Below are 71703 nucleotides of genomic sequence, written 5' to 3' on the forward strand. Positions count from 1 at the left end.
AGCAACTATAGAGCACCACAATGTCAAAAAATGATCTATTTATATAGCCACATTAAGGAATTTATCAACGTGTTCTTTCGGAACACTCGTAATATAAGTATTCAAGGAACTGTAACAATTTTCAATGGATTAATTATTTTAGTATAATATCTGACAAAAAAATTTATTTAAGTATAATGCAAAATCAGTATTTTGAAAATTGAATTTTCTTATAATGCATATTTTAACAAGTGCATGAGGATTATTCACTATTATATATTCACTATTATATATATATATATAGCGCATGAAATGAAAGTTGGATATCATTCGGTGTCATGGGTGCTCTCGAGTTGCTTCAATACATAGTACTAGAAAATACTAACATAATATTGTTAAGATCACTTTTATCGTATACATGTTTTGGTTGATCGTAAATAAATGTTGAATGCTCGGAACTTAGAACTTGGCGGCTTCTTATGGATGACCCTTGAGTTTAGTTTGGGAATAGGAATTTGTTGGTTGTGGAGTTAGGATTTGGGGAAGGGACGAATCGAGGCAACAATGGCTGAATTTCAGTGGATCATAATAGCGAAGCCACTCTACCTCTTACAATACCCTACCATGTATTTAAGTTGTCTACAAAATACTCTACTCATCATTTAATAGGAATCGTGCTTCAAAGCGCCTCACATAGTTCATATGTTGCAAGGGCTTCACCAACAATAGATGCCCTTGGGAGAACAAGTTCCCTACTATAGATTGGCAATACCTCAATAAGTTTTGTGGCAACATAATTGTTTAACGAGATGAGTAAAGAGGGACTGAGTACCATAACTTTTTTTTTCCATTTACTTAAGTGCCACATTAGAGTAAAATCGATTATTTGAGTATCATTTCCAGTACATCCTCCTATGTGGATATTTTTATTAATTTCCCATTTCTACGTGGTTTTTTATTTTAATTTTGAATTTGTATTAATTGTTTACATTAGCGCCGATGATGCCCACATAGGACGACTAGTATCCATGTTGGATTTTCCAATGAGGTAGATTGCCGATGGCACTTAAGTGATTGATTTTTCAAATTTGTGGCACTTAAGTGAGTGCTGTATGAAAGTTCTGACACTCCTAATGTGCTTAACCCAAAAATGCTTATAGATGTATCCATTAAAGGAGTGATTAACATTTCCATTTCTTAAAAATTTGATCCAGTAAGAACCTCAATTGTAACAAAGTTATCTTTTACAAAGAATATGACTAAAAATAAGCAATTTATACAATTAGTATCATGTGAGTATTGTGTATCTTGAAACTGTATAAGTACAAATCCTGAGAGTTACAGACATCATCATATGAACATTTTTGAAAAAAAAAACACATCACATGCAATTGTGCACATTTCACATGATATCGACCATGAAAATATATTCCAACCTTCATGAATTCATCATCTTTGGGTTTAAACCACTAAGATTAGTCACTCCTCAAACATTTATTGTACATGTACCTCTTCATGAACCGATGCATGATCACCTCTTTAGAGTATGACCACAGACTAAGACAAGAGATGTCCCATCAAAATATAAAACCGATATTTCTCAAACCTAATCAAGTATGCCACGATGACATTCTTTTGCCCAAAAACTCGTATATAGGGTAAAAATAGAAAAAACTATTTCTAAATAGAAATTGTTTGTGAGAACAAAAATGTTACTATATGCACCCAAAGAGAGTTTCATAGAGAAAAAGAGAGAGAAATGATATTGATATCTGCTATAATACGCTGATGCACGTGCATAAATGCATTTGCACGTGACTCAATTTTTCTTCAATTTCGATTGCCACTGATGAGTAAGATTTTGCCATATGAAATTGACTATCCATATGCTTGCTTTTTTATACGAATTATTTATCCAACAGAAGTAGTACAATATATCGAAAAATTTTAGGATAACAAAACAGGTCGACTTTTTTTTTTTTTTTTTTAAAGGGAATAAAAAGCTGATTTTCATTTACATTTACATAAAATTTAGAAATCTTACGAAAGAGACGAAGAAAAAACACTTCCGTAGAAATATAATGCTAATTATTTAATAACACATTTATCCTCGTGTTTATGTAATTTGAGAAATTGGGTATTATGATGATGATGATGACCACGATGATGAAATGTTGTGGGCATGTGGAAAATGAAAGATAAAATTATAGAAGGACGGCAATTACAACTGATCTTACTTTAAGAAATAATAAAGAATGGTTCTTAGGCCGATATATGCTCACTGTATCTGTCTCTCGAGCCCGTAAGCTAAGTCTGGCTTTTCATTGAGTTTTGTTCTTAATATTATGAAAAACCCAATGTCTAGCCCCTAGGGCGGGGACTAGGTGCCACATCACTTGGACACACACAAAAAATGTTTCTTATATGTCCAATTCTGGGAAAGGAGAGGCCATTTAAATCTCCCCTTATGTACCCTAGGCCGCTAAAAGGCTGCTGCCTCCGTCCCTCTACCCTATGAATTGAGTCTTGCTTCTCGTTAAGCTTCATGCTTAGTATTATAAAATAAAAATAAAAATAAACAGAAATTGCATAGAATAGAGTACGTGAGAAATATTCACAGTATGAGCTTAAGTTATAATAACTTTTAAATTAATATATTGTCTATTCTTTGATTAGGGTCGTCATTAATCCATCTACTTATTGTTACGGTGCATGTATGAGGTTGCTGGATAAAAGCAGTCTTACATCGGTAATATGGTGTAAATGAAACAATTAATATATCTCAATTGATCCATAAACCATTATCTTAAACTTTTGAATAAATATGAGTTCAATTGAATATATCCATCGGTTTAATCTTAGGCTCTTTTTTGGAGATCTCAAGCGAAGGCATCATGTTTATATTGCATTGACCAAACAAGTGACGTGGCCCCCTTTCAAGGTGCTTCAGTGTGATGAATATCTCAAAGAAGGAAAATCTTAAATGTAACTCAAGCCTATGAGCCCATCCAAACTTTCAGAAAAAAATTTTTAACCCACAAAATATCAATTTAACCAAACCCACACTAGGTAAAAATTTAACGGTTCGACCCGAAAGATCTACCAAATTTGCTTGTTTGGATTACAAATGAAATAATCATAATCCGGACATCTTAAGTGTTATTATCCAAGATGTAAATAATGTTCCGTGGGAGTCACTTTATTTTATTGTATGATGTTCAATTGTTAAATTACACTTTTCAAACGTAATCAAACTACAAGCAGTGTCTTTTAGATGTTGACAACTAAATTTTACCTCTCCTATATGTTGCATAAGAGAAATAGGGATCCCAACCCATAAAAAGAATATCATTTACATCATCACATTTATATTGCATCTTTTTTCTAGGATACTTTCCTTGGATTTTAGGACTAACCCATGTTACAGGACCAGATGTGAAGTTGAAAGTGTTATAATTATAGTTATAATTATGGTTAATGGATCAACGAAAGCCAATAAATTAAGATATGTCTTTTCTGTTCACGTATCTCTTTTGGATTCATGAATTTCCTAAACTTTTATGTTCACGTATCTATTGAATTCATGAATTTCCTAGATTCATGTATCTTTTAGTTCATGTATTTATAGAGTTCACGAATCTCTTGAATTCATGTATTTCTTGATTCATGAATTTCGTGGATACATGCGTCTATTTAATTCATGTATCTCTTCTATACATGAACTAAAAATCCCTATAAATAGATGGGAGCATAGAGCTTCATTACGGTCTTTCGGTTTTGGTTTTTCTGACTCCATTCCAAAAAGACTTTGATATATTTTTCTACTCTTCTGATTTTTCTGAGTGTACTGGTTCAATTGAACAGTTTGACTGAGTCCTGTTTGCATAGTGCTAATCCAAACAGGTTCGAGGTGTTGTATCTTGGGAGGCATAATTCGTGAATCTGTGGAGCACATTTGGCAGGAACTAATCACCTTAAGGAGATTCGGATATCTGTACCTCACCTCCAATTTTATGTTATTTTTTAGTGATATCTTATTTCTTCTTCTCCAATATTGGTAAAAGGAAGGATATTATATAGCTGTTATCATCTTCTTTACATTGATGTTCTGATTATAACAAACAGTGTTGTATTCTGTGGATTAATTTCCAACAATCTTAAGGCGATTATATCTCACTCGCTGTTTGTTGTTCTTGTCAGATTATTGAGATGGTTGAAAACAATCAAGTGTCATTCAATGTCCCGAATGTTTCAGGAGACGTTCCTATGGTCGATTCAACCGTTGCTATGGAAGATGTTCAACCCTCAGGGTCTAAATTTGTAGTAGCCAATGCTACGGGCCCTTGGGATAACACCAATTTTGGTGGTGTGGGTACAAGTCATACGACCGGTATGCTCGGGACTGTTTTCGTAATGTATAGGCCAAATGGCTTTTGGCTTTGTTTAACGGAGGGATGGTTCAACGAATCTTGCCTACTGTGATGGCAACACCTCCAATTACAGCTAATGAGAAACTAGAGAAATTCACCGGAGTGGGCTTTAAACAGTGGCAGCATAAGATGTTCTTCTATCTGACCATGCTCAATCGACGAAATATTTATCGGAGGTGTGCCCGATAATTAGTCCAAATGAGCAAGATGTCACGACGCTCGATGCGTTGGAGGCTTGGAAGCATGGAGATTTCTCATGCCGAAATTATATTCTTAACTGTTTAGTGAATTCTCTATATAACGTTTATTGTAATATTAAATTTGCTAAACAGTTATGGGAGTCTTTAGAGAAGAAATACAAGACTGAGGACGCTGGCACCAAGAAATTTGTGGTTGCCAAATTCTTGGACTACAAGATGGTGGATTCTAAATCTGTCATGAATCAGGTCCAAGAATTACAATTAATTCCGAGTGACATCTTTGTTGAGGGAATGATACTTAGTGAATCATTCCAAGTGGTGACTATGATTGAGAAACTACCTCCAGGCTAGTCAGACTTCAAATTATTTGAAGCACAAACGGAAGGAGATGAGCCTTGAAGATCTCATTCTGCACCTCAGAATCTAGGAGGACAATAGAAGGAGTGCAAATCCTTCTTCTGAGCCAAAGGCCAACGTTGTGAAATCTTCCAAATCCAAGCAAGATAGAAAAAGGAACATGTCTTTTCAAGGAAAAGACAAGCAGAAGGAACAGTTCCAGAAATTTCAAGGGACATGTTTTATATGCAACAAGCCTGGCCATCATGCTAAGGATTGCAAGAAGCGCCCGAAAAAAGGTAAGAACGATGGTGCAACCCAGCAACTAAATTTAACAGAACATGACAATATTGAGAGATTGTCTGCTGTGGTAATGTCTAAAGCATCTCTGGTGTCGAATACTAATGGCTGGTGGCTAGACACAGGTGCCACAAATCACATATGTGCAGATAAAAATATATTCTCATCTTATGAGAAGGCTGAAGAAGACGAGAAGCTTTATATGGCTAACTTTGCATCAACAAAGATTGCCGAAAGAGGAAAGGTGATCCTAAAGTTTACATCTGGCAAGGAGGTCGCCCTGCTGAATGTGCTGCATGTACCGGAGATTCCGGAAAAACCTAATTTCTTGCCCCATACTTGTCAAGAAGAGTTTCAAAGTTGTATTTGAATCTAACAAGTTTGTACTTTCGAAAGCAGGGATGTATGTGGGGAAATGGTACTTGTGTAATGACCTGTTTAAGGCCAATGTGGCTGTCATTGATGTAAACTCAAAGTATGTGTATCCAAATATTATTAATAAAGAAAAGTCTTCAGTTTACATTGTTGTGTCTCCTTATTTATGGCATGGTAGATTAGGACATGTAAACCATGGTACAATGAAGAGAATAGCAAACTTGGGGTTAATTCCAAGATTTGAGTTGGATGTCCATTACAAATGTGAGACTTTTGTTGAGGCCAAATTTGCCAAGAAACCTTTCAAATACATTGAAAGAACAAGTGAACCTCTACAATTAATCCATAGTGATCTATGTGATTTAAAGTTTGAAGAAAGTAGAGGTGGAAAGAAGTACTTCATCACATTTGTGGATGATTGTACTAGATTTTGCTATGTTTATTTACTAACTAGCAAAGATAAGACTATGAGCATGTTTGTCAAGTATACAAATGAAGTTGAAAACCAACTTGATAAACGAATCAAAGTGCTTAGGTCTGATAGAGGAGGAGAATACAGTTCAATCAATTTCAAAGAGTTTTGTGCTCGTTTTGGAATAATTCTCCAAACGACTGCACCTTATACTCTACAACAAAATGGAGTTGCTGAAAGATTGAACGAGACACTAGATGAGATGGCTAACGCCATGCTTTTGAGTTCAGGTTTACCTCAGAACTTGTGGGGGGGGGGGAGTTTTAACTGCAAATTTCATTCTTAATAAGATACCCCACAAAAGGCTAGGTAAAACTCCATACGAGTTATGGAATGAAAAGTTGACATCCTACAATTTTCTAAAAATGTGGGGGTGCATAATGTGATTTATAACGGTAAGTCGACACATCGTCGTAGACACAATACCGTAAGGCAGTTGCTCTCAAATAAAATTATTTTTTTAGACTTTGTAAAGTCAAAGGAAATTATTGCGGATCCGTTGACAAAAGGTTTGTCAAGAGAGCAGATAAACTGCGCATCGAGGGGAATGGGTTTAAGAGCCTTAACCCAATAAAGAGATTTTAGGGTGGAAACCTAACCTATGCGATTGGAGATCCCATGGTCTAGGTTCAATAGGACAATGCAAATTTTGGAAACTCTAGTGTTGGTACTGTCTCCCATTCCTATGATGCAATAGTGCTTTCCTACACCGTTATTAAGGGTACACTATGCGTTTAATGATTCCTATAACTTGGAATGTAACATCCAAGTAAGATATGGTAGGATATCTTCAATAGGAATGCACCTATATGCATGGAGCTGGCCGACTCTATGAAAATCTTTAAAGGCTAGATTTTCTAAAGCACGCATGAATCCCGAGAGGTTCAGGGCTGAAAGAACGAACACAACCAAGAACCAATCTTGAATTGGAAATACTCCGTGTGAGGTTTATTGTCTAGGCTTACACAAACAACTGACGATTCAAGGCTTAGTCCATCGACTAGTTAAGTAAGTTCGATAGGCTTTCACTAAAGAACGTTCAAAGCGAAAGCTACCTATCTTGATGTGGTTTATTTCAACAGGTATGCTCAAATTCATTCGATTCAAAAATTGTTTTGTTGATCCATTAATGTGGGGGATTGTTATAATTATAGTTATAATTATGGTTAATGGATCAACGAAAGCCAATAAATTAATATACGTCTTTTCTGTTCACGTATCTCTTTTTGGATTCATGAATTTCCTAAACTTTTATGTTCACGTATCTATTGAATTCATGAATTTCCTAGATTCGTGTATCTTTTAGTTCATGTATTTATAGAGTTCACGAATCTCTTGAATTTATGTATCTCTTGATTCATGAATTTCGTGGATACATGCGTCTATTTAATTCATATATCTCTTCTATACATGAACTAAAAATCCCTATAAATAGATGGGAGCATAGAGCTTCATTACGGTCTTTCGGTTTTGGTTTTTCTGACTCCATTCCAAAAAGACTTTGATATATTTTTCTACTCTTTTGATTTTTCTGAGTGTGCTGGTTCAATTGAACAGTTCAACTGAGTCCTTTTTGCATAGTGCTAACCCAAACAGGTTCGAGGTGTTGTATCTTGGGAGGCATAGTTCGTGAATCTGTGGAGCACCTTTGGCAGGAACTAATCGCCTTAAGGAGATTCGAATATCTGTACCTCACCTCCAATTTTATGTTATTTTTCAGTGATATCTTATTTTCTTCTTCTCCAATATTGGTAAAAGGAATGATATTATATAGTTGTTATCATATTCTTTACATTGATGTTCTGATTATAACAAACAGTGTTGTATTCTGTGGATTAATTTCCAACAGAAAGTAGCCCAGAGGGAAATTCGTGATCATGGAGGGCAGATGAGCTTGAACTAACAATTCCAACATTCTTGGAACCTGAACTTTAAAGATAAGATCGGGATCTGAATTTCCTATATTATTGGGGTTCAAAATTGGATCCGAAAGGTAGGCTGAGCCTAGAATTAAATTTTTAATAATATGGAAGTTCGAAACTAACTCCATGAACTCAGCAATATGCTTTTTGAAGAATGTGGGAATAGTAAGGACTTGGATAGTAACTTGAATAATTTCAAGATTGTGAGAGACTGATAAGGTCTGGACATAACAAATAAGTAGCATTGCATGTCACCACGTGACAAGATCCCGAGCATCCACGAGCCTTGAAATTCATGGCCACATGTGCATCTCACATGGTCAATAGTCACATGCCTCACACAAGACTCGATCATGTGCCAGTCACCTGCCAAGATAATGGGCCATCCGCACGACCATTCCATTGCATCTCCATGAACTATCATGCCCCAGAATAAGCGCATAGCATAGGAGTTCATGGGCCGTGCACATGCTTTTCTCACATGCAAATCACATAGCCTCTCTATGGATGATACCGCGAACCGTCGCATGCTCAATCAAGTCCTTAGGTGGCCGGCAATATAGGGGGATTTTCCTCTACTATGCTTCGCATTGTTGATAAAATTCGATTGCTTGGTTGTCAATTAATCCAGCGGTTGCTTTCGGTTACCTTACTTTCCCCATCTACACACACCATTGGATCAAATTGAAATTTTATCTTCCTATTTTGATTAACCACCATATCTAATGTTCACCGTCCGTCTTATGTTCATTTTGATCTTGACCGTTGATTCATATTGTACACATCTCTTATACTTCAAGAAACATATCGTTATTTTTGTCAAGGGGATTATATTCGAAACAAGTTCTTTGAGTTGCAGCGAGTATTCGATATTTTCTGCCCAATCAAGAGGCCATTTCCGTGAAAATCTAGACAGGCAAATTTGCATGCTCATGCTGACCAACCATCATAATTTGGTATAGCACTACAAACTTACGGTGTTTAATCAGACATTATGCAGTTCACACTTCCATTTATTATGCCAAGAAAATACATCTCAGGAAGGTTTAGCTTACATCCACAGTACTGTATGGTTCTTGCACAATGCATCACATAATATTAAACGTTCCAACAGGTTGCTCTCCAAAGAGTCCAAACACACTAGAAGCAGTAGACAATCACATCCATTTTTAACATAATACAGCACAACAATAGGCTACACAAATCATATCTTTACCTGATTTGGGCACAACCCTTTATTGAGTACTCTGCTCTGTTTAAATTCCAGGTAGTCCTTGTAATTCATCGAGATGTATGTGGCTTGGTTGTGCTTGCCATCCACCAGCTGCTCCGCTGGCACAACGACAGTGTTGGGCGATGGTCCAATAGAAAAAGGGATCGATATCCTTGTAGTCTTGTTGTTCAAGACAGCTCGATGCAGAACGCTCTTGTATTTCCCATTGCTCATAATCTTGCACAGTTGAAAAGTGTCAAGAACAAAAAAAAATAGTATCTGCAATAAGCTTGATCTATTCGATGGGAGAAACAAGAGTAAATCACAGAGATTCATATCAACTTTTTTACTGATTAATATCTGGTTAAAGAAACAAAGACCATAGAGTACGTTTCAGCAACTTTTTAAGACACTTTGTATTTTCTATAGTTCTATGTATAACAATTTTCCTTCTATAAATACCTACACTGTATCTGCATCTATAGTTCTATGTATAAAAATTTTCCTTCTTTAAACAAGCACAGATAATTAATTGGACCTCTCTTGCAGGACAAATAAAAAATGGATTTCTGTATGTTTACCTCGAGCTGATCAGCGGTGTTGACCACAAAGGCATTCGGAATGGGATCAACTTTGACCCACTTCCCGCCATGGTGCACTTGGAGGCCGCCAATGTCATTCTGCATGAGGATGGTTAACAGGCCATAGTCCGAGTGCGAGGGTAGGCCCATAGCAAGTTCTGGCTGTGGGCATGGCGGATACAGATTCGCTGCTAATATCTGAAGGCTTGAATCCATGTTCATTGCCTCGTCGATATAGCCTGGTCCGAGTCCTAGGCTCTCCGATATACCCTTGAGCAATTCCTGGCTAATTTCCGGAGCTCCCCAGTGTACTCTGCTAAAACTTCACTGCAACAAATATTGCTCTCATTTATCAGAGGAAATGCCGTGGTGGAGTTCTTTTCATCTTTAGGGATTTCACAGGTTTCTATCACTCTTATCTTTTTTTTTTTTTTTTTTTTTGTAAGAGTAAGTATAGTATAGACTTTGAATCACTCTTATCTTTTATCTGGGGTATTACCAATTATTTTGCCCTATCAAATTGAATCCGCACTTTGCTTATTTTTCTAGGCATACAAAATTGTTCTTGTCTGACATCAAGATGATCCAAAATAATGGTATCCTAACAAAAGAATCACGTACTTTCCATTGCTATATTTCAAGACTGCCAGATTTCTAGGTAAATATAGATCCATTATACAAAACTAACAAACCGTAACCAAAGATGCTGAAGAGCTTGCGCATTAGATGGATTGAGGTTGTTCAAGTTCAGATCCCACATGATTAATTGAGTGGTCAATTGCTTCCTGTAGATATGGCAAATCTGGTATCCAAATCACGTCGTGTCGTATATAGGTAACTTTGGAACTCAAATCTGCCAACCAAGTGGACAGTCTTATACATAGACAGAGATTGGAAATAGTCAAGTTGAAGATTCGGATTCTTGTGTTACCAAGAAGAATTTGTTCAAGTTCCCCATCATGTTTTCTTTTTCTGATGTACCTGAAGTACCAAGCCAAAGATTGATAACCCTGAACATTATTTTAGCACGACATGGTGAGAAGAGTACGTACTCTTCAATTTTTTGCTCCCTCAAGATTCTGTAATTTCATTCTATACTCGATTGACAAAAAAATGTCCACAAGGGAAAGGTTCAGTTGCTGCTTGGACTGTAGCATCAAAGCTACAGTAAGAAGATATAGTTGTCATTACCGCTATTTGTAACCTAATGATCACTCACCCACGAAAAGAAGAAAATAACTAAATAGACAAATGATATCAAGAAAACAGAAATTTCAGTACGTATATGCAAACTGAGAACTTGCACGCAAAACCGAGGTAGGGAGAGAGAATGGATACCTCAATCCTTCTGGCTTGGGAGGGCAGTGAAACTTTGGATGCACCATCATCTTCAGAAAATCTCTCCAGAGGAGCACTTTGTCGATCGAAGCTTTAAAGCTCGTCCCGTATATTATGGGATCCAACACGTGCTTCCCTAGAAACTTATTCTTCTCCTCCTCTGTCAGATCGAAAAATCCCATCAGCGCGTCGACCGTCGCCTTCATTTGACTCTCAGGCACTCCGTGGTTGATCAGCTACTCACATATACAACCAAGGGCTCTTATCAATACTTAGCAAGCAACACACCGTCGAATCATGTATAGAGAGTTTATGTCATGCTGATGACGAAGAATGACTCCAGCTTTGATACCAATCACGAAAAATAGATTTTTCTTCTTTTTTTTTTTTTATCGAGAAAGCAGGATATCATTACTAGCTAAAAGTCTAAGCAAATACAGCATGTGCATCAGTACAAAGTAAATCCAAAAGAGCGGGGGGGTTATTGGCCCAGTTTCTAGGAAGAAAACCTATGAGAATAATTTCTCATTACTTCTCTTTAGCTCAGGCACGATGAAACCATCGGTTGAATCAGTCAAATCAATTTATCTCACGGACACCCCAAGTCTTAAAACTTGATACAGGTGGATATATAAGTACAAAAACTTCCAAAGTATATACATAAATGTCAAGATCGGAGAATAAAGAAATACTTAAGTGCCAATAGCGAAAATTTCTGGCCAAACAGCTCATGTGATTTTTTCCAGTGAGATTATTAACTAATGTGGTAATTCTTTTAAAAAAAAATTATCCACATGGCACTGATGTGGCTAGATAATCCAAAAATGATGTCATTTTGGTACAATTTTGATTTTTAATATAAATATTATTTTAATTTAATTTTAAAAACTAAATTAAGTAAAAAGAATCAGATCTAGGGCTATGGAGGCCCTCACTGCCGCTACCCCACCATCACCAGAAGGGGTCAACGACGGTGGAGTGAGGGTTGGCTAGGGTCACGAGCCTCGGGCCACTAGCCAACAACCCTGGTTGATTGCTAGGCCTTCGGCCAGATCTAGGGCAAGGCCTTGCGGCCAAGGTCGACACCTACGTTAGATGTCTAGTAAGTTTTGCCAAAGTTGGCACTTTAAGATTCCAATTTTCAAATAAAGTTGCACTCAAGTGTACATTTTGAAAGTTTTAATACATATGTGTCCACCCGTACTAAGTTTTGACACTTGAGGTGTGCTCCTTATGTCTTTTAAGTATTAACAACGGCTTTGACAGGCGAAAGCTGATCGAAGATACCGACCGTTTGTTCCTTACCAAAAAAAAAAGATACCGACCGTTTGTTTCACATGTTCGTGACAAGTTCTAAAAAAGGAAAAGTTCTATGCAGCAGATAATGAACTAGCTAGGAACATGTGTACCATGAAGACGCCCCAGTCTTGACAAGCCTTTGCAAGATCGGAGATGGCTTTAGACCGTTGATCGGGATTACTCGAGGAGAGGAGAGAGAAGTCGATGACGGGGATGGAGTCATCATGGTCGGCATGAACGGCTTGATCACCGGAAGTGGGGGTGGTGAAGGCGTAGTGGGAGGGAATGGAAGTGAGGTTGGAAGATTCAGCTAGAGTCTTTGCACTGGTTATTTGAAGCCGAGGAGCACTATCTTCTTGATGTAGTTGAGTGACTGGAGAGATGGTATCCATTTGAGGCGAAGCTGACTCTGTTTTGCCGCAATGACACTGTTGTGATCGAATGGTACGTATCATTAAGCACCGATTTCTCTTATATAAGAAAATGGATAGATAATCTTATCACCCAAACCACTTAATCAAATAGCCAATGGTTACACGTGACCACTTGATTAATCAACCGACCAACAAAATCCGCATTAGAATCCCCGTTTCACATTTTAAATTTATTAGCCCACGATAAAATGATGCCAAACTAGAGAGAATTAAATATAATCAACGTGAAGCACATCAAATTGCGGTAGTACGATAGTGCCATTTTCATAAACAATGCGAAACTTGACATACCGTATTATCTATAGTTTATAGTATTCTTTAAGGGAGAGATCTCTCTTTTGGTCACTAAATTACCTCAAAACCAAGTTGTGATAATAGCGGGAATTAACTTTAAATGAATACATGGTTATTGTCACATAGCGCACTAGAGAGTGAAAACTGCAACTCGCCGCCACTTTCCACTATCTAGGTGTAGTTAATCTGTGAACCAAAAAAAAAAAGTGCAGTTAATCAAATGTCAATATATATATATATATATATATATATATATATATATATATATATATAATTATGCAATTGCACCTTTTAACGAGCAAACTATTTATTATTTGAAAATTTTAATGAGGATTGTCCGCCCAATTTAAAGTTAGTGACATGAGTGCAACATCACTTCCAACTCATTGGATTCAACAGCCGAAGAAGTCATGTTTGCGCTAATTGTCACGAGTTGGCAGTTCCTTGACCTCAAAATAGCCCGTGCAACGCTTGGTGAGTGGCAACACCAGGTCAGCCTTTTTTTCTATAGTTGTTTCAAATAACAATACAGCGAATAACTTCCTCATATTAGGTTATACCACGCTCAGCTTAGTTTGAGCTTATAGTTGCTAATATCACTTTAGGCTCAACAAATGGTTTGCCCTCAATGACCTCATCAGGAGAGCGGCATTGGTTTCCAACCAATGTACAGAGTAGCATTGGTTTCCAACCAATTTGTACATGGGAGGCCAATCTCACTTTTAGAGCTTCATAGAGATATATTCATTCTATTCTAGAACTCCTAACACCAATCATCCTAACTCTACTCCCATGGATCAATTGTTTCTTCCCCTCTAACCCCAAGCTCCATTCACAAGGGTTCACGAGTATGGGAGTATCATGAAATGTGACATTGTCCCCCGCTTAATTCCACAACGTCCTCGTTGTGAGTTGTTTTATCGCTTTCCTTAACCATTGATACACCACTTTGGATCACACATCGAATGGCAATGCTTTGTTAGGGAAATCCCTTATGATGTTTTGAAGATGACAAAATAAATAAAAGGCTACTAACATGTTTGATGGTTGAGTAATAGACCATGCAGATGTTAGAACATGTAGAGGATATTATCAAAGTCGAAGACGGCGGAAGACTGAACGTAACATATGTCCAAAGTATATTCTGAAGATTTCCAGACTTCGTGTCAAAGTCTCGAAGACTAGCAGGACTCAAGACTCAAAGTCTGAAGACTGCCGACTTTAGTGTCAAAGTATGTTCTACATCGTAAGTCCGCTCACTCGACTAATTCCGGACTGAACGTGAATGATGAACCGAGAAGACGACTCTATCTTGAAGCTGAACTTGGGTACAAACCTTAAAGCTAAATCTGTTCGAAGCGAGATATGTTCGGACCCGATTGTAAAGTCTACGACTCGATTGTAAAGTCTATTGCTCTCGGACTTTACATCCAGTTCGATGAATCGTAACTCAAACCCAATCATACAACGGCTAGTGATCTGGTTTGGATTCCACATCAAGATTGATTTGATTGATTCAATCTATTTGATTGACGATTGGATCTTGAAGACAAGATCTTTCTATACGAAGAAGCTTTACTTATGGAAACCAAGATTTCGTTTGTATGGGCGATCGGAATCAATTTGGGATTCTACCTTTGTCACTCAACGGCTACCAAATCTTCTAGATACGAGCTATCCAATGGGTATATTGGAAGACGATTCTCCGAGATACTGTCCAACGGGTAGTTTGGAAGTGGAGGAGTATTTAAGGAGATCATGGACCGATGAGCAAGTAAGAGACGGAGCGTAGAATTTATAATTCCAAAGTCTGAGCGACTTTCAATTATATACTTGTCTCTTGAGAGCTTAAACGTTTGTAATCGTGAGAGAAATACCAAAAGAGTGACTTAGTGAGATAGTGTGATCTACTACTAAGTGTTTGCACTCGAAGTTGTAATCTCTTGTTGATTGCATAGTGGAATCCAGTCAAGGAAGGCTGTTAGCGTGGGAGAGTGGACGTAGGCTTGGATTAAGCCGAACCACTATAAATCTTGTGTTCTTATTCTCTTCCCCAACTCCTTTATTTTGTTCATACTAGCACTCACAATTGGTATCAGAGCCAAGTGCTCGGTTTATAAAAGTGTTTTTACTTTTGAGCTAAAGATTCTTTATGGCTAGTATGTTGGCACCAGGACTTATGGAAGGGCAAAGCAACACAAGGCCACCATATTTTGATGGAAAGGAATACGATGTATGGAAGAACAAAATGAAAGCATTCCTAAGATCCAGAGATCTCTTACAATGGGATGTTGTGGAAAGAGGAATCAACCCCATTGCTGCATCTACATCAAATAAGAATGGCAAAGACAAAGAAACCAAACCCCCCGCTCTTATGTCTCGGACGGAGTTGTCCAAAAGAGAAGCGCTTGATGCAAAAGCTATTTATTCTTTATATTGCGCTCTGTCTCTTGCTGAATATAACAGAATCTCTTCATGTGAAACAGCAAAAGAAGTTTGGGATAGACTTCATGTTACATATGAAGGGACCGATCATGTAAAAGAGACAAAAGTAAACTTCTTGCTCGGCAAATATGAATCATTCAAGATGAAGCAATGAGAGTCGATTGGAGATATGTTTAATCGTTTTACAGAAATTGTAAACGGTTTGGCATATCAAGGTCATCCAATTTCTTCCCCAATGAAGGTCAACAAACTCTTGCGAGGTCTCTCAAAAGATTGGAACCATGTCAAGACCTCAATCCAGGAGACTCAAAGGATTATGCCACTCACCGTTGATGAATTGATCGGCACTCTTCAATCCTATGAAGTGGAGCAACTTAATGATGAAGATCCCGAAGGTAAGAAGTCCATTGCTTTAATATCTAATGCTGTTTTTGATGAAACAGACTCAGAAAATGACATGGACGATGAAGAACTTGCCTTTATTTATGGTCAAGAAATTCAAAAAGCTGAGTAGAAAAGGAAGGAAATTCGATGGAAGAAAATACAAGCAGAAAGGCCAGAAAAGAACAATGAAAGAAGATGATGAGCAAGGAAATTTATGCTTGATGGCACATTCAGAATCTGAGTCGACTCGGACACGTAGACTCAGAATCGGGTCGACTTAGACACAGACTCGAATCCGATGAGGAAATCGAGGAAATAAAAGAAAAGAAGAAGTTGGTAAGGAATGTTTTTGGGCACATAATTCTCATTATGCTTGAAATTCGATATATCATTGATTGATTCAGATTTTATAATGATCATATTTTGTTTTATTAAAGAAAGAATCGCATGATTTGTTTTTGTGATTCGAAATTTAATTTGATACGTGTGATCATTTTTGATATCATGCTTAAAGACAAAATAATTTATTTGGTCTAATTTTATACTTTCAGATTTAATCATATTTTGCAAAGTGAAAATCTGTTTTACGTGATGATGCAAGATATTTTTAGATACTCAAGGAATTTTATTCTCTCTGTTTTTATCATACTATGACCAAGTGAGAATTTATTTTTCAAAATATCATTGTGCATAATATTCTTTCTTTGAATACTTTGTTATGATGAATTAAGAAAGAATATTTGGAGATTATATATTTTGCTCTAACGTCATGGAAGGATCCAAATTGATGGATACCAAAAGAAAATGAGTTGATTGCAGGAAATTCAATAAGGCAAGAATGATTACAAATCTACGCAGATTTTGGTGCAATCAGAAAAATATCTCCTATGAAGATTGGTGATGATTTTTATTTTCAATGGTATATTTCAAACATATACCTGGGTAAGAGAAATTTTTTTCATCCCGCCTTATAAATTTCTACGTGCATTTATCATAATGTTGGATGATTGTTTATTATATTGCAAATATCTTTTGTTATAAATATAAGGCATTGCAATTTTGGCACGTGACAGAAATATCTATTTTCCTTTTGCAAAATGCATATCTGAAATTTATGCTCAAGGAAATCTCTTTGATCTTGAAAGATATTACTGCATATTCATGGATATTCTTGCTATATTCTTAGAAGATATATTATATCTAGCAAGTTTGATCCGCAAAATCAAAGGAATATATTACGTGACATTTTTGCAAAGATTATTATCTGTTATATAAGAATTTGCAGGTCACAAAAGAATCTTCCATATGGATTTTGGAAAACTCAATCAGAAAACCATGAAGATTTTATTCTATCTTCTGGAGGTTGAATTCGAGAAGAGCTTGATTGAAGAAAATTTTTGCCTCGAATTTCAAAATGCAAATGATCGTTGCAGATGAAATAATGGAAAAATATTCTGCTCAACGTGCACAAGCAACAATTCTATTCGCAAATATTGTCATGATCACAGGGGGAGAAATCGAATCCAAAAGAAAAGGAAAAGAATCGTGATCATCTCAAAAAGGCAACAAATTGAGGGGGAGCTTTGATCAATTATGGAAAAATCTTTTTGGATTGATCGTGATCTTATTATGAATGGAAGCAAAGGTAACTGTGTCAGAATTTGTTCTAAAAATCCGGTTAGTGCATCTCTTATTACCTTTTGTCATTAACAAATCTCTTATTGATATTATCATTTTATTATGACAAAAATGGTACGTAAATTTTATGATGCATCAGTGATTTTTATTGGATATTTGCTGATATAATCGAAGTGAGCTATATTGCATATATTTAATATTCGATAAAAGCTGATTTTTGGAAATTGTGATTCATGCAAGATATTTGTTATCATTCTCTACGTGAATCCATTATTATCGCTTTTGATTATGACAAAAAGGGGGAGAAGATATGAATATGCATATGTGCTTATTGGTTGATATTATTGAGCTGCGATTATTTTCTATATATTATTATGCTCAATCTATTTGTTATCTTCGATATCCTTTGATTTAAATTAATAAAAGCGTGTTTACAAATCTGCATATTCAGAGATTGTTTTGTCATCATCAAAAAGGGGAGATTGTTAGGAAATCCCTTATGATGTTTTGAAGATGACAAAATAAATCAAAGGCTACTAACATGTTTGATGATTGAGTAATAGACCATGCAGATGTTAGAACATGTAGAGGATATTATCAAAGTCGAAAGACGGCCAAAGACTGAACGTAACATATGTCCAAAGTATATTCTGAAGATTTCCAGACTTCTGTGTCAAAGTCTGAAGACTGTCAGACTCAAGACTCAAAGTCTGAAGACTGCCAGACTCAAGACTCAAAGTCTGAAGACTGCCAGACTTTAGTGTCAAAGTCTGTTCTACATCAGAAGTCTGCTCACTCGACTAATTCCATCGAACGTGAATGATGAACTAGAAGACGGACTCTATCTTTGAAGCTGAACCGGGTACAGACCTTAAAGCTAAATCTGTTCGAAGCGGATATGTTCGGACCCGGTTGTAAAGTCTATAGACTCGCATTGTAAAGTCTATTGCTCTCGGACTTTACATCCAGATTCGATGAATTGTAACTCAAGCCTAATCATACAACGGCTAGTGATCTGGTTTGGATTTCACATCAAGATTGATTTGATTGATTCAATCTATTTGATTGACGATTGGATCTTGAAGACAAGATCTTTCTATACGAAGAAGCTTTACTTATGGAAACCAAGATTTCGTTTGTATGGGCGATCGGAATCAATTTGGGATTCTACCTTTGTCACTCAACGGCTACCAAATCTTCTAGATACGAGCTGTCCAATGGGTATATTGGAAGACGATTCTCCGAGATACTGTCAACGGGTAGTTTGGAAGTGGAGGAGTATTTAAGGAGATCATGGACCGATGAGCAAGTAAGAGACGGAGCGTAGAATTTATAATTCCAAAGTCTGAGCGACTTTCAATTATATACTTGTCTCGTTGAGAGCTTAAACGTTTGTAATCGTGAGAGAAATACCAAAAGAGTGACTTAGTGAGATAGTGTGATCTACTACTAAGTGTTTGCACTTTCAAGTTGTAATCTCTTGTTGATTGCATAGTGGAATCCAGTCAAGGAAGGCTGTTAGCGTGGGAGAGTGGACGTAGGCTTGGATTAAGCCGAACCACTATAAATCTTGTGTTCTTATTCTCTTCCCCAACTCCTTTATTTTGTTCATACTAGCACTCACATGCTTACCCAACAAAACAAGTCACCTTACTAGTAGCTTCTTTTGATTGCAATTGTTTGAGCCCCTCTTGCGCTTTCCCTAGCAAGTGTGGCATTTTTTCACCAACTACATCTTTCAGCAGCACTATATTTTGCCTATTAAGCTTTTCTTAATTCCAACGGACCAATGGAGGATCTTTTCAAGCAAGATCTTGACATACTTGCTTGACTTCTTAGCCACTTCTTCCTAGATATGTTCTTATTAGAAAGAACCCTAAAATAAAAGTGAGTATTACTAACTCGGGCATGTTCACATAGTAAGTTCACCTGTTAATTTTCTTTTCGCTGTCATTCTATCATATTTTGCTCATTTTCTGAATTTTGGATACTTCCGAGTTTGCTGTGATGGACTTGGGCTACCCTTTTGCGTTTGATGGGAGGAATAAAGTTATATGATCGCCAAGTAAAACATTGTAAAAAAATCGCCATTAGAGAGAGAGAGAGAGAGAGAGAGAGAGAGAGAGAGAGAGAGAGAGAGAGAGGGAAGAGCTGAGTAAAATGTTAGGTATCATTAAGCAACATTTAAGTGAACAAGAAAAGGAATAGATAGATATATCACCTAATCATTTAATTAAATTGTCATGGTTACGCATGGCCCCTTTATTAATCAAGTGACCAACAAATCCATGTTAAAACTCCTGTATCTACATTATAAATTTATTAGCCATTGATAAAATGACGCCAGCCTAATTGATAGTTCAAGAGAACAGAATAATTCTCAATGTGAAGCCCATTGAATTATGATAATGCCACTATCATATAAAATGCATAATTTTTAGGGAGAGATTTCTCTTTTGGTCTCTCTACCTAAGTTATCTCATAAATAAGTTGTGTTAGTAGCTTGAATTAACTTTTAGTAGCTTGAATTAACTTTAAATGAATCCATGGGCTATTGTCATTTAGCACTCGAAAAATGAAAACCGCCATCAACTGCCCCTATCTACTACTTTCCACTATATAGATTGCACTTTTTTAACGAGAAAACTATTCATCATTTGAAAATTTTCAATAGGAATTGTTGCGGAAAACAAGTGACCGTACAATAAAATAGACAGAATAAGAAAATAAATCGAACACAAAATTTACGTGATTTTGTGGTAATGATATATGCATATAGAAAAAGTAGTGCTAAATTCTATCGTAGATCAAGCTATATAAAAGAAATTACAATCACACTCAAATACTTTTAGTATTTAGCTTCATATTTGTCATGAAATGATTTTTTATTCTCACAAAAGAACTATATACAAATTCTCATCATAATAATTTAATTGGCTACATATACTAAAAATTCTCGCTGTAATCGTACGAGCGAAACGAACTAAGAAACCCACGACCAAATACTCTCAAATGGCGCTTGAGTATTTCTTCGTCCACAAGGGCACACCTGGCACTGGCGCAAAAAAAACGATGCTTCTAGGCTTTATTGTCAACGATGGCATGCCTAGCACTGGCGCACAACTCGCACCAGTACAGAAACCGACGCTTCAAGGCTCTAATGTCAACGATGGCACACCTGGCACTGGCACAGAAAGCGACGCTTCAAGGCTCTATTGCCAACAACGGCTTTATTATCAACAATGGCACGCCTAGCACTGGAGAAAATATTGGGTACGCCTTATGTATCAACGTGGCAAACAAGAAGGCGGTGGGAGCGCGACACGTGTCCTCGTGGGGCCCATAAAGTCAGGCGCCTGTTTCTCGACTCAGCGCTCCTCTCTCTTCTCACTCTCTCCCAAATAACTCACGGCTGGTGGCTGGTGGCTCGGCTCGGCTGGCAGAAGAAAGGACGGCCAGCGAGTAATAAATGCGCAAACGCTCCCGCTTAAAATTTCTCTCTCCTCACACTTGAATATTTTCTGGGCGCTTTCTCTCTCCTCGTGACGAGCTGCACTTCCTCTGTTTCTTCTCAGCGCATCCCACCCTCACCCCCTCCGCCTCCGCCTCTCAAAAAAGCCTCGCCGCCGGTCATCTACCTCTGGCACGTCGCCTCCTCCAAGAGCCCCGCCAGTCGCAGCTGGTTCCCGACCCCCTTCGCCTCCGACTGTTTCCAACGCGGAGATCGAGCATAAGTTTTGTGCTCGCGTTGGTCTCTCGGTAACTTCTGGACCTCCGTCCGATTTCCTCCCCTCCCTCCGACAAACTCGTCGTCAACTCCGACTCCGAGCCGCCGCCGCCGCCGACGGCGTCCTCCGTCTCTGGCATCTGCTCGTCCTCCCCCTCCCTCAGGCCGAAGACGCCGCCGGCCTCCGCCGCGAAGCCGTCGGCCTCCGGCAGGAGGGAGGCGGCCTCGGTTTCGTTCCCGAGCGGCGCCAGGCTCCCCGCCGTCGACCGGGTGCTGTCCCTGTCGCTGGCCCGATCGGTCGCGAGGGAGATCTCGGTAGACCTGGCAAGGGTCGACGACGCGGCGAAGAAGGAGAGGCGCGGGCTAGAGGGCTGGAGAAGGATTCCCGCTCGCTGTGGACGAGGTACGTGGACTGGCTACACCAGCACCGGAGCGAGGGCTTTTCCTTGGACATGAGCCGAATCGGGTTCACGGACGAGTTCGTGGAGGAGATAAAGCCTCGGTTCCAGGCCGCGTTCAAGGCGATGGAGGAGCTGGGGATGGGCGCCATCGCGAACGTCATCATGTGCACATCGATCTTTGTGCTAAGGAAGAAAGCTTTTGATGTCTTGGAAAGGGTTAGTGTTTTTGACTTAAGATCGTCGCTTTTTGCATCACTAAACAGCTCGTCGCTCTTGTAGTCCGTTTCTCTCTTGTTTAAGTTGTGCAATTATTTCCCGTCTCCACATGCTTGATATTGCAATATCTCAAAGGTTTGATGTCTTAAAGCCCCGATTACAAATTGCAACTCTTCCTTTATGGCAACCGCATTAAAGCCCGCTTAAATGACATAAGGGTGTCTTTTCTTTACATGGAAGGATGCATAATGTGACCTGATTGCCTACAACTTGTGTAGGTTGCCATCCTTCTAGAAACGATAGAGCACATTTTTAGTAGTTATTGAGTTCGATGGTCCTCTTGCGGATAAGAGTGGCGAGTGCCATACTCTTGTCGGGATTCTAACGGAATCTACTGTTCAATTTCAATCTCCGTTGTTTATGCTTCGAGATAGGCTGCCGTACTCTATTAGGATTCTTCGGAGTTGGCCATTCGGAATCTGCGACGAGTTCAGGTCAAGAGCAAAGATGTCGAGAAGATCATCGACTGGGAAAACACTTCTCCTAGACAAGTCGAGATCCCATTTAAGCCGGCTAGAGTGTCTTTGCTGCGGTACATGGAGCTGCGCATCGTGTGTCATTGATGCTGATTGGGGTTTTGAAGAGTTGCCATGTTTGATATTTGATGATGCGTCGTCATTTGTATCGGGATTTTACTTGGGGTGCTGCTGTCGTTGATCTTGCTTGCTTGCGTGATGCGATGAATAGCCTCGGGGAGATCGAATAAAATCAACCCACCGGTGAGCTTTATATGTCGGCATGTCGCTCGTTCCAGCTACTCGTTGGTGGTGAAGGAACTTTATCTTTGTGTGCGCAAGTAGTTGAACTGTCATTTGTGAACATGTCAACCATCGTGCGGGTTCCAGTGGATCTTGTTATCGACCACTCTGTTCGGGTTGATGTGGCAAGGTCGAAAATGCTGTCCGGGCTAATATGGAACTTGAGTTTCATCGGAACAAGGAGAGATTTGGCTTTCTCAAGTGGGGTTCAACTGCATTTCATAATATGCTTGTTGTTCCGCCCGGATCGGGATTGTCCACCAGGTAGTAAAACATATAGTGCCTATATACGATCATGTGTATGACTTTAGCATAAGAAGTGGAAAAAACTGTATATACCCGTGGTGGAACTATTACATGCCGTGTCCTTTGAGAATATGCAATTTTCTTGCTTTACCAGAATATTGGCTGTGTCATTGAGTTGACAAACTGAACTGGAATCTATTTGCGAGGTTAATCTAGAATATCTTGGCGAGTGGCCTTCAACACAAATGGCTTGCTTTACCCCGATAGTGTTGTTGGTACCGATTCACATACAACTATGATAGACGGATTAGGAGTTGCTGGTTGGGGAGTTGGAGGAATAGAAGCGAAGCTGCAATGCTTGGCCAGGTAAGAGAATTCAATATATTGTTATTATTATTTTTTTTTTTTTTACTGTGGATGGCTGATAAAGTAGTGTCATTTGACACTAGTATGTCCTTTTCAAGATGTTATGAAGTATGAACATACATCCATTAATTTTTTCAGTCATTTCTTAGCATTTCTGTTTTCATCTCTTATTTTGATGCAGCCGATGAGCATGGTCCTTCCTGGTGTGGTTGGGTTTAAATTAACTCAGGAAGCTGAAAGATGGGGTAAAAGCAACCGATCTGGTCTTGAACGTAACACAAATGCTGAGGAAGCATGGCGTTGTGGGCAAATTTGTTGAGTTTTATGGTACATCTTCTGATTCCCCTGCATCGTTAATCCTTTCTGTTCAAGATATTCCACAACCACCGAATCCTTCTTGTTACTTGTTGTTTTTAAATGTTGTGTCACTTTTGCAGGGGAAGGAATGAGCGAATTGTCATTGGCAGATCGTGCCACCATCGCTAACATGTCACCCGAATATGGTGCCACAATGGGCTTTTTCCCTGTTGATCATGTCACTCTGCAGTATCTTAAATTGACAGGCAGAAGTGAGGAAACTGTAAGTAATCACAAAGATTTTCGTCATAATTTGTACTGAGTACTGAGTACTTGCTTGTGTTAACTTAAGCAACTTCATAGATTGCCATGATAGAATCTTACTTGCGGGCGAACAAGATGTTTGTGGATTACAATGAGGTGAGTTTTATGAATGTTTTTGACTTTAAGAGTACATCATTATTTCTTGCTAAGAATCTGTGTTGGAAGCAGCCCCAAGTGGAGAGAACATACTCCTCTTATCTGGAACTGGATCTTAAGGATGTAGAACCATGTATTTCGGGTCCCAAAAGGTAATCCCCAGTGGATACAATACTGTTGCCATGAAGTAGGTTTAGTTTTTGCCCCCCTCACCCTTCTATTGGCTAAGAATCAACGCTTTCCAGGCCACAGGATCGAGTCCCATTGAAAGAAATGAAAGCTGATTGGCATGCATGCTTGGATAATAGAGTTGGATTTAAGGTGAGCCTTTCCAGAATCTTGTATACTCTTTATAAGTGATCGTGCATGGTCATGGGGCTCTTTATTGGTTCCAAAATTTGGGAAGTGAATTGCCCTTCGCATGCGCTTGTACTTTGGTAAATATACTAGAACAAAATAGTTAACTAACTATGTGTTGACTCGTGCTTACTACTGACATTGATTCTACCAGATTTTTTTTTTTTTTTTTGATTTGTGCTGCTTTAACTGTGCATAAGTTGATTGATGAGCAATTTTGTTTGTCGAAATCTTAATGCAGGCTTCTCTTACGTACATTGAATTTTTTGAACTATGTTGTTGAAGAGTTTAGGAGCCTTTAGATGGGCAAAATGGCATATGCTTCATTAAGTATTATTGATATTGATTTTTTTTTCTGTGTCTTAACTTAGGATTTTGACTGATTTTCATCCATGTCTTTGCAGGGTTTTGCTGTGCCAAAGGAATCACAGGGAAAGGTTGCAGAGTTCACATTTCATGGGACTCCAGCTCAGCTTCAGCATGGGGATGTTGTTATAGCAGCTATCACTAGCTGCACAAATACTTCAAATCCTAGTGTAATGCTTGGTGCTGCTTTGGTAGCAAGGAAGGCTTATGAATAGGATTGGAGGTTGGCTGACAAAAACTCTTCTTCTGACAAAGTAGAATATATTAAGCAATACGTTTAGATGTTCATATGGATTTTGCTACACCCGTCACCCGATAGTATAGGCTCATGTGCATCTGCATGTATCTCTGCAAAAGTTTACTCGATCTGCTGTCCACTGAATTGATTCTTCGCTCATGTGTAATATCTTTAAGCATTATACAGTTGCAGCTGGAATCAATGCAGCATATTTTAAATTTTAACAGAAAAATTTGATGAGTTGGTACATTTGATTGTAGATGACTTAGTTTTTTTTTTTTTTTTATCTGAACAAAATAAATCTTGTGTCAGGTAAAACTGTGGATTAAGACAAGTCTTGCTCCGGGCTCTGGGGTTGTGACCAAATATTTGCGGAAAAGGTGCCTTTAATCGACCCAAGTATTCTTCCCATGTTAGCAACCATGGATCTTCTTGCTAAGCTAGACATGTTTTTGCAGTGGTTTGCAGACATATTTGAACCAATTAGGATTCCATATTGTTGGCTATGGATGCACTACATGCATTGGAAACTCAGGAGATATTGATGAATCAGTTGCATCAGCTATTACTGAAAATGGTAGAGATTAATTCATAATCCTGCATAATATCATCAAGAAAATGTTATAAGCTCACTTAACTGTTGAATTTGCACAATGTCAGATCTTGTAGCTGCAGCTGTATTGTCTGGAAACAAAAATTTTGAAGGACGTGTTCACCCCCTAACTAGGGCTAACTATCTGGCTTCTCCTCCTCTCGTGGTTGCCTATGCTCTTGCTGGCACGGTGTGTAACATGCAGTTGTATTTGCAGTTGTTGGTTCTTTATTAGCGATCTACTCCAACCTTGGTATTATCCTCGGAATTCGCTTTTCTTTGTGATTGCAAATCTAGTTTTTGGCACATTCCTCATGGGAGACAACCTTTGCAGGTAGATATTGATTTTGAAACCGAACCCATTGGGGAAGGAAAAGATGGAAGAAAAGTATTCTTGAGAGACATTTGGCCATCAAATGAAGAAGTGGCAACTGTAAGTCAATATTTCTGCTAGGAGCTTATGGAAATCTTCACTTTGACTATTAATTATAGAGATCATAATTGGTGATTCTGTTTTTTTCTCTCATATAACCTGTCTTCTGTTTTTTTCTCTCATATAACCTGTCTTCAGGTTGTCCAATCGAACGTGCTTCCATAATGGCAACATATGAAGCTATCACTAAAGGAAATCCTATGTGGAATCAGTTATCTACACCTTCTAGCACTCTCTATGCTTGGTACCCAACATCAACATACATTCATGACCCACCATATTTCAAGAGCATGACAATGTCTCCTCCTGGCCTTCATGGCGTGAAGGATGCCTACTGCTTACTAAACTTTGGGGACAGCATTACGACTGACCATATTTCTCCGGCTGGTAGCATTCACAGGGATAGCCCTGCTGCAAGGTATCTAATGGAACGTGGGGTTGATAGAAGAGACTTCAACTCTTACGGAAGTTGCCGTGGGAATGATGAGATCATGGCAAGAGGAACCTTTGCTAACATTCGCCTTGTCAACAAGTTTCTTAAAGGAGAAGTTGGACCTAAAACAATCCACATCCCCAGTGAGGAGAAACTATCTGTTTATGATGTTGCCATGGTAATTTTCTTCACTCAGCAGACCCAATACAGACACTGCATCACAAATGACAGTGTCGTGAGTGATGGGGCCTCAGTATTCATAGTTGTTGGTTGGATAAGCCATTCTATTTAGATTGGCCCTGAGAATTATGCTACTTACCATGTCTATTGCTAGTTCTTTCCTGCAAATTTTTGTTTAAGTCTGAAAGAAGCTGATTTTTTGTTTGGTCCATTCATGCCAGCTAGATCAGCCTCCTAGCAACATCCTTCTGGGTCATCCCACTGTTAGTTGAGATTCATTTGACAGGTCAATGTGATATCATCTTAATTGGGAGAACTTTTTAAAGAAAATAATCTGATTTTAACTGTCGGCCTGCTGGTTAATATTCTATTAGCTGAGTATGGGCTCCATCAATGACTCATTATCTGATTGCTGGTGCCATTGTGGCTCATACTAGCTTTGTCTCTTGTATGGCAGAGGTACAAGAGTGAGGGGCATGCCACCATTATTTTGGCTGGTGCTGAGTATGGAAGTAAAAGTTCTCACGATTGGGCTGCCAAGGGTCCAATGCTGTTGGTGAGCATTTTCATGCTTTTTTATTCAATTTTTTGTCCAATTTTTTCCCTGTAGGTTGCGCCCTAAGCTTTAATTCGTGTCAGGGCACGAAAACTGTCATAGCAAAGAGCTTTGAGCAGATTCACAGAAGCAATTTAGTGGGAATGGGTATCATTCCTCTATGTTTCAAGTCTGGGGAGGATGCAGAAACACTCAACTGACTGGCCATGAATGCTACACCATTAATCTTCCGAATAGCGTGAGTGAAATAAGGCCTTGTCAGGACATCACGGTGGAGACAGATAATGGCAAGTCATTTGTGTGCACAATACGGTTTAACAGAGAGGTAACGATATTGATCTGTCACTTCTGTATATCCTTGGAAGATTCATCATCTTTTCATCTCCTTGCTAAGTTTCGGTGGCTTCCATATGTAGGTTGAGCTGGCCTATTTCGATCATGGGGCATCCTGCTGTACGTCATCAGGAACTTGATTGGAGGTAGACATTGAGCGACCAGGCAGGTTCAACAGCCGGCTCTTCTCGGTGTTCCTAGCATTTCCATCCCATCCGGTCAACATGGCTGGAGTAAATCTCTATGTCGGAGAGTTCTTCCTCCAGCTGTTATGGGAATAAATTGGGGGAATAAATGGGACAATTTCTGCGTCCTTGGATGATTATCATTCTAACTCTGTGGGCGGCAGATAAATTAACATTGCAAGGTCTGCGATAGCGTTCATGATATGTGGACAAACTAGTGTTGGCCTCTCATTTTGTTCAAAAATCTTTGGGTTCGGTTTTCATCGGACAAATGATTTGGATTTTAGAAATCTGCAAGATTTTTCAACTGTCCCGAAATGTGATCTACTCAAGCAGTTTGCCTCTTTCTAGTGTAAGATGGTGGTGTAGAATTTCGCCTAAGAGAGGATCTCTTTCAAAGCTATAAAGACAAACGCATTTAGAGAGAGAGAGAGCATGAAATTCATTATTGAGGTGGTGGAGTCCCATATTCACGTGTACTGGGAGTCACGTGTCGGGGTTGTCCGTGTAGAAGTTCCAAATGACAACCTGACCACGTGACCATTCGTCTTGCTAATAGTCGAGTGAGAACAAAGTGAGATTCGTCGTCTCATTGGTGTGGTTTGGGTCGAAACCGATCAAACCATTACAAGGCCAAATTCACAAAGAGACTTTGTACAATGTGTGGAACGCTTTTTGTAGAGACAATTTCATATGGGAATGGCTATTTGGATGCATGCCGATCCCAGCTCATGCTATCATCAGGTCGTATCTTGGCTAGAACAGCAAATGACTATTCACAACTCATGTGATGATATCGGACTCAGTATATAAAGGGCGGGTGGGGAATGCAAAACGCGCCACCCATAGCTTTCAAAAGTTCATGATAATAGCACTCATCAGCATCCTCATGTTCTTATGCTCATCTGATTCCCAGAAAGAGGGGAAGGAAGTGAGGAAGAAAGGTGAATTGCTGTACAGCCGATCATTCTGTACTACGGTAGAACTACAAAGACAATACAAAATTGCGAGTCATGGCATGCTGGTTGCTGACGTGAAAGGTGGACATGAGACCCGGAAGATGGGGCCTTCACCTGAGAATTCAGACATGTTACAGCAGTAGGAATTTACGAACTTTTGGACCTGCAAACAAAGGCAGGTGCAAGATGGAGTAGTTACGGGCAACAATCGGCACTGATATTTAAAATCTAGGTAATTTCAGGAAGGAAAATCAAGAGACCGATAGTTCAGTTTTACTTGGTGCTATATTTACTGAACTGAAAGTACATCTAATCAGGAAATCTTCCTTATCTGTAGCATGACCAACATACTAAATGAATGAACTTATCCAGCCAACGGTTACCTGAACCATTTCTGAACATTCCTAAATGTATAAGGACAACCTCAGCAAACTTTACACCTTCCAGACAGTAAACATATTGGACTCATTCAACCTAGAACTGAACATAACATCAGCTATAAACTGACGTAGCCTGATATCTGTCTTCATTAAATAAAGTCACATAGGTGTAAAATAGCGCAAGAGAGACCAGAAATATTTCATCCATCATGCAATTAACAGATGGTTAGACACTAGTAATGAAATTTCTATTACCTTACTAACGTCCAGGGTGAGACACTTAGAGAAACTATCACTAAATCATATATTGCTAATGATTGCTACTGCAAGGAAACACGACCATGAACCACTTCACATTGAAAATGACAGTTATACTGAAACACAGCATTTGTATCCTAATCATCTGTTCCCAGCAGAAAAAAATTTACCTTCTGCTCAGTATCTCAAACTTTGTACTCATGCACACGCAACCACTTAGTAGATGACTGTTTGTTCCCCTTAATAACAGGGCAACCACCTGACATGAATCAGAATGGCTAAGTAAATGGTGACAGAAACTAGAGAATAAATTCAATAACTCATTTACAAGATCGACATATAATTTTAGTAAAATTGTACAGACTTTGACATGCTATCATATTATGAACTCTGAACTCTAGGCATGACCAAGTACACATAACAGCTGAATAGAGAGCACAACTAACCATGCAAACTGGATTTATCCAGAGAACCATCAGGTTTCATACTCCAAAAAAGAAGTGCATCACCCATTTTCGGTTTAAAGGAAAGTCCTATCTGTCCGTTTCGCAGGAATATTACATACACTAATTTATTAGGAAGAAGCTGCTCATTGGTACATATCATGCTCTCTCCAGAAACGATAAAGCACATTTTTGGTGAAAGGAATGTAATCACCAATTCCAATATTAGTATTTTCATGTGCTATTCAGAATCAAAATGAGCAGGCATTCGCGTTTATGACAGAATGCCTATTCAGAATCAAAACAAGACACTTTCTGACCTTGCCACATCAACATGAACAGAGTGGTCGATAACAAGATCCACTGGAACCTGCACGATGATTGACATGTTCACCATTTCAGCATGATACAATTGAGTGAATCAGAGAAAGTGTTACCTTAGGGAAGAGGAAGACTCTAGAAGGCACTCATTCTAGGGCATGCACATGTAAGGTGTCAAAAAACATGTCATCCATATAAGGAGATACCTGTTGATAGTAAAATGCAAAGAAAAGGGTATCCACAGAACAAGGGTCCCTGCCTAATCATTCCCAAAAAGCTTTTGTCTTCACGATGGGTGCTTGTACTTGAGGAAAGCTAGGAGGCCTGTCAACAGGACGCCTCTGTAGTAGACAAACATCAGATCATTGTATGAGCATATACTAGAATTACTATTACTTTTATAAGCAAAACGTAACATAAAACTGTATAACACAGGTATATAACTACTTGCCCTGTCTGAGTCCTTTGGTTGAGGAAGATTATAAAACGCAGCCTCAAGCATTGCCTGATTGTATATCCGATCACGATGGCCTCCATGACTCAAACTTGAGGAACCAAAATTATCACCAACAGCACCAAGGTCAGAGCTACTGCTTCGCCCAATAAATCCCAGGTTTCGAGAAGGTTGAGTAGGCTGATAAGGTTGCCCAGGGGATAGGTCAGTATCTCTAAGAAGCTGAGCAGGCTCTGCAAAAGAGCCCACTAATCCAGCCTGTGGCATAAAACAGACACAAGAACCTATGTTCACACCATCTTTAGCACCAAAACTTACGCAAGCATGTAAGCATATACATTAGATGCACATAGACGTTGGTTGCGTTTAGGTGATACTGTTGAAGCATTCACAAAATGCACCAGGAGTTAGCACATGTATGAAGATCAAGAAACATCAGAAACACTTAATCAAGAGAACTAGCCAACATCAGACCAATCTTACTACAGTTAACAATCACTTAGACTCTCTACATATGAAACCATCTGATATAGTACCAAGAGGCGAGCAACAGCCAGGTAAGAATTCTCCTCAGAAAGATTTAACATTACCCTCATCACTCAGATGTTTTCCTCTATGTTTTAGGAATTCATGGTTGGCTTACTAATGTTTGCCTGGTTATAGTTCAAGCCCACTAGTCATGAACCCCTGCCACCCAATGCTAAGTCACAAGTCTGCACTTAAACTGACCAACCAGAGTCCCCACCTAATTTATCATGTCATTTCACTAATCATTCAGTTTGAAATTATACATTTATGTTATATCAGGAAGCACTTAAGTTCAAGCATAGTCAACTCGATCAGGATTCTGACTTCAGTAGCAATAAAATAAAGTGAATAACAATTTCGACCATAAAAACAAACCAACAAATCCAAAAGATTAGATGCCATTAAGAGAAAAACAAAATTCTCTGATATAATTCCTGCATCATATGAATCTAAGGTCCTAAGTATTAATTCTATTACATGAGAAAAACAAAATTCTCTGATATAATACTTGCATCATATAAATCTAAGGTCCTAAGTATTGATCCTATTACACAAATTACGCCAGGAATATGTATGATTGGATCGGATCCATCTACAGCTAAATAACTAATGCTAAATAAAGTCAAGACTTTTGTGATAAGGGTCCCAGCACTCAAGCATATATTGTACTGTGTTATCAAAAAACAAAATACATTATAAGGCACTGCACCATTGATGTTAGCAATTTCACCTCGTACAGCCCAAATACCAAATTGGAACTTGGGTCCATGGCACAAGATTGTTATGAACAAGCGATTCACGGTAGTATCTTTTGAAGTATCACATGGTCAAAACTATACTACAGTTGCATAAGGTCCACTAGAAACAAGTTTTTCTGTGAAAGAAAAATCATTGTCCTATTTTAGGACTCGTGAAGCTAGAAGCATTTGAACCTCAACAGTGATGCAATAGCTTGATAGAGCACAAGCATTTCACATGGGCATTGGGAAGATAAGCAAGAAATACAGGGAGGCAAGCCATCATGGGCAAAGCCATAAATTGGTGGCCAGTAGATAATCTGACAGACAACATGACTTTGATGTATTGATAAACCAGAGGCAAAACCAGTGGTCCAGCATGATAAAATAAGAAAACCAGATGCTTGGATTAACCACTTAGCAGAGTGCAGAACCACATGGCTCAAATTAGATTGTGTATGGCTTCAGATGAGAAGTATTACTCTCTAAATAGTTGACACCAAAGCTTCACATGACTTTACATCATAAAGAAAAAGCAAACAGTATCCATTGATATTATAAGAAAAATACAAAAGAGCATTTCTAGGAAAAAGAGAAACAGAAGATTGACAAGTAAAGCTGCTTCATCAATGTTGAAATGTATTAACTTACATCTGATGCTTGTGGGAATATCAGATCATCCTCATTCATTGTATTCTTGCCCACTCCAGACCTAACAGCAGAATCAGCACCTGAATAATCAGGTAGATTCTGCTCCCCCAGCTGCTCCTGAATTTTCCCCTTGCCAACTTCTGCATTATGCATGCCTGGTATCAAATAACTATGGTTTGCAATACAGGCTGATGAAAATATTTTTGAAGTAAACCGCATCAACAACTGATCTTAAGATAACTCCAATTGGAGTCTAGCCTTGCTGAAGCACTCTAGCAGAACAAAGTTGAAAAAATAAAGTGGCCTCACACCCAGAGTTACTGAGATTTTTCATCAACATAAGGAAATAAAAGTTCAAATACAAACATTTGACTTTCATTGCAAAACAAAGAAAATAAAAGGTAAGAAAACATGATTTTAGAAACTCATTTATATGTTTGAAGTTTTGAAATATTTGACATTAAATAAAAGTAAAAAAGGGAGTCCCAGTGAACAAGGCTCACCACACAAACAAACAAAAGAAAGGCTGAAAACGTTAGTCCTTCCAAACAAACAAAATTACAAAAAACAGTGGATGGTTGGAGTATTTAATAGATAAAGATAGAGAATTGCTCCATGAAGAAGAGTCCTAAGGTCTTTGTATGCACAATCAATTATTTGATGAAAAAATAAAATATATAATGTAGCAATAATTTAAAGCTGTAGTACAGAAATGGGTTTACCATTTGACTATTGATGGGTTTTTTAAGAGTTAGATTACCTTTTGAAAAGGATGAACTAAAATTGTGAGTTTTATATAAGATGCCAGGCATATTATCAGTGTTTGGATCAAAAATGTAACTTGGGAATCCAAAATTCCCCGAGGCAAAGTATATTACATGAAGTTAATTCGTCAAGTATCCTAATTATGCATTAAACAATAGGTATACCTGTACCCCGTTTGTGTAGCTTTGTGGGATTCACAATTGAAGTGACAAGGCTTCATTCAATAAGTCAGGTTATGGGGAAAAAGAAAGTAAACTGAAGAAGGGCAATGAATCGCAGACTTATATGACTAACAATAATATTATATATGTATGGATAACAAAAACACAGTCGATTCCATCAACTGTTTTTTCTTGTTACGTCCTTTCAAGGAAGAAGTATTCAAAACTGTGTTAGGCTGCCTCCATGCAATCCTAGCCATTTGGAAATATTCAAATTGAGTTTCTAAATTGAATAATAAAGCTCCATGCACAACCATGCAGACCAGCAACAGTATACAGGTAGCAAGTATGAATGCTCATGACCCAATGGCTGCAAAGCAGGCCCTTCCTTCCAGAGCTAAAAGCCCGAAAAGACAAGAGAAGGCTAAATTCCAGAAATTGGAGCCATTACATGTCTTAAATGATTCAGAAACTCTAATTCTGAGTCAAGCTGATCCCAATATTTGATGGTACTCTGTATTGTTGCAAATAAGAGCTATGTGGCAGAATCTCTTGGACCTGAAAGAGCAAAATATTGCTGACTGAACCGTTGATGGATGGAACCCAGTTGTTGTTGCAGAGCCAAGCCAGATACATTGTTAAGACCTGGCATTTGTGATCCTAGCCCTATACTGACTTGAGGAGAGATCAATGAGCTTTGAGAATTGAACTGCACAATTTTTGTAGAAAGGGTATGGAAAAAGTAATTGAACTTCAGAACAAAGCCAAAATGACCACAAAAAAAAAAAAAAAAATTGCTACCCATATGTGGCAATTACTAAAAAATACAACACAAAGATTACAGCATATGAAATGCTTGCAAACTGTTAAGTAGAAACCATCTCATAATAACACTGTGAATACACTGATCCTGCTTCAAGTCAGGGATAGAATATACAATTGTATCTTCAATAGGCATTAATAGTGTGGAGTAGATGGACTTATTGGGGGTGGATACTAAATTCAAGTGTTGGCTCAATAGATAGTACAAAAATTGACGAGACAATTTTACTCATGACTAATAACAAGGTATCTAAATTCAAGTGTTGGCTCAATAGATAGTACAAAAATTGACAAGACAATTTTGCTCATGACTAATAACAAGGTATCTAATAAAATGCACACAGTGGGCGTGTCTGCCAAGAACTAGAGAGAGATTTGAAATCTATCACAGAGCAACTAACTTCCAGTGATAACTGAAGATTGTGTCCTAATATACTCACTATTGACGGAAGAGTATTTGATAAAGAATAGATAAAATTAATCGAGAAGGAAGAACCTACTGCAAGGGGGGGCGGCTTGCTGTTGTGCAGAAAACTGCTTCTGATTTCCTCCAGCCAAGGGAGGCATGCCCAAAAAGATGCTGTGACCTTGTTGCTGCATTTGATGAAAACGCTGTAAAAATTTCTCCCTTTGATCAGGGGCTATTTCAGTTCTCCCCCGGGCGTGCCCCTGGTCAAATGTTGTACAGAAATTCTATGAGCAGTTATATTAAACAAGCATCAGGGAAAAGCTGGCCCACACAGTGGTAGCCTCTCTATATACAAAATGCTCAGTCGCCTACCCAATGAGGACTGCCCAACCATCTTTCTCTAATTACGTTTCTTTCCCTCTAAAAACTCTGCCAATATGCTCTCCTTTTAGAAAAAGTACAGAGAGGATTAAGGAAAAAATTTCTTTCCATTTTTCTTTAACTTCTGGGAAGACTTTTGCTTACCAAAGTTCTGCACGGAGAGAATAAGTCATAACCGGTCCACTTTACAGATCTCTGGTCAACGGACACCAGAGTAACAAGTTCCATCAATTGTGCTGACTACAGTGCTTTTGACTACCATACAACCATAATCAAATCATTTGTAGCTAATTATACCCCTAATCCTCTCCCCCCCCCCCACCCCCCACCCCACCCCAAAAATATCATCTCAAGCAATCTTTGGCACAAGAAAAGCAACCTTAAGGGATGCCTTTGTTTGTGAAAAAAATTCTCCAAGAGTGTCTTTGGTAACCACTACTGATGATTTTGAACTGTTTAGTCTGAAGAGGGCAAATTCAGAATCTAAACAAACAAATGCAAGCCATGGCATTATAAACATAAAAACAGGTGTAAATATGTTTCAAACGTGGTAGATACAGACTACATAAGATAAATGAAAGCTGAGTCCAAGATGAATTTTTGCATTACTGAGGCAAACAATCAAATACATGCCAATAGTGATGGCACTCAAAAGTGGCTATGCAGATTTCTACGCATGGTAAGACAGACAGAAAATCAGACATCAAAAGTAAGTTTTAATTTCTTGCACAGCCCCAGATCAAAGTCTTTTCACATACATGCGAAATGATATGAACCTAAGGATTCAGTTGATGCAAAATGATAGATTCCGCCGTACAATCAAATCAGAGAACTTTATGGTTGCAAATTTGGAACATGAGTTGGCAAAGCACAATCAAGAATTAAAAAATGATTCAGCACCCAATCAAGCATTGAAAGAGGTACACAATAGCATACCGACTGATTCTGGTTAAAAGAAACTCCAGGCCTCCACTCCATGCCAGTAACTATAGGAGGTGAAAAAATCCTGCCAGCCATAGATGAACCCTCAGCACCACTACCAGTATCAACAAATCCAGTTACTTCATTAGCCTTCACCCCCTGAGGTAAGAAGATTCTATTGTCCAAGGGGGACACTAGAGACTGGATTGTTCCACTACTTCCAAGTCTTTGCTCAGCTTCTAAAATATTCCTCTTTGCTATGTCTGAAGTAGAAGGGGCCAAAATATTGGTTCCGCTACCTGAAAGCATGTCGGCTGAAGGTATACTAGATGACAATTGACTGGATAGAGCACCCCCAGCCATTCCACTCAAAATCCCAGCCTCATTAAGGGAGGTAGATGGTTGGCGACCTGGGAAGTTCACATTTTCTTCCTCCTTGCCAGAAGTAGAAAAATTTAAAGTCGATGAATTGGCAGAACCTTCATTTTCCAGGACACTACAAACTTGAGTAGGACCAGGAATAACTGTTGAAGTAGTCGACACACCAGATGGGCTATGAGAAAGAATATTTGATGAAACAGAATCAGCATGAGTTCCCATAGGTGTTGAAACGGCACAAGTTATGGTACTAGTTGTGGTTGGCTGAATTGCTGCAGTAATATCTGAATTGGCATCTTTAGAGCTTGTGTCTTCAACTTTCTCTTGGACCAAGGATCCTTCTTGATGATGAGCAGTTGTAGTAGTATCCTAAAGAAGCAATGATCAGCAGGCCACATCAAAATAAAGGTGAAGCACAGCAATTTTGAGGAAACAAGCACAACTTTAGCAGCACAATCGTGGCCTTATCATATAATCTAAGTTGAAAATAGAATAATAAATATTTACCACCAGGAAGGACCATGCTCATCGGCTGCATCAAAATAAGAGATGAAAACAGAAATGCTAAGAAATGACTGAAAAATTAATGGATGTATGTTCATACTTCATAACATCTTGAAAAGGACATACTAGTGTCAAATGACACTACTTTATCAGCCATCCACAGTAAATATATATAATAGTAACAATATATTGAATTCTCTTACTTGGCCAAGCATTGTAGCTTCTGCTTCTATTCCTCCAACTCCCCAACCAGCAACTCCTAATCCGTCTATCATAGTTGTGTGTGAATCAGTACCAACAACACTATCAGGGTAAAGCAAGCCGTTTGTGTTGAAGACCACTCTGCCAAGATATTCTAGATTAACCTACAAATAGATTCCAGTTCAGTTTGTCAACTCAATGACACAGGCCAATATTCTGGTAAAGCAAGAAAATTGCATATTCTCAAAGGACACGGCATGTAATAGTTCCACCACGGGTATATACAGTTTTTTCCACTTCTTATGCTAAAGTCATACACATGATCAGTATATAGGCACTATATGTTTTACTACCTGGTGGACAATCCCCGATCCAGGCGGAACAACAAGCATATTATGAAATGCAGTTGAACCCCACTTGAGAAAGCCAAATCTCTCCTTGTTCCGATGAAACTCAAGTTCCATATTAGCCTGGACAGCATTTTCTGACCTTGCCACATCAACCTGAACAGAGTGGTCGATAACAAGATCCACTGGAACCTGCACGATGGTTGACATGTTCACAAATGACAGTTCAACTACTTGCGCACACAAAGATAAAGTTCCTTCACCACCAACGAGTAGCTGGAACGAGCGACATGCTGACATATAAAGCTCACCAGTGGGTTGATTTTATTCAGATCTCCCCCGAGGCTATTCATCGCATCACGCAAGCAAGCAAGATCAACGACAGCAGGCACCCCAGTAAAATCCTGATACAAATGACGACGCATCATCAAATATCAAACATGGCAACTCTTCAAAACCCCAATCAGCATCAATGACACACGATGCGCAGCTCCATGTACCTGCAGCAGCACTCTAGCCGGCTTAAATGGGATCTCGACTTGTCTAGGAGAAGTGTTTTCCCAGTCGATGATCTTCTCGACATCTTTGCTCTTGACCTGGAACTCGTCGCAGTTCCGAATGGCCAACTCCAGAAGAATCCTAATAGAGTACGGCAGCCTATCTGAAGCATAAACAACGGAGATTGAAATTGAACAGGTAGATTCCGTTAGAATCCTGACAAGAGTATGGCACTCTGCCACTCTTATCCGCAAATGAGGACCATCGAACTCAATAACTACTAAAAATGTGCTCTATCGTTTCTAGAAGGATGGCAACCTACACAAGTTGTAGGCAATCAGGTCACATTATGCATCCTTCCATGTAAAGAAAAGACACCCTTATGTCATTTAAGCGGGCTTTAATGCAGTTGCCATAAAGGAAGAGTTGCAATTTGTAATCGGGGCTTTAAGACATCAAACCTTTGAGATATTGCAATATCAGCAAGCATGTGGAGACTAGGAAATAATTGCACAACTTAAACAAGAGAGAAATGGACTACAAGAGCGACGAGCTGTTTAGTGATGCAAAAGCAAACGATCTTAAGTCAAAAACACTAACCCTTTCCAGTACATCAAAAGCTTTCTTCCTTAGCACAGCATCTGATGTGCACATGATGACGTTCGCGATGGCGCCCATCCCCAGCTCCTCCATCGCCTTGAACGCGGCCTGGAACCGAGGCTTTATCTCCTCCACGAACTCGTCCGTGAACCCGATTCGGCTCATGTCCAAGGAAAAGCCCTCGCTCCGGTGCTGGTGTAGCCAGTCCACGTACCTCGTCCACAGCGGGAATCCTTCTCCAGCCCTCTAGCCCGCGCCTCTCCTTCTTCGCCGCGTCGTCGACCCTTGCCGGGTCTACCGAGATCTCCCTCGCGACCGATCGGGCGCCGACAGGGACAGCACCCGGTCGACGGCGGGAGCCCGGCGCCGCTCGGGAACGAAACCGAGGCCGCCTCCCTCTGCCGGAGGCCGACGGCTTCGCGGCGGAGGCCGGCGGCGTCTTCGGCCTGAGGGAGGGGGAGGACGAGCAGATGCCAGAGACGGAGGACGCCGTCGGCGGCGGCGGCGGCGGCTCGGAGTCGGAGTTGATGACGAGTTTGTCGGAGGGAGGGGAGGAAATCGGACGGAGGTCCAGAAGTTACCGAGAGACCAACGCGAGCACAAAACTTATGCTCGATCTCCGCGTTGGAAACAGTCGGAGGCGAAGGGGGGCGGAACCGGCCGGATCGGCGGGGCTCTTGGAGGAGGCGACGTGCCGAGGTAGATGACCGGCGGCGAGGCTTTTTGAGAGGCGGAGGCGGAGGCGGAGGCGGAGGGGGTGAGGCGCGAGAAGAAACAGAGGAAGTGCAGCTCGTCACGAGGAGAGAGAAAGCGCCCGAAAAATATTCAAGTGTGAGGAGAGAGGAATTTTAAGCGGGAGCGTTTGCGCATTTATTACTCGGGCGCCGTCCTTTCTTCCGCCAGCCCGAGCCGAGCCACCAGCCACCAGCCGTGAGTTATTTGGGAGAGAGTGAGAAGAGAGAGGAGCGCTGAGTCGAGAAACAGGCGCCTGACTTTATGGGCCCCACGAGGACACGTGTCGCGCTCCCACCGCCTTCTTGTTTGCCACGTTGATACATAAGGCGTACCCAATATTTTCTCCCTAGCACTGGCGCACAACTGGCACTAGTACAGAAAGCGACGCTTCAGGCCCTAATGTCAACGATGGCACACCGGGCACTGGCGCACACCTGGTACTGGCACAGAAAGCGAAGCTTCAAGGCTCTATTGTCAACAACGGCACACCTAGCACTAGCACAGAAAACGACGCACGACTCTCCAAGGCTCTATTGCGGTGTTACTTGCAATAAATTAATATATATGTGCGCAAGCATAATACACGAAAAACAGAGATTTAAATAACAGCCTGGGGAAGAGAAGTGCACCAAATCCTTGAAGATAAGCTGCACGCACGTTTCGACCAGAAAAAAAAAAAAGCTACACGTACGTACCGGAGAAGGAAGCAAAATTAAGGTGAGATTCGGTCAACATCTTGCACTTTCCTCTCCCTCCTCTGACACAGATCTACTCTCTTCTTCTATGGCTCAACCGATTCCAGTAAAGAAATAATGTGCCCACCTTTCTTTCTTCGCAATTTCCACCGTCAAGAAACATTTTATTTGGGCCGGACTTTGTCAAGCAAACTCAAATTTGAGACATTTTATAACAAATCACCAGCCTAATATAAGGTAAATGACAAGCTTTTCTTTTATCGATTTTCACTTATTTATTTCTAATGTGGCATTTTTTATATAGGACTGTGTTATCTAGTATGAAATTTATGTTGGCAAAACAGTTGGTTGCTTTAAGATTTTAAGAATAATCATGCAGTTACCATCCTCCTGTACAAAAGAAGACAAAGCAACTATAGAGCACCACAATGTCAAAAAATGATCTATTTATATAGCCACATTAAGGAATTTATCAATGTGTACTTTCGGAAAACTTGTAAAATAAGTATTCAAGGAATTGTAACAATTTTCAATGGATTAATTATTTTAGTGTAATATCTGACAAAAAAAATTATTTAAGTATAATGCGAAATCAGTATTTTGAAAATTGAATTTTCTTATAATGCATGTTTTAACAAGTGCCTGAGGAGTATTCACTATTATATATATATAAAGTGTGAGAGCTAGTATGAGCACCTAGAGGGGGGTGAATAGGTGCAGAAACAATTTTGCGAGATATGTGCAATGTTAATTAATAGATTATGAAAAGGAAATTCTCTCTTGTAAACAAAACCAGTTATGATCAAAGTAAAAGAATGTAGAAAAGAGAATATGAACATAGAGACTATAGTGGTTCGGCTTAATCCAAGCTTACGTCCACTCTTCTGCACTGACAGCCCACTGGCTGGATTTCATTATGAACAAAAGAGTTGTTACAGTTAGGCTCTTCCTTGATTCCACAGTGTAGAGACTCTACTACACTTTCTCAAGGTCTCTCAACGGTATAGACTCTCTTTTTCGTACAAGATTTCGCTCAACAATTTTAATTGACTAAGAACAAAGAGTTTCAGACTTTGGAATTCTTCTATCGTGCACACCTTTGAACAACTGAAATGTTTTCCTTATATACTCCTTTATGCCATCATACCCGTTGGCACTTACCAAAAGAATTCTTCCAATCTACCCGTTGGACAGAATCAATTAGGAAGATCTTCAAGCTATTTAAGGAACATGACGATAGCCCATCAATCATGCTCGCCCATACAATCAGGATCTTGGTTTCCATAAGTAGAACTTTCCAAGTATACTTCGTCAATCAACGGATCCACGATTCCCAAATCAATCTTGATTAGAATAAAGGATTCTGTCATGCTATATCCAGCCAATAGATCTTCTCTAGTCAATAAAGTTAAATCATTGACGAAACATCCAGTTCTGGATAAGTCTTCTTCGACGGACTAGAAACTGTCAATGAGGATAGACTTTGAGTCTTAAGTCTGGCAATCCGGAGGTTTTCAGACTTTGATGGAAGAGTTTGCAAGTCTTCAGACTAGACTGATGGAAACGTTTTGTCAGCTTCAAAACACTCAAGGAAAATTTCTTTAACAATCTCCCCATTTTTGATGGTAACAAAACTTTCCTGCGGATTTAGATAACTTTGACCTGCAAAACATTACTTCAAGCAAATATGGATATCTCACAAAGATAAATAGCTTAGTAATAACACTAGAATCTGCATCCACAGAAAGTAGGTTAGTCTTATGAACAAGGCCATGAGATATCAATAATACTTAAGATAAACATATGTTCAAACAGTCAATTCCAAATCCAGTCCAAATCCAAATAGCCAAACATAAACATCAAGTCAATCAAAAAAGTTTTAAATCCAAATAGTTAGTCAAATCTGCACATCTCTCCCCCTTTTTGTCATCATTAAAAAGGTAGAGATGGAAAGAGAATGAAATTAAGATGGTTTGGGAACACGAACAAGCTGGAAATCTCCCATTGACTGGACAATGCCTTCCAGCTTTTTCAAGTCCTCCTTCGCTGCGCTACTTCTTCACCCTTAGCATTTGCCTGAACTTGAAGAGCAATGGCTTGGAGTTGATCATTCAAAGAAACCGAAGAAGCTTGTCTTGCATTCTGCATATTCTGAAGTTCGCATCCCAGAGCATAGATTTGACCTTTCATTTCCAAAAGAACATCAAGAATTCTGCGAAAGTCTGCTGAATTATTAGTCTAAGTACTTGCTTCTGCACGATCAGACGGTGTATAAGCAGGAGATGGTGAATCAGCATTGTTACGTAGATTGGGCAATGGAACATCGTGTCCCTCCTCAAGAAATTGTGAGGCATAGATGTCCTTTGGATCTGCTGGAGAGCGACTTACTCCTTCACTGGTGGCAGGGATTGAGGATGTTCCTCTTTTCTCAGGATCTCCCCTTGTTTCCATCCATTCAGGTGGAGAAGAGTGTTCTTCATGTTCTTTTTCTACTCTCTCCTCCTCCTCTTCTTCTTCTTCTTCAATTCTTTCCTCCTCTGCATTTCTCTCCTCTGCTTCTTTCTCAAAATCTTCACTTTCTCCAGTTCTCTGTTCTGTTTCAGCCGTGTCTTTTTCCTATCTCTCCATTGATTCTGGTGCAGAACAACTCAAGTTCTTCAATGCCATTGCAGAAATAGTGATATCATCCTCATCCTCTTCATCCTCAATGATGAGAGCTCTTCTTTTCTTGGATGGAGCAACCATGGGCTCTTTCGCTTTCCTTTTTGCAGCCAAAGAGATTTGATGAGTCTTGACAGGGGTTTTCTCCTTGAACTTCTCCAACTCCTTTTTGAGTTCCTTCAGACGCATTTTAGAGACCATTTTCAGTCCCACCACCATTTAATCGCACGCTCAACCACAAAGAATTCGGGGAGGCTGAATATTCAAATGTCTAAATAACTTGGTTACAAGAGCTGCGTATGAGAGTTGACCATTGTCCTTCACCACTGCCCTGTACATGTGAAACATAATGGTGTATGGAAGAGAGAATTTTTTACCAGCGTTGATGGCATACATCAGCTTTGCCTCCGAGTTTGAAACGTCAGTTTTTGAAGTTGATTTCGGTCTGAGGCAGTTAATCACAATCTTGTGAAGTAAAATGTTGGTTGCATTCATCCTTAAATAGGAAATCTTTTCTTCCGTTCTTCTATTTTTAACAAGTTCCAATGTTGCACGAGCAATAAACACACTGATAGGTTGATATCTCCCTCTTTCAACCCCAATCACATCAGCCAAAGTATTCATGTCAACCACATAGTCCTGATCTCGAACACTAAAAGAAGATTTATTTGCATCCAAGAAACTTAGAACATTGTGTATTAGGAAATTTTTTTTTCTCTATTTTGTATATTTTTCTTCCTTGGATAGTTTTGCTCTTATATATATATTATAAATATGACTCTTTTTTTGGTGACCCACGAACCCCGCACAAACTGACAGCCTACGTAAATAAACCCTGGGGAGGCACGTAGGAAACCACCACCCACGTACCCCGGGTATGTCGCCAATGATCCGCCTGCCTCCCCGCAACTTGTGTTGCAGGGGCTTCGAACTCTAGACCTCTAGCGTGGAAGTCATGGAGCCTACCAGCGGAGCCACCACGGCGGGTGGTATAAATAGGACCTATTTTGTACATCATTAATCAATTAAAGCAATACAGAATACATTTCTCCCAATATCTTTATATTTCCTTTCACTCACTTTTTCTTTCACTCACTTTTCTTATATGGTATCATAACATTCTTTTTAGCTTCCACATATCGATTTTTTCCCAAGCCTCAAAGCCTTTGCCATTGTCCTTTTCTGTCCAAGCCACATAATTTCTTCAACTTTCGACTTTCTTCACACAAAACCTGTGAAATTTTTTTTTTTGCTCATACCTTTTTCACAAAGGGAGAAACCATGCCCAAAAATCAAGCTTCAAAGTCTAGAATGATCAAAGACTTGGGAGTTTTTTCCAACAATCAAGGAATAGAAAACTTTCCCTCTGATCAGTAATCACCCCTGGAGGATGAAAACCTTGCAGGAGGGGGCCAGATACGGCCCAACAAAGGGCTTCAGGACCCAAATCAGTCCAATGTAAGGCATTTTCTTCAGGGACCATATGTGCAGTGTATCCCTATTCAAATCCCGCCCGCCCAAAGCATTATGGGCCTTACGGAAAAGGCTCATGCGGAAAATAGTGGACCAAGTGTCGGGTCAGGAGGAGGCCCAACTTTTGCCAGTAGGCACAACCCGGCATCCAACATGGGTTGGCCATACCCAAACCAAGTCAGTTCAAGTCCAACAGGTATCCCTTACCTATGATTTGGACCCGGTTTCTTCCCCTTCGCAGGAGCCTTCGGTGGTCAACTGGAGCCGGGAGATCCCTTGTACACGAGTGCCGTTGACAGTTCGAGCTTGAGCTGATTTCCTAGTAACTTACGAGGTCGGAGAACTACACCACCCGGTCTTGAGAGCTCCATCGAGCTTTGACCACAAAGGACAAAGAAGGCTTCATCAACGGGTGTGTCCCCGTTCTGACCGACGAGCACCTCGTGCGACATTGAAAGAGGTGCAACCAGTTGGTATGAACATGGATCGACAACACCATCTCTCCTAAAGTGGCCACCGAACTACCTCCAACCAAAGACGCCCAAAAGTTTTGGGAAAGCACACGAGAAATGTACGGAAAGCTTGATAGGGCTAAGATATTTTCAATAATCCAAGTCCTATTGGAGCTAAACCAAGGAAATATGTCGATTTTTGCAATTTTCAATTGGCTATTAGTATTATGAACATTCCCAAATTCCGATTTAACCTAATCTATGTGTTGAAACTTTGTGAAGACAACTCCTGTCGAGTCTTTTTCGATTTTGACATCGGTTTCTTTCGGGCTCTTTCAATTGGAAAACTGATGGACTGGGTAACTATCATGAGGGACTGTATTTTTGGGCCACTCTTCCAAAAAAATTTAATGTTTCACATTTTCCTTGAATAAGGAAACATGAGTTCCTTTCAACGTGATGACACGAGGAAGAGACTAGCTCGAAAATAATTTTGATAGTTTATGTAACTTTTATTGTTGGATTCATTGTGATATATATCAAGGTGGCAGTTCGAGTGGGAATACTGGCGCAAGGAAAATAACGGGCATCATTGTCAGCATCGTGCTTTCCGTGGTGTTTCTTCTCGTTATCACGGTTATTTACATGAAGTATAAGAAAGCTGGTAAAGTCACTTTTATCAGATAGTTATGCTTTCCAAGCAAAATGTTTATCTTGATCCACAATAGTCATTTTTTTACTCTTGTTAGCATATGTTTTAAACGTTGCTGCGCTGCATCAATTGCAATGTTTCATCAGATCATCTTTCTTTAGAAATTTGAATAAACCACGTGGCGTGAAAAATACGAATGAACCAAATGTTCTTCAAGCGACGGCAAGCATAACAAATTTTCGGCCAATGAATTAACTATTTCACATTTACTGCCTCGATGATATATTTGTAATTTCAATTATGTTTTTATTGATCCCATATTAATACAAGAAGATCATGGCTTTTGTACCGATAGTCATCTCTTAATCTGGAATCGCAAGAGGTTGGGTTGCGACAATAACAAATAAGCAGCATTGCATGTCACCACGTGACAAGATTCCGGCATCCACACGCCTTGAAATTCATGGCCACATAGGCATCTCACGTGTGGTCACACACCTCACACATGACTCGATCATGTGCCAATTACCTGCCAAGATCATGTGCCATTCGCACGGCTATTCCATTGCATCTCCATGAACCATCACACACCAGAATAAGCGCATAGCAATAGGAGGTCATGTACCGTGCACATGCTTTTCTCACATGCAAATCACATAGCCTTCCTATGGATGATATCGCGAACTGTCGCATGCTCAATCAAGTCCTTAGGTGGCAGGCCATATAGTGGGATTTTCCTCTACCATGCTACACGTTGTTGATAAGATTTGATTGCTTGGTTGTCAATTAATCTAGCGATTGCTTTCGGTTACCTGACTCTCCCCATCTTCACATACCATTGGATCAAACTGCAATCTTATCTTCCTATTTTGATTGACCACCGTATCTAATGCTCACCGTCCATCTTATGTTCATTTTGACCTTGACAGTTGATTCATATTGTACACATTAGCCTTCAAATTTCTATCACAACCTCTCTTATTCTAATTTGAGCTAGCCTTTAGAGCCTATAAATAGACCACTCCATCATTCGTTATGAGGACACGCTCATTCAGACCTCTCAAAGAAACTCTGAAATTTTCTATGCCTCTGTGGCAATGATGCTAGGGGTCAACGCATTGTCTCCGCCTAAACAGGTCATTATTTCAGACCAAAAGAAAATAAAAAAGATTATTATTATTTTCGAGGAGATTATATTCGAAACAAGTTCTTCGAGTTGTGGCAAGTACTCGATATTTTCCACCCAATTAAGTGGCCATTTCCGTGAAAATCTAGACAGGCAAATTTGCATGGTCAGGCTGACCGACCATCATCTTACGGTGTTTTATCAGAGATTATGCAGTTCTCACTTCCAATTATTATGCCAGGAAGATACATCTCAGAAATATTCAGCTTACATCCATCAGCATTGTACGGTTCTCGCAGCTTGCATCACATAATATTAAACGTTCCATAAGGTTGCTCTCCGAGGAGTCCAAATAGACTAGAAGCAGTAGACAATCACACATCCCTTTTTAACATAATACAACACAACAGTAGGCTGCACAAAATCATATCTTTACCTGATTCGGGCACAGCCCTTTATGGAGTACCGTGCTTTGTTTAAATTCCATGTACTCCTTGTAATTCATCGAGATGTCTGTGGCTTGGTTGTGCTTGCCATCCACCAGCTGCTCTGCTGGCACAACTACAGTGTCGAGTGACGGTCCAGTGGAAAAAGGGATCGATATCCTTGTAGTCTTGTTGTTCACGACAGCTCGATGCAAAGCGCTCTTGTATTTCCCATTGCTCATAATCTTGCACAGTTGAAAAGTGTCAAGAAAAAAAAATAGTATTTGCAATGAGCTTCATCCGTTCAATGGCTAAACCAGAGTAAATCACAGAGATTGGTATAAACCTTTTTGCTGATTAATATCCAGTTAAAGAAACAAAGACGATAGAGTACATTTCAGCAAATTTTTAAGACAACTGTAGTTTCCGCATTTCTATGTTATGACAATTTTCCTTCTATAAATACCTACACTGTATCTACATCTATAGTTCTATCTATCACAATTTACCATCCATAAACCAAGGCACACAGTACACACCAAGATTTGAAATTAATTGGACCTCTCTTGCAAGACAGATAAGGGAGGTTAGAAAGGTAAAACGTGGATTTCTGTATATTTACCTCGAGCTGATCAGCGGTGTTGACCACAAAGGCATTCGGAATGGGATCAACTTTGACCCACTTCCCGCCATGGTGCACTTGGAGGCCGCCAATATCATTCTGCATGAGGATGGTCAACAGGCCAATGTCTGAGTGCGAGGGTAGGCCCACAGCAAGTTCTGGCTGTGGGCACGGCGGATACAGATTTGCTGCTAATATCTGTAGGCTTGAATCTATGTTCATTGCCTCGTCGATATAGCCTGGTCCAAGTCCTAGGCTCTCCGATACACCCTTGAGCAATTCCACGGCTAATTTCCGGAGCTTCCCCGTGTACTCAGCTAAAACTTCACTGCAACAAACATTGCTCACATTTATCAGAGGAAATGCCATGGTGGAGTTTTTTTCATCTTTAGGAATTTCACAGGTTTCTATCACTCTATCTTTTATCTGGGGTATTACCAATTACTTTGCCCCATCAAATGGAATCCGCACTTTGCTTTTTTTTTTTTTTTTTTTTGTTCTAGGCGTAAAAAATTGTTCTTGTTTGACATCAAGATGATCCAAAATAATGGTATCCTAACAAAAGAATTGCATTCTTTCCATTGCTATATTTCAAGACTACCAGATTTCTGGGTAAATATAGATCTACTGTACAAAACTAACAAACCGGAACCCAAGATGCTGAACAGCTCGCGCATCAGGTGGGTTGAAGCTGTTCAAGTTCAGATCCCACATGATTGATTTAGTGGTCAAGTGCTTCCTGCAGATATGGCAACTCTGGTATCCAAATCACGTCATGTTGTACATAGGTAACTTCAGAACTCAAGTCTGCCACCCAAGTGGACAGTCTTATTCACGGACAGAGATTGGAATTAGTCAAGTTGAAGATTCGGAATCTTGTGTTACCAAGAAGAATTTGTTCAAGTTCCTCATCATGTCTTCTTTTTCTGATGTACCCGACAATATTACAATGTGCACTAAGATCTCGATGCAATCTTTTACTGTGCACTAAGATCTGGATGCATTGATAACTCCGAAGTACCAAGTCAAAGATTGATAATTCTGAACATTATTTTAGCATGATACGGTGCGCAGAGTAACAACTTATTTTGCTCTACCCACATACGTACTCTTGAATTTTTCGATCCCTCAAGATTCTGTAATTTCATTCTATACTCGATTGCCAAAAAATTGTCCCCAAGGGAAAGGTTCTGCTGCTTCTTGGACTTTAGCGTTAAAGCTACAGTAAGGAAATATAGTTGTTATTACCACTATTTGTAACCTAATGATCACTCATCCACAGTAAATAAATAAATAAATAAATAAATAGACAAATGGTATTAAGAAAACAGAAATTTCAGTACGTATATGCAAACTGAGAACTTGCACGCAAAACCGACAGAGGGAGAGAGAGAGAGAGTGGATACCTCATGCCTTCTGGCTCGGGAGGGCAGTGAAACTTTGGATACACCATCATCTTCAGAAAATCTCTCCAGAGGAACACTTTGTCGACCGAAGCTCTGAAGCTCGTCCCGTACATTATGGGATCCAACAGGTGCTTCCTTGGAACTCATTCTTCTCCTCCTCTGTCAGATCGAAAAATCCCATCAGCGCGTCGACCGTCGCCTTCATTTGACTTTCGGCACTCCGTGGTTGATCAACTACTCACATATACAACCAAAGGCTATGATCAATACATAGCGAACAACACACTGTGGGATCATGTATAAAGAGTTTATGTCATACTGATGACGAGGAATGGCTCCAGCTTTGATGCCAATTACAAAAAAATAGATTTAAAAAGACAAAAGCTGTCTGGTTTGATTTACGTGCAGCGCCCAATCTCATGCATGCTACGTCAGGAGAATAGTTTATCATTATTTCTGTTTAGCTCCGGCATGAATGAACAATCATGGGTTGAATCAGCCAATTCAATTTATATTTTTCGGCAAAAAAATACCCAAAGTGCCAAAACTTGACATAAGAAGACATTTAAGTGTCAAAAGTTAAAAAAGTAACATTTAAGTGCCTTTTTAAAAAAAAAAATTGGGATATTTAGGGGTGCATGATAAAAATTATTTCTGTTCCAGAAATGATTTTTCTGTTCCGCACCAATTTCTGGAACATAAACTTGATAAGGCTTATCAAATTTTCTATTTCTGGAATAGATTTTTATTCCAGAAATAGAAATGGAGGAGAAATCAGAAATAGAAATTTTCTATTTCTGATTTCTTCCAGAAATCAATTTCTGATTTCTCCCAACCCTAATTTCACTCTTCTCTCCCTCGTACGCTTCTTCTTTGCCTCCTCCTCCGCCTCTTCTCTGCCTCCTCCTCCTCCTCCGCCCGCTCCGCCTCCGCCTCCGCCTCTCCTCCGCCTCCGCCTCTCTCCGCTCCGCCTCTGCTCCGCCTCCGCCTCCGCCTCGCTCCGCGTCTCCTCCACCTCTCTGCTCCGCCTCCGCCTCCGCCTCCGCCTCCGCCTCCCTCCGCCTCCGCCTCGCTCCGCGTCTCCTCCACCTCTCGCTCCGCCTCCGCCTCCGCCTCCGCCTCCGCCTCCGCCTCCGCCTCCGCCTCTCGCTTCGCCTCCCGCCTTTTCTCTTGCTCATCCACATCTGCTTGCGAATCCACCCCCTCGCCGCGACCTCCGCCTCTTATCTGCCTCTGTTCCGCCTCTGCTCCGCCTCTTCTCTTGCTCATCCACATCTGCTCGCGAATCCACCCCCTTGCCGCAACCCACTGTCCCCGCTTGTTGTCCGAGCACCCCTCGGCAACAGATCTCCTCCGCCTCTGCTCCGCCTTGCCTCCGCCTCTCCCTCCGCCTCCGCCTCCGCCTCTCCTCCGCCTCCGCCTCCGCCTCCGCCTCCGCCTCTCTCCGACTCTTCTCTCGCCTCTCCTCTGCTCATCAAACGAATTTCTATTTTTGAAATAGAAATTTTATTAAGTTATCAAACAGATTTTTTCCTCGAAACTCATTCAAAATAGAAATAGAAAAATTCATTTCTGTTCCTGTAAACTATTTCTGGAACAGAAATGTTCTCATGCACCCCCTTAAGTGCCACATCCGATGAACCCCACCGAGAATCTTACATGACAATTTTTTTATTAATTTTGCTCGCTTACGTGGCTTGCCAGAAGATTGACTCAGCAAAGAAACACAAAAGCGACGTCGTTTTTGCACAATTCAAATTTTAATATAAAAAATAATTAAACTAAATTTAAAATCAATTTTTTAAGAAAAAAAAAGGAGCTTAGCCACGGCTACCTTCTTCCTCCTTTTTTTTAAAAAGGAATTGTTCCTTAAACAAAGAATTTACTTTTTCTACTTCTCAATTATGTTCTAAATCTACTTCCGAGAACAAAAAAATAGAAATTTGTTTTCGGAAACAAAAATTTTACCAAACGGATTTCTATTCCAAATCTACTTACGGAAACAAAATAATAGAAATTTTCATTATTTGGCCAGTTGCCAAACGCGCCCCAAATGTCCCAGACTTTATATTTTTCCTAGCCTTTTGAGTATTATAAACAAGTTTGACCAGCGAAGATACCAACTGTTTGCTTCGGATGCTCGCGACAAAATCTAAATAAAGAAAATTACTATGAAGCAGATAATGAACAAGCTAGGAACATGTGTACCATGAAGATGCCCCAGTCTTCACAAGCCTTGGCAAGATCCGAGACGGCTTTACACCGTTGATCGGGATTACTCGAGGAGAGGAGAGAGAAGTCGATGACGGGGATGGAGTCATCGTGGTCGGGATGAACGGCTTGATCACCAGAAGTCGGGGTGGTGAAGGCGTAGTGGGAGGGAATGGAAGCGAGGTTGGTAGATTCAGCTAGAGTCTTAGCACTGGTTATTTTGAGCTGAGGAGAACTAGCTTCTTGATGTGGTGGTGCTACTGGGGAGACGGTATCCATTTGAGGCGAAGCTGACTCTCTTCTTCTCTATCTCTAACCTCTTTTTTTTGGTCTGCTCTATATCTAAACTTTGCTCTCATCAACTTAGCTTGTGGCTCGTGGACATCAAGAGTCGGTCGTTTTATACAGTGTCAATACTTGGGTTATGGAATCAAGCTGTTCCCAGATTTCCAAGATCCTCCTTCCACATCTCTTGTTCGGATTATTCGTTTCACCATACTCAAAAATTGTCACCTATGTTCCCTATGTTCACGATATTAATTTATTAGCCAATAATGAAATGAGAGAGTAGAATACACTTAACGTGAAGCAAAAATACAATACTACAATTTCAACATAAGATCCGAAAGTTTACATATTATCTATCTATAATAATATGGAGAAACTTGACAAACGTCAATGGGCATCACATGCTCAATCTAGCGTAAAAGTCCTATTAGTGAGTCATTTTATTTTTCATGTGGCATTTTCTATGTTAGAAGAAAGTGTGATTAAATATATAATTATGTTATGTGGGCCACTGCCAGCTATTCTGTTATTAAATGAAGGCGCGCCATACTAAAAAAAAGTTGTCACCCAATATTAATTAAATGGTCAACGGTTCCCTATGTTCAAGATATTACTTTGTTAGCCAATAATGAAATGAGAGTAGAATACACTTAACGTGAAGCAAAAAATACGACATTGCAATTTCAATGTAAGATTATCTATAATACTATGGAGAAACTTGACAAACGTTAATGGGCATCACATGCCCAATCTAGCGTAAATAACGCGACTTGCATCTGGTCTATGTTCCTAGGAAAGTCCTATTAGTGAGTCATTTTATTTTTCATGTGGCATTTTCTATGTTAGAAGAAAGTGTGATTAAATATATAATTATGTTATGTGGGCCACTGCCAGCTATTCTGTTATTAAATGAAGGCGCGCTATACTCAAAAAGTTGTCACCCAATATTAATTAAATGGTCAACGGTTCCCTATATTCAAGATATTACTTTGTTAGCCAATAATGAAATGAGAGAGTAGAATACACTTAATGTGAAGCAAAAAATACGATTCTGCAATTTCAATGTAAGATCCGAAAGTTTACATATTATTTATCTATAATAATATGGAGAAACTTGACAAACTTTAATGGGCATCACATGCCCAATCTAGCGTAAATAACGCGACTTGCATCTGGTCTATGTTCCTAGGAAAGTCCTATTAGTGAGTCATTTTATTTTTCATGTGGCATTTTCTATGTTAGAAGAAAGTGTGATTAAATATATAATTATGTTATGTGGGCCACTGCCAACTATTCTGTTATTAAATGAAGGCGCGCTATACTAAAAAAGTTGTCACCCAATATTAATTAAATGGTCAATGGTTCCCTATGTTCAAGATATTACTTTGTTAGCCAATAATGAAATGAGAGAGAGAGTAGAATACACTTAATGTGAAGCAAAAAATATGATTCTGCAATTTCAATGTAAGATCCGAAAGTTTACATATTATTTATCTATAATAATATGGAGAAACTTGACAAACGTTAATGGGCATCACATGCCCAATCTAGCGTAAATAACGCGACCCGCATCTGGTCTATGTTCCCGAGAAAGTCCTATTAGTGAGTTCATGTGGCATTTTCTATGTTAAAAGAAAGTGTGATTAAATATATAATTATGTTATGTGAACCACTGTAAACTATTCTAAAATGAAGGAAGATCTCTATTGAGACTGAAATCTAGTAGAAGAGAGCAGAGTGCTGTGACTGCCACTTTCACAACTGATGAACCTTTCTCCTCAACTCCCAAAGTTCGGCCAAGACTCTGCTCGGCCTCAGCCACGTCCAACCACGCGCCCGGCCTCGACACAACCACTACTCGACACCCGCCCAAGTCGCCACTGCTAGGTCGGCTCAACTCCTCTGGTCGAGGGCCCCACTCCCGGCCAGACACCAAAAATGACGACATAAAGAGAGGCCGAGACAAAACGACACCACGAATGGCCGCAAAAACGCCGGACAGGATTGGCCCCAAGAAAACCTAGCGAACGCCACACGTTCACTGGACTTGAACATGAACAAAGAAGACGGACAATGAAATTCACATAGGCATTTCATCGAACACTCGCTATACAAGAATAGAAAGAGGAAAATCAAGCCGATTAAAGCTCGACTCCACGCCTACAGTCGACACCATAACAGACAATAAGGCTTGCCAACACTCGAGAAAAGGAAAGAAAAGAAAAGGAGCTAGGCCAAGAGGAAGCTTGGGCCGAGAAAAGGAATAGAGAAAAGAAAGGGTCGGGCCCAAGCAGGGGGAAGGAAAAGGAAGGAGGCCGGCTGGTACGTGGGCCGAGCCTAAGCGTGCCAGGTCAAGCCAGCCTGGTTCAGTTTTTTAAAAATTTCTTTTCTTTATTTTCTTTTTCTTTTGTCTCTTTCTTTTTAACTAAATTTTAGTAGATTCTATTGCTATTAAGTTTTTTAAAAACTTCTGGATATCCCCGACCCCCACCTACCGTTCTTGGGCCTGGAAAGGCTCCTCCGCCATCGTGGCATGTATCAACAACATTTTAGATGGAAGATAGGCAATGGCAAAGCTGTCTCTTTCTGGTTTGATCCGTGGCACCTTAATGGCCCGCTTAACCTCCTTTTCTCCAACCAAGCAAATATACAGATCGGGGATTCCTCGAACTGCTTCCGTGGTTGATGCATTTTCTTCGCCTCTTGGGTGGTATGTCATTAATATTATGGCTGATTGGTGGGATCCTCTTCCTCAACTTACCCAGCTGAGGACTGCTTCCAATGGATTCGTCATCCCTCGGGCGGTTCTCTTCGGCTTCGCGTATGACCTCTTTAGACCGAAAGGAAATGTGGTGCCGTGGTCTTCTTTTGTGTGGAGTACAGCCATGCCGCCTAGGTACCAAACCCATTTGTGGCTTATTGCCCGTAATAGGCTGCCTACTCAAGTTATGCTCCTCTCTTGGGCAGCGATTCCAGCAGCCTCTTGCCCGTTTTGCTCGAGCAGACCCGATTCCGTGGATCATCTGTTCTTTGCTTGTCGTGTTCCAGGTAACCTTGCTTCCTATTGGGCTGCAAAGTTTAATGTCAGTTGGCGCAATAAATCGTGGCGGGAAAATCTTGATTGGGCCTCCAATCGTTTCTCGGTGGGGGATTCTATCAATCTCTCGGCTCGTTTTAGCTATGGTGCTCTTTGTTATATCATATGGAAAGAACGCAACAATATGATTTTTAGAAATCAGGCCCTCTTTATCCCGGCGATGAAGATGCATCTTTGCAAGGCCGTCAAAGACAAAGCAATGACATTCAAGCATGTGGTGGATATCCCGAAGAATAGACGGCTGCAGCGGAGTTGGGACTTAAGTCCTTCTATTTTCTTGTAATAGAGGGTTGTAGGTCTTAGTTCTTCCCTTTGTTGTTCGGCCTCTCGGCTTGTTGGTTGTTTTGTTCCCTTTGGTCCCTTGGCACCCCTTCACTCTTCTTGGACTGTCTTGTAGAGTGCTTATTTCTTGATGCCTCGTGGCCCGTTTACTTGTTTTTCTTTGCAAAATCAATATATTTCTTACCTTAACCAAAAAAAAAAAAAAAAAAATGCCAATACTCATAATATCTATATGCTTTGCAATTTAATGAAAATTATTTTGCTCAAAGGCTAAAAGTTTATTCATAATTTTAGATGCAATTAATAAATGATTAAACGGATCGTTAAAATTTGGATGTTAACTGCTCACAATTGTTTATATATTAATTTTTCATTTAAAGAGTGGCGGTATTTAAGAAATCAAACATGTTTAAAATGTTAATAAATAACGGAGAAATTTTAATTTCCTTAGAAGTTCTGATCTGATAATTCTTATTGTAGTTTCAACAATTACAATTGAAATTCTCATCAAACAATTAGCTTAATTATAATGTTGCTTCTATATTTTAATTATGATTTCATTGATCTGCGCGAGGAGCAAACCTAAGATTAGTACCTAATCAATGTTTGTTCGTTAATGGTGGAAGAAAGGATGAAAGATGCATTTGGACTAATATATTAGGGGTGGAAAATGATGAAAGGACCATTTGCAATGGCAAAGGATGAAATGATGGGTAACTCAGCAGTGTCTATCTATTAGTTGTGGAGGGAAGGATGGAGACATGTACACTGATGATGGTGACTAGTCCAGTGAAGAAACAATAATGCAGAAAAGCATCCATTTCTATGACTAAGGAATTGATAACTGCTTAGTTAAGGCCTAACTCAGGTTAGGTTAATGAGCACCATAGTCTAAGCCGAACTCCTCTTTCTTCCTCGTGATTTGGCGATTTGGGTCTTTGCTAAGGTTCTAAATTGTTTGATCTCTAGTACTAAAACTCAACTGTTGATAATTAATGTCACGCCCCGATCCTCGGGGACGCACACATCCTTCACACTTGGTCGATTTTATAATACGATATCCCAGGACTATGTATCGCCGACCCTTTCATTTATTAAGCACATGCGGAAGCAGTTAAAATCCCCAGATAATAAAACGATGGGATAGAAAAGTAGGGCCATATTTTTCATATTGAAATTTATAACCAAACTTTTATACAAAACACAAACCAGAGCACTCTACAACTTTTTACTCTAAACTTTAATCACATCAAAAAGGAGATCTCAAAAGAAGATAAATTCTCAGCCATCCAGGCCGTACTCAAGGCCTCTCTTTCAACTATCTTCTTCTTCCAAAAATCTTTCTCCTTAAGATTCGCCTCCGAGTTCTCCTTCTCGGATTCCTCCTCCTCAGCTATTCAGCGGGGTCCTGAAATGGTTTCCCCAAACTGGGATGAGACTACGTCTCAGCGAGTTCTACCCCACTAAGCCCGATTAGTAAACCATTATACTAAAGGCTGCCTAAACATGCACAGGGCAGAGGACTTACCTTAGCCTCATATCCCACTTGCAAGTCAATACAATTCACAATAAACACCCATTCACTTCAAACAAATCGAACCGGTCGATTACATGTCATACGAATCAATCCCCACTGTGGGATATTTAAAAGCTAGGCCATGTGCATTCTCCAGGACGACCTTCCAAGTCTCCGAGTCCACGTGCCTTGAACCTTGGGCCCACGTGCATTCTCTAAGGCGACCTCTTCGCCAAGGTGGTACATCAAGTCACCGAGCCACGTGCCCTTTTAGATGTCATTCTCAATTACCGGATCCACATGCATTCTCTAAGGCACTCATTTGCCAAAGTGACGCATCAAATCACCGAGCCACGTGTCCTTTTTACGATGCCCGAGCCCACGTGCCTTCTCTTAGGTGCTATCTCACCAAAGTGATGCATCAATTCACCGAGCCCACGTGCCCTTTTAGATGCCAAACTCTGTCACCGAGCCACGTGCATTCTCCAGGACGACATACCGAGTCTCCGAGTCACGTGCATTCTCTCAGGCGACCTTTTCGCCAATGTGACATATTCAACCACTGAACTCACGTGCATTCTCCAGGTGACATTGCAATTCACCGAGCCCACGTGTCCTCTTTCAAGTGATTACCAATCTACTTTCAATACCGACAACCAATGCCCAACGATTTCTCAATCAAATAATTAAATTAACTCAACAAAGTATTATAAATGCTGAATAACATACTTGGCCATTTACCGATCAACAATTCAATCTCAATCAATTCCAATCAATTTAGGGTAAATCCTAAAATATCACAATTTATTCAATTCCATACAACGTGAAGCTCAAATAAATAAACGGACTGCGCCACAACGTCAGCACGAGATTTCGGTCGTCGACCATCAAAATCTTAATTTCCGAAAATTAATTAATTAATTAATTAATTTCGAAAATTAATCATTAATTACTAAAAATTCAATTTAGCACAAAATAAAGCCCGATTAAATAAACGGACTTCACCACGGTCATCAGCATAATTTTTCGGTTCGGGCCATCTCCAGTTGAATTTTCGAAATATAAATAATTATTTAATTTAATTCCGAAAATTAATATTTAAATACTAAAAATTCCACTTAGGCCCGAAAAGCCTAATTGAGCCCACTAAGGGTCGGGAAAAAACCCGAGGCACTTCCAATAATTAGTAGACCACGTCTACTTACTAATTGCGCAATCAATTTATCTAAATCGCATCACAATTGACTAATAATTGCTAATTTATTCTAATCTAACAACCTAAACATAATTAATTAAAACTAAACCAACCTTAAGCATAATTAGCTAACTAATCCTGGATTAGTGAGATTACTCACCAAATCGCGCGCAAATCGGATCAATCCGATGGCGGCAACGTGAGGAACGATTCTTCCCAATGCGACTCACGGATCCGGGCCCGGAAATGGCCCAAAAGCGGGCCCGAAGTCGCTGGAAACCCACTCGTGGGTTTGCTGGACGGGGCTGGCCGGGGCTGCTCCGGCGGCTAGGGCAGCGAGGGGAGGCCGGCGGAGGGTGAGGGGGACGCGGGGAAGGTCCAGCGGGGCTGGGCGGTGGCCGGAGGTGGCCGGACGGGGGCTGGACAGAGGCGAACAGTGGCTGGGTCGCGCGGATTCGCTCGGGGGAAGGACGGCAGGCGCAAGCGGCGCACGGGCGGCGAACGGCGGGCGTGCGGCGTGCGCGGGCGGGCGTCGCGGGCGGCGGTGCAGCGGCGGGACGGGCGGCTGGCTACTGTCTTCGTGCGCTCGCGGCTTCCGCTCGAGCTTTTGCTCTGGTTTCGCTTGCTCAAGCGTGCGGAAGAAGGAAGAAGAAGAAGAATGAGAGAGAGAGAGAGAGAGAGAGAGAGAGAGAGGATAGACATTGACTAGTCAAAGAGGGAAAAGAAAGAGAGAGGGAGAGGGCAGGCGGGGGAAATCCGCACGAGCGGAAAAAGGGAAAGGGGAGGGAAGAGAGAGAAAAGAAAGAAAAAGAAAGAAAAGAAAAGAGACGGAGAGTGAGAAAAGAAATAGCTTTAATCTTTTTTTTTTTTTTCTTTCTTCTTTTCTCTTTCCCTTTCTATTTCCTTTCGGCTTCAATTTTTCTTCCAATAATTTCTTTCTTGAAATTCGGACCCGTCAATAAATTGACGAGCGATGAGACAAGATCCTAAAAATAAGAATTATGACACGCTTAAAATTCGATTCCCGAAATCGAGTTCAATTTTGTAGTTAAAAATCGATCAGACGTGATTTTAGCTCAATCCAACCAATTAGGTAGCTTTTAGGGATTTTACAGCTGATACATCCCTTAACGGCTTTACCCAATAAGTTAGTTAACTCGTGAGTGATCACTTCAAGAAAAAGGACCATAGGCACGCCGACGAAAATGCCCATTTCACTTTATCGAAACGGGTCGAATTTCGGGATGTCACAATTAAATATTCCAGCGAAAAGTTTTGTTTCCATCACCAAAATCCCAAGACCATGGACATGTCAAGAACCAAAATACGACTTACTATGAAAAGAAAAAAAAATAATGCGTAGATATAAAGACTCACCCTCTATCACCATTTATTGAGAATAATAGACATTAATGGAATCCCTTCAGTCCAATAAATTTGGAGTTAGACCCCTTGGCATTCAAAGAGAGGGAGAGGGAGAGAGACTAGGAAGCATCAACACTCTTCAAGAACTTTTGTGTTGTGTCCAACATGCTTTGACATGCAATTAATAGGTGTTAGAAAATCCAACAAATGGTCAACTCTCCCCACATGCAAGTCTAGAATTTTAACACGTATTGAGCCAATTTTAATTTTTTTAATAATAAGGGGTTAAAATGTAAATATCTAAAAAATAAAAATAATAAAGGGAAAAAAAGAAAAACTTAATCTTCTCTTTTCTCTAACTTTCACTTAACATGACTCACAATTTTTCGTGTAAATTCATTTTAGGCTTTTTTTTTATTTATTTTTTTGTGAATTTGAATCAAATTAATTTGATTGAAATAATTATAAAAATGACAATTTATTGTGTATATATAAAGAATATACATTTAATATTTTCCAAAATGTCGAGATTCTTTATTTTTTGAGAAATGTCGTGTCATGTTACACATTGTATGTCCGTGTCGATGTTACTTTGAAGAGAAATCAGAGCTTTCGGTGAAAATGAAATGGACTTTTATCTTGCCAAAAGGGCAGTTGCCAGAGACAATCACAACATACAAGTTTCGAAGAAGACCTCGCGTAGAGCTGGAAATAGCAAAATAGATATTGCTAATTTAAACCATAGCGTAGGGTAGAGACTAATCCGCGCTCGACGCATTTCGACATCAAATGCCAAACACTAGCAAACACTCGATTGAGCGTCTTTAAAAGAAGATACATGAAAAGTCAAGGCTTATTTTAAACTAATAATCAATATTTTTAAATTTATCTTCTTTTATTTTGAGTTAATATCATGAAAAATAAAAATTTAGTATTCTTTTGACAAATTTATTTCAAATTAATATTTTGACCATAAAAAATCCTATATTAATACACTGATAATAAATTTACCTTCTATTAACTTCTATCAAATTTAATCATTAAATTTACTAACTCAAGTGATGCATGGTGACGTGTTGTGGTCCACATGGAAATCCATAGGATAAATATCACGAAAAATTCTAAATTGACACATCTATGACAAATTTAATGATACTCATATGACAAATTTAACAATATTCTTATGACAAATTTAGGATTTTTTGTGACATTAACTTTATGGATTTCCATGTGGACTTGCCACATCACCATAACACATCATCCGCATCAGTAAATTTAACGAAAATACTTAACGGAAGTTAATAGATGGTTTAATTGTCATAAATATATCAATTTGGAATTTTTGCAATAAAAAAATTAGTTTTGAGTACATTTGTCACAAATGTACTAGTTCCTGATTTTTGATGGTCACAAAATTAATTTGAATTAAATTTATCATAAATGTATCAATTCAAGATTCTTTGTGATATCAACCATTTTTTTTTTTTAATAAGGACAACGTAAGAGCTTTGATTTCAATGGAAAGACGCTCTTCTCGGCACATTTGCCGGACTTTACTATGATTTTTTTATTGTGATTGTGATTTTGGGGTTCTATTCAGGTAGGCTTTAACCAGGGATGGGTCGTTCTCTTTTCTAGGTTTGTCTTCTTTTTGGCACCGTAGATGAGATTGACTCATTTAAAAAGCAGCTTTAGGTAAAGACTTCTCATTATTGAAATGAGGAGTGCTTTGCCAATAAGAAGATATAGGGTCCAAGTTAAGCCCATGACTAATATTTCAATAAACAGAATATCATACAAAATTGCTGTTGGAGACAAAAATTTACATTTTAGAACTATTTGATCTGGATTCAATTTTTTTTCAAATTCGATTAGCTTGATTAATTTTCTTTTATTTTTGTATGATTTCATTGCTTGTTCGAGTCTCACGAATCACGTGCAAATTATTCTGAGTTAGAATCACCCACAAAAGTCAACAGCATGAGATTAATCGGCTCTTGGGGTTTACAGGACCTTTACGTCATTTTGATGCCTCTGCACCGAAAGATGTCTGCACAGCCGGTAATGATGGTCAGTGAGAATTACACATTTCCTCCGCAATAAACTCAGACTTTGTGTTCTCTTCTTTTCTGGCTCATAACCTCAAGGTGTGCATGAAGAAGATCCGTTGAAATACCTAAACGGGTACCGAAGCGATCTGACAGTGTATCAAACATGAAGGTCGAAGTACAATCCAAGAAACTGGTCCAGCCATCTGCTCCAACGCCGAATCAATATATAAACGCATTGTTTATATATTGATTTGTCATTTAAAGAGTTGCAGTATTTAAGAAAGCAAACATGTTTAAAATGTTAATAAATAACGGAGAAATTTTAATGATAATTCTAATTGAAGTTTCAATAATTACAATTGACATTCTAATCGAACAATTAGCTTAATTATAATGTTGCTTCTATATCTTAAATATGATTTCATTGACCTGCGCAAGGAGCAGACCTAGGAGTAGTACGTAATCAATGTTTGTCCGTTAATGGTGGAAGAGAGGATGAAAGATGCATTAGGCCTAATTTATTAGTGGTGGAAAAGGATGAAAGGACCATTATCGATGGCAAAGGATGAAATGATGGATAACTCTACAGTATCTGTCCATTAGTGGTGGAGGAAGGGATGGAGACAGGAACATTGATGATGGTGACTCGTCTAGTGAAGAAACAATAATGCAGAAAAGCATCCATTTCTACGCTTAAGGAATTGATTGGTGTTTAGTTAAGGCCTAACTAAGGTTAGGTTAACGAGCTTCATAGGCTAAACCCAACTCCCCTTTCTACCTTATGATTCAGCTCTTTGCTAAGGTTCTAAATTGTTGGATCTCTAGTTCTAAAACTCTGCCGTTGATAACCAAATATTCCAGCGAAAAGTTGTGTTTCCATCACCAAAATTTCAAGATCATGGACATGTCAAAAGCCAAAATATGACTTACTAGGAACAGAAAAAATAATGGTTAGGTGTAAAGACTCGCCTTCTATCATCATTTATAGAGAATAATAGACATTAATGGAACCCTTTAGTCCAATAAATTTGGAGTGAGACCCCCTGGCATTCAAAAAGAGGAAGAAGAAGAGAGACTAGGAAGCATCGATACTTTCCAAGAGTTTTCGTATCATGTCTAACACACTTCGACACGCAGTAAATAAGTGTTAGAAAATCTAACACATGGTCAACTCTCACGACACGCGAGTGCAGAATTCCAATACACACGGATTTACTTCTAATTTTTTTAATAATTAGGGGTTGAAATATAAATCTAAAAAGTAAAAAAAAAATAATAAAAATAATAAAGGGAAAGAAGAAAAATCTAATATTCTCTTCTCTCTAACTCTTATTTACGATGACTCACGATTTTTAGTGTAAATTCATTCTAGACTCTTTTTTATTATTTTTTTAAAATTTAAATCAAATTAATGTGATTGAAATAATCATAAAAAGAATATATATTTAATATATAGTGTGTCCCAATGTGTTGGGATTTTCTATTATTTGAGAAATGACGTGTCATGTTACATATTATGTGTTGCTATCAATGCTACTTCGAAGAGAGACCAAAGCTATTGGTGAAAATGAAATGGACTTTTTCAGTTGCCAAAGACAATCGCTACATACAAGTTTCGAAGAAGAGACCTCGTGCAAAGCTGAAAAGAGTAAATAGATATTACTAATTTAAACCATAGTATAGGGTGGAGACAGATCTGAAGACGCGGGGTCTAGTCTAAAGTCACATTTCTAACATCAAATGCCATTATTGCCCTCACCACAGCTAGCAAAAACTTGACTAAACGTCTTTGAAAGAGAATGCATGAAAAGTCATGACTTATTTTCAACAAATGATCAATATTATTTAATTTGTCTCCCTTTTGTTTTGGGTTAATATCACAAAAAATAAAGATTTAGTATTTTTTGACAATTTTACCTTAAACTAATATTTTGGCCATGAAAAATCCCATATTAGTACACTTATAATAAATTTACCTTTTGTCAAATTTAATCATTAAATTTACTAACCTAGATGACACATGGTGATGTGTTATGATCCACGTGGAAGTCCATAGGATAAATATTACGAAAAATTCTAAATTAATACATCTATGATAAATTTAACGGTATTCCTGTAATAAATTTAATGGTATACCTATAACAAATTTAGGATTTTTTATGGCATTAACCCTATGGATTTCCACGTGGACTTGCCATGCCACAATAATACGTTATCTACATTAGCAAATTTAATAGTAAAACTTGATGGAAGTTAACAAATGTTACAATTGTCACGAGTGTATCAATTTGGGATTTTTTGCCGTCAAAAAATCGATTTAGAGTATATTTATCACAAGTGTACCAGTTCAAAAGAGTGAAATCCCTCAAATTTGGAAACTCTCATTTAAGTTTCTCAAAATTAACCTTGGATTTGGACTTATCCTAAGAAAATACATGGAAAATAATTATCCATTCGTTAATCCTGAAGAATCGATTTTGACTCTCTAATTAAGGCTTAAAATGACAATTTGCCTTCCGAAATGGCAATTTGCGAGATCGAATGAACAAGCGGATTAGAAGTAGCCCCTAGACCAAATATCGTAAAAAGAACTGCACCTAAATATGACTAAAAGAAAAGTAATTTTATTTTTGAACGATTTAGAACCTAAAACTGAAAAATTCATAAAACAAGGTTCTTAATCAAATTTTGTAAAATTTTCAATGTAAAAAGTCAAATTTACACTAAAACAAAGTGTTTTGAAGATTTTCAATTTTTCCAATTTTTTTGGTCAAATGTTTGACGAAAAGTTAACTCATTAGTTGACTTTACCTAAAAGATTGATTTTTGAGTCAAATCTTTGGATTTTTGAAAAGTTAATTTGAAAAAGTGAAATTAAAGCAAATTGACATCTTTTTGGGTAAAAAGCCAATTTTTGACCGGAGATTGACTTTTGATTAAAAGGTTGACCAAAAAGTTAACCTGAAAATCAACCGTTTGATTTTTCGGATTTTTCTTGGAAATGACTAGGAAACTTCTCAAAAGTAACAACGCAAAAGAAAAAAAATGAAAAGCAACACTTTTTTTTGGTCTAGAAACAAGCTCTATCACAATTGGAAGCCATAATCTTGATTTTTATCTTTTTATAACGAGTTGACTAAAAACCAAGTGTCAACAATAAGGATAAAACATAAATAGGTTCATTGGAACCATGAGGATATTCTTTGACGACACATTAGGTTTTGTGACACTTAGGGAGAGAAATTATGGATTGACGAAAGAGATGGCAAATAAGGCATTTCAATGAGGTGTTATTCATTTGCCACACTACTATATTGAATTCATATAAATAAAGTTAAATGAAACTCATGACCATAAAGTGCTTTGTGTGTATTGATGCAGTTACCACAATGATTTGGTATTTGGGACTTTATCGGATCAGATTAACTATTAAGAATAATCTCTAGACCAACATAAAGATGAAATGTACCGTTTTATAGGATTGGTCTAATAAAGTAAGACAAAGATTTTTGATTATCTAATATGAGGTTGGTTAGTATAGGTAGAGTAAAACCCGGCTTGTGATAAGAGGATACATGGTTGAAAACTCTATAAATAGTGTTCAAGTTTTTACTCTAACCATAATGCACAAATAACCTCAAAGGAGCAGCTACTAAATGCAATTTATGAGAGGTAGTCCCATTGAGCCAATGATATATAAGGCAATAGAGGAGAAACACTTGAGCTCTAGATTGTCACTATTTCACATCAAGAACAATGGATTTCAAATTAGGCGCGCATATCTCTTTTTTTTTTTTTCCATCATTGTGTTCTGAATTCTAGTTATATATCTTGGGACATTGTTTTCATGACTTACAACTTGAGCTTTCGAATAAACCACGCTAAAGTAAATACATATAAGTAATGCTTAGAGTACGTACCTGATATATATAACCACAAACGATAGCACAAGCCAATAATGGCACTGCACATAACATAATATCATTAAGTTAAGATCACTTGTATCATATGCATTTTTTATTTGATCATTAATAAATGTAGAATGTCATAATATCTTAAAAAATTTCATGGCAACATAACTTTTTAACACATTATATATTGGATAAAGAGGAAATGAATTGATCTACTACGTCATAAGATAGGGGGTAGGGTATGTCGGCGATCAGATCAACTCTCCTCAAATTGTACATGTTTAGCTCGTGGAGAAACGCAATTATACCAAATAACTTAAACAGTGTTTAACTTTTACAGTTCCTTATGAACCAATCTCTTAATCCCACTAAAAATTTTACAAATCTTACTATTGGATTTATTAGCTTTGAAGCACTTGTATCTTCTTCATGATATAATTGATATGCCTTGTCAAATTTAACAACTATGACAACCGTTGACTTTACAAACTCTACCTCACTATCTCTATTGATGACAGTGCAATTACCCACTACCTAAGGATTTTTTTGTTAAAATTCCACCTTAAGTTTGACATCATTTATATTTGTATAAACACTATCACAATCACTCTTATCTAAAAGTAACAGATATTCATCCAATTTGACTTCTTTGCTAACAAGAGGTGATTTTGATTTCAGGTACTATAATCAATGGCCCCGTTCACTTTTTTCATAGCCTAGTAATATAAACTTTTGGCCTTCCCTTCAAGCTTACCATTAATCACTTGAACATTACATAGAAACAAAATATTGTAACAATAAAATAATCAGTAATGTTATTATGCTGTGCTTCCTTGAGAGTCAAACATCCGACCGGAGATGCAGAGCTTGATGTCAAAGGTTAATTGCAGTGTTGCGGGGTCGGATTCCTTAGATTTTCTTTCGTGCATATCTTGACTTTGTGCCATCTTCTTGTCGAAATCATTAACAACATGATTAGATCTTATAACTTAGCGCTTCCGCTTATGTACGCAGTCGATAGGACAACAAAAGCCAGCGAGCCTCTTCTCCAGAGGTAGGAAATGCCTGATACACAAGCTGGTTGGAAGCTCGATAATAACATGACTTGAAATTGTGATATCAAGGGAAACAATGTTACTCCTTCATTACTAGACTATCAAGCAAGGTGGTGTGCTGAGTTAGCATTGTGCTCTTTCGCCCCAAGGACACTATTGTAATTAGTTCTTTAGTTGTATTAGGGCTTCCCTTTTGCGTTTGATGCGAGAAATAACATTATATGATTGCCAAAAGAAAACATTGGTACGAGACCACCATTAGAAAGAGGGGAAAAAACAAGTCAAATGGTAGCTATCATTGAGCAACAACTTAAACAATAATATGGATAGATAGAATTATCACCCAAACTAATTAATTAAATAGCCAATGGTTACCCGGGACCACTTGATTAATCAAGTGACCGACAATCAGCATGAGAATCCCCGTTTTCACAATATAAATTTCTTAGCCAATGAGAAAATGTTGCCAAACTAAATGACGGTTCGAGATAATTAAATATACTTCAAGTGAAGCACATTGAATTATGACATTGACATTTTTCACAAGCAATGACAAACTTGACATACCGTTTTATATATCTATAGTCTATTTAGGAGAGATCTCTCTTTTGGTCTCTTCACCTAGACTACCTCGAAACCAAGTTGTGATGATAGCTGGAATTAATCTTAAATGAATCCATGGGTTATCGTCATTCAGTGCACTTAGAGTGAAAACTGCAATTAATTGTCACATTAATCGTCGTTTTTGCTTAGGTTTCGAAGAAGAGACCTCGTGCAGAGCTCGAAAGGGTACATAGATATTGCTAATTTAAACCATAGAACTCGTCACAGCTGGCATGCACTTCACCGAACTTTCAAAGTACATGAAAAGTCAAGAGTTTTTTTTTTCAACTACCGGTCAACATTTTTTAATTTTGTGCTTTGTCAATCAGAAGATATAAGGGTCCAAGTTCAGCCCATGATTAATACGTCAATAAACAGAATATCATCCAAAAATTGCTGTTGGAGAAATGAATGTAAATTTTATAACTATTCGATCTAGATTCTTTTTTTTTTTTCATATTCGATTAGCTTAGTTATAATACTATTTCTTTAATTTTGTATGATTTCATTGCTTGTTCGAGTCTCACGAATCAAGTGCAAACTATTTTTAGTTAGAATCACCTACAAAAGCCAAAAGCATGAGATTAAGTGGCTCTTAGGGCTTATGGGACTTTTAGTTGAACTTAACCGATTTTATGAGATTTGTAGGATCAGGTCGCTTGTGCTTCTGGATTCGAGTTCTTGGGCCACGCGATCGCCGGATCTTTGAAAAGGAAAAAGTAGGGACCCGCGGCGACGTCATTTTGATGCCTCTGTACCGAAAGATGTCTGCACAGCCGGTAATAAAGGTCAACGACAATCACCTACATTTCCTCCGCCATAAACTCAGGGCTTGTGTTCTCTTCTTTTCTGGCTCATAACCTCAAGGTGTGCATGAAGAAGATCCGTTGAAATACCTAAACAGGTACCGAAGCGATCTGACAGTGTATCAAACATGAAGGTCGAAGTACAGTCCAAGAAACTGGTCCAGCCATCTGCTCCAACGCCGAATCAAAGTCGAAAGCTCGGCCTGTCCTTCATTGACGACCTTTTATTTTCTAAACATGCCGGCATCGTTTACTACTATCGAGCTCGCGAAAGTACGCACGAGATCCATACGCTTCAGAGGCTTCACCGCTTGGAAGAGTCGCTTTCAGAAACACTAGCCCTCTTTTACCCTCTAGCCGGTCGGTACGTCGAAGAAGGGCTCTTCATCGACTGCAACGACCAAGGAGCGGAAGTTATCCAAGCCAAAGTAGATGGCACTCTAGATCAGCTCCTCCAGGGAGATCTCGACCGTGACCTTTTTAACAGCTTGTCGAAATTCCCGCTGCCAGCAGCAAACAATCCACTGGTCGTAGTTCAAGTGAACAGCTTCAATTGTGGCGGATTAGCAATTAGCCTGCGCTTTTCTCACAAAATAGGCGACATGTACACCATGGCCATGTTCATGAACTCGTGGGCCACAGCATGCCGGAGCGGAATCCAGGAAGTAGTCCCGCCAAATTTCGAGCTGCCATCTCTATTCCCGGTGAAAGAACCCGCACTCATACAATGGCCCACACTCCCCTTCAGAAAAAAATTCGCACTGGCTAGACTCAAATTCAGCGGCCAAGCCCTGTCAAGGCTGAAAGCTGCTTCCAATGCTTCCAACTCATCGGATTCAATAGCTAATAACAGCCAAAGGTCACGGGTGGAAATCGTGTCTGCGCTGATATGTAAGGCTCTTATCATCATTGATCGTGCGACAAAAGGCCTGCTGATGCCTTTTGTGTATTCCACATCTATCAACTTGCGTGAGAGAGTGCAATTAAAGATGCCGACGAACGCGTGCGGCAACTTCTTTGCTCACATCACCACTCCACTTGCTGTAGAAGAGACAGAGCCCTCTTTCAATGGAATACTGAATCTGATAGGGGACGCCCATAGGAATGCCAAATTGAAGTATGCCGCGATAGCAGATGCAGGTGCATTGTGCTCAGCGGTGACAGATTCATTGAGGGATTATGTTGGTGTATTGGGCAGAGATGGAGCCAACGTGATCCTAATCACTAGCTGGTGTAGATTCCCACTCTACGACAGTGATTTTGGGTGGGGGAAGCCAGACTCGGTGAACAACGCAAGCCCTCCTCTGAGGTCAGTTGGTCTTGTGGATAGTCCAGCTGATGGTGGAATTGATGCTTGGATTACTCTAAACCAAGATGAGATGGCTCTCTTCAAACAAGATCCTGACATTGTGGCTTGTACTTCCTAGCTACTTCTTCCTAGAAATGTTCTTAATAGAAGTGCGTTTTGCCTACTAATTCGCTTTTCGTTTTCATTCTATCATACTCTGCTCATTTTCTGATTTTTGAACACTCTGGGTTCACATAACAATCGGAAAGATGATCCTTCTTTGAAACCCTATCGTATCCTGTTATGTCGGCATCAATTTATGATTTGTGAGTTTTCAACATGTGTTCTGAATATTCATGTGAATAGTCTATTGATTTTAATTTGGGCAGTTGAAAGTTACCATCATATTTTGTCAAGCAAGCATTAATCTTCCATCAAGTTATATGATACACAAGGAGTTTAATCCAAATTATTTCATTGATTTCGACAATCATGTTCACGTGGTGATGACTTAATCGATAATCATGCATAAGATAACTTAATATTACACATTATAACTAAGAATAATGTATAAATGGGTTTCCTTTTTGTATACATCAATGTAAACAGAACTAGTACCTAAGTCTGCTCATCTAGCAGAGAAAGGCAAGCCCACACTTTAATAAAACTACAAACAGATTGCAAAATTGTGGCCTTTTCTTGGCATCATTGACGCATGGTCGTAATCCAACCAAGCGCCCAACCAAGTACTTCGTGACTTTCCGCATGGGAGCTCGTACCTCATCAAGTCCTTGATGCATGAGGCGAGGTTGAGAACTTAGGCTAAGATCAACCTTGGAATATATCTCTTGCAGACAAATTTAGCTATCACCAATCCAGCAGCTAATGAAGCTCCGAACAAAGCATGTAACCTCACGCAATGATACTTTGCCATGAAAATTGATCGCTTGTCCTTTACGATGACATTTTGAAGAAAAAGGAACATCATTACTCTACTACTTAAATATGTAAACGAAGCACAAAATATATATTCGACAAAGTTAATAACCTGCCCTAAAAAAAAAAAGAAAAAAAACTCAGCTTCTGTGATGTTCTCTGCTTACCTCATGATTCTCGTCCACAAAGCTAACGACCCGGTTTCCCATAGGTAAGGTCAGAAGGCACAGTATCTGGAGTAGATTGTCGTCAAGATGCAAATAAGTACAACAGAGTAAGAGATTTAGGAAAACACAGATTATTTCAACATATCCTTGAGGATGAGATACTAAGAGATTTAGGAAATATGCAGTCAACAAGACACTCACAATGCAACTAGAGGGAAGATCTCTGCTGAGACCGAAAGTTAATAGAAGAGAATAGAGTGCTGTGATCGCCACTTTCACAACAGATGAACCTTTCTCTGTGCCAAGCCTAACCTGCACATGAAATTGCAGCATTAATGTTTGAATTTGTTTCACCAAACCTCATACTACAAGGGACAACTAAGTCACCAGAGGGGATATTTTCCCAACTGCCGTATCTTCTTCCACCTGAAAAGATGAAATGACCGACAGTGAGTCTTAAGTTGTGAACCCGAGAATTTCAAGAAAATGTGGATCAAGTCGAAAGTACCTGATGAAAATGACTGCAGAAGAGTATTAAAGAGGTTGTGAAGCCAACGAGGAGAGATGCGCACAGAACAGTCCCAGTTAAGGGAAGACAGTTCACGCTACTGTCAAATGAAAAACATAAAAGGGCACCTGTCATGATAATGGAGCAGCAGATTTTGGGACGAAAATCAAATATAATTACCTGTTGTTGCCCATTAACCAGTAAAAGCCCGTAGTAGCAAAAGGTCCAAATGCTGCAAAGCACAAGGGCTCTCCAAGTCCATGGTAGCTTAATCGAAATGGTGGACACTGCAGATGAGACAATTTTGGGTAAATGTGAAAGAACAGTCTCCAAGATGGATCAAGATGTGATCAATCTTTAAATACGAAGTTGTGCCCTTTGAACATCAATCTTATTCTTTGAAGCTCAAAAGATCGGCTCAGATGCTTGAGCACTCCAACTAAACAAAGTACAAGTTTATAAGAACACTTCACACTACCTACCTGATATATATAACCACAGATGATAGCACAAGCCAGTAACAGCATTGCACGTAAATGTCCTGCCTCTAGGGACACCCATGTCAGACCTATCAAGCCAAGAACAAGAAACATATAGGCTGCAAGAAGAGTTCCTGTTCGGCTGCCAACATGTATACAGAAAAGCAATTGACAACAGTTAGATGTGTGATAATAGGAAACGTAAAGGATGCAGAGGCAAATAGTCAACTGATCACCTTCCGATCAGGTTCACAACTGATTCCCTCTTATTTTTATCTGCTCCTGTATCGAAATCATAAACATCATTGCTGCGCAAGTACATGTAAGGTCTTCAATACCTGAAATGGAATTGGATCTAGTGGTACGAATTTGTAATGATATGATGAGTGTAGCCCTTGTGCTTTAAGATTCTGCATTTTTTCCCTTTTTTTTTTCCAAAAGAAGTTCCTACTCAGCGGTTTTTAACCACTGCAGTTAATGTACCCCCCAAAAAATGATTGCCATGTATCCAGGAAGGGACACTCAGGCACAAATTATTAGATTAGACATCACTCCGCAGTCCCCCCAGATCAAGAAAAAATCAGTCCATGAATAAACCACCACATACCATGAGCCAATAGGATCCAAAAGCGCTGGAGTACACATGGAACAAAACAATTAACACACATAAAATATCATTTCAAAGACAGTCAGACCAGCTAACGCAGTTCCCACAGAAGGGAGCACATGTGGACGCCACAGAACAAAAACCATGAACAATCAGCATCTGCCTCATGCGTGACATGAAATTTAGAAAATGAATAAGATATTCTCAGACTGAAAGAAACACTCCATATCAGAGGAGTCAGGCAATATCTTCATCCAATCAAGGTGAAAATGCTTCTTACCACTCATTCTAAACACAAGATAAACGAGCACTTTACTAACCTTAAATTTAGCCAGGTGATCACAAGAATTGAGGAAACCAAGAGCACAAAGTAACGCGTTGCAGGGAAAGTGCTTGACTGCAGATAGGCTGATGCACTACCAATCTGTTTTCAAAAGATATAATCCAGCAATAGAACATTCAAAAGAGGTAAAAAGGTAAAACAATGTCATGCTGGATAAAATTGAAAAGGCTGTCAAAAGGTTGTGGGCTTCACACTTCATCTAAAATAGCCAAGGACAGAGAATGTC

The 71703-nt window shown here is 39.2% G+C and overlaps 6 protein-coding genes, 2 non-coding genes and 1 pseudogene across 8 annotated transcripts in view; 3 read left to right on the forward strand and 6 right to left on the reverse strand.

Annotated features, from left to right (window-relative positions):
* Positions 1 to 8365: 8365 nt before the first annotated feature.
* Positions 8366 to 12837, reverse strand: LOC104452881. The gene is made up of 5 exons (XR_005553141.1): positions 12556 to 12837; positions 11147 to 11382; positions 9809 to 10135; positions 9231 to 9464; positions 8366 to 8431 (listed from the first exon to the last, which is right to left on the reverse strand). It is a non-coding gene; the product is annotated as a protein DMR6-LIKE OXYGENASE 2 (transcript).
* Positions 12838 to 20737: 7900 nt separating this feature from the next.
* Positions 20738 to 28111, forward strand: LOC104418529 (annotated as a pseudogene).
* A 445-nt stretch (positions 28112 to 28556) lies between these two features.
* On the reverse strand, positions 28557 to 29958 carry LOC104419617. Its single transcript, XR_005552899.1, has 3 exons — positions 29848 to 29958; positions 29572 to 29660; positions 28557 to 28926 (listed from the first exon to the last, which is right to left on the reverse strand). It is a non-coding gene; the product is annotated as an uncharacterized LOC104419617 (transcript).
* A 184-nt stretch (positions 29959 to 30142) lies between these two features.
* On the reverse strand, positions 30143 to 34220 carry LOC104418527. Its single transcript, XM_039317568.1, has 6 exons — positions 34020 to 34220; positions 32536 to 32675; positions 30617 to 30877; positions 30471 to 30506; positions 30330 to 30371; positions 30143 to 30214 (listed from the first exon to the last, which is right to left on the reverse strand). The coding sequence occupies exons 1-6, from the start codon at positions 34111 to 34113 to the stop codon at positions 30143 to 30145; spliced, it is 645 nt and encodes a 214-aa protein (XP_039173502.1). The 5' UTR covers positions 34114 to 34220.
* Positions 34221 to 34760: 540 nt separating this feature from the next.
* On the reverse strand, positions 34761 to 38846 carry LOC104432373 (aconitate hydratase A-like). Its single transcript, XM_039317569.1, has 7 exons — positions 38523 to 38846; positions 37925 to 38085; positions 37736 to 37828; positions 37431 to 37616; positions 37080 to 37241; positions 36010 to 36741; positions 34761 to 34952 (listed from the first exon to the last, which is right to left on the reverse strand). Exons 3-7 carry the CDS (start codon positions 37775 to 37777, stop codon positions 34761 to 34763), a joined length of 1314 nt encoding a protein of 437 aa, XP_039173503.1. The 5' UTR covers positions 37778 to 37828; positions 37925 to 38085; positions 38523 to 38846.
* A 7770-nt stretch (positions 38847 to 46616) lies between these two features.
* Positions 46617 to 51259, reverse strand: LOC104455143 (protein DMR6-LIKE OXYGENASE 2). Its single transcript, XM_039317570.1, is given in 6 exon segments — positions 46617 to 46986; positions 47364 to 47691; positions 48770 to 48902; positions 48905 to 48979; positions 48982 to 49003; positions 50978 to 51259. Coding segments are annotated over 6 exon segments (1086 nt in total). The 3' UTR covers positions 46617 to 46740.
* Positions 51260 to 53835: 2576 nt separating this feature from the next.
* Positions 53836 to 54648, forward strand: LOC104432037. Its single transcript, XM_010044539.2, has one exon. The coding sequence runs from the start codon at positions 53836 to 53838 to the stop codon at positions 54646 to 54648; it is 813 nt and encodes a 270-aa protein (XP_010042841.2).
* Positions 54649 to 60825: 6177 nt separating this feature from the next.
* On the forward strand, positions 60826 to 68832 carry LOC104455140 (acetyl-CoA-benzylalcohol acetyltransferase). Its single transcript, XM_039316708.1, has 2 exons — positions 60826 to 60949; positions 67290 to 68832. Exons 1-2 carry the CDS (start codon positions 60938 to 60940, stop codon positions 68574 to 68576), a joined length of 1299 nt encoding a protein of 432 aa, XP_039172642.1. The 5' UTR covers positions 60826 to 60937; the 3' UTR covers positions 68577 to 68832.
* Positions 68833 to 68991: 159 nt separating this feature from the next.
* Positions 68992 to 71703, reverse strand: part of LOC104452887 (2-carboxy-1,4-naphthoquinone phytyltransferase, chloroplastic) — a 4106-nt gene continuing 1394 nt past the window's right edge. Inside the window, exons 2-10 of the mRNA XM_039317571.1 lie at positions 71455 to 71558; positions 70764 to 70835; positions 70531 to 70669; positions 70229 to 70335; positions 70049 to 70148; positions 69928 to 69966; positions 69742 to 69852; positions 69541 to 69606; positions 68992 to 69389 (exon numbers count right to left, since the gene is read on the reverse strand). Coding sequence (XP_039173505.1) covers positions 69255 to 69389; positions 69541 to 69606; positions 69742 to 69852; positions 69928 to 69966; positions 70049 to 70148; positions 70229 to 70335; positions 70531 to 70669; positions 70764 to 70835; positions 71455 to 71558 — 873 coding nt within the window. The 3' untranslated portion in view covers positions 68992 to 69254. The remainder of the gene's footprint in view (positions 69390 to 69540; positions 69607 to 69741; positions 69853 to 69927; positions 69967 to 70048; positions 70149 to 70228; positions 70336 to 70530; positions 70670 to 70763; positions 70836 to 71454; positions 71559 to 71703) is intronic.

The sequence above is a fragment of the Eucalyptus grandis genome, chromosome 7, assembly GCF_016545825.1.
Source record: "Eucalyptus grandis isolate ANBG69807.140 chromosome 7, ASM1654582v1, whole genome shotgun sequence".
NCBI lineage: Eukaryota > Viridiplantae > Streptophyta > Magnoliopsida > Myrtales > Myrtaceae > Eucalyptus > Eucalyptus grandis.

Coding starts and splice junctions, on each gene's coding strand:
- LOC104418527 (XM_039317568.1), bottom strand. CDS start 34,113: ATGCCAGGTCTTAACAATGTATCTGGCTTGGCTCTGCAACAACAACTG. Junction 30,878..32,535: donor TATTCCCACAAGCATCAGAT/GTAAGTTAATAC, acceptor TTTATGCCACAG/GCTGGATTAGTGGGCTCTTT. Junction 30,372..30,470: donor GGCCTCCTAGCTTTCCTCAA/GTACAAGCACCC, acceptor TACTATCAACAG/GTATCTCCTTATATGGATGA.
- LOC104432373 (XM_039317569.1), bottom strand. CDS start 37,777: ATGAATAGCCTCGGGGGAGATCTGAATAAAATCAACCCACTG. Junction 37,242..37,430: donor GATCGGGGATTGTCCACCAG/GTAGTAAAACAT, acceptor ATCTATTTGTAG/GTTAATCTAGAATATCTTGG. Junction 36,742..37,079: donor AAGCTACAATGCTTGGCCAA/GTAAGAGAATTC, acceptor TTGCTTCTTTAG/GATACTACTACAACTGCTCA.
- LOC104432037 (XM_010044539.2), top strand. CDS start 53,836: ATGGCAAAGCTGTCTCTTTCTGGTTTGATCCGTGGCACCTTAATGGCC.